The following is a 65,018-nucleotide window of genomic DNA, read 5'->3' as shown; positions in this document are numbered from 1 at the left end:
CCCACCCACTTTTCTGGTCCCTGTGTACATGCATCCTATGCCGCGTTCCTATATGAAACAGATTAGAAGGGATGGTAACAGGTCCCCACTGTTGTAAACTTAGAGTTGGGGTGAGGGGGATGCTGAAGGGAGACATAACATCCTAGAGACTACAAGAGGTCTTGCAAGTGTCCCATACCTCCAGGCTGACCTGTATTCCTTGGCCTTTAAAATTAGGCCATCAAACTAAGAACAGTCAAATGGAGTGGGCAGTTGTTTCTGTCATATTTTTTTTTAAGAATGTATTTGTGCAAATATTTGTGTTTTCTTTCCTCAATTTCATTATCATGTGACATAACATCAATTAACAGAATACCAATGGTTATCATATTTAAGTTTTAGATACTAAAAGAATGCCCCTCAAGGGACATTGTCACCTATTCTAAATTTATAATGGATTTGCAGTTGTATGAGGGATAGTTATGTTAGATGTAATTATGACACATTGTTAAATATATAATGTGTTTGCAATTTATATGTGGGATAGTTATATTATATTTAGGCATTATTATGACCTGCTTATTGTTTTCATTTGGAAATTAATCACAACATAAGGAGACATGATTGTGTGTCAAATTGACAAGGAGTGGAATTGTGATGGTTATTCTTGGTTGTCAACTTGGCTACATCTAAACCCCACTCCTGGTACCAACTTGTCTTATGGTTTTTATTGCTGTGACCTTTGACAAAACACCATAACCAAAAAGAAAGTTGGAGAGGAAAGGGTTTATTCTGCTTACAGTGCCACATTGTAGTCCATCAGTGAAGGAAGCCAGGATAGGGACTCAAACATGGCAGGATCCTGGAGGCAGGGACTGATACAGAGACCATGGAGGGGTGCTGCTTACTGGCTTGCTTCACATGGATTGCTCAGCCTACTTTCTTATAAAACCCACAATGGGATGGGCCCTCCCACATCAATCATTAAGAAAATGTTCTACAGCTTGCCTACAGCCCAGTCTTATGGAGACATTTTCTCAATTGGAGTTACCTCTTCTCTGATGACTCTAGCTTGCTTGTGTCAAGGTGACATAAAATTAGCCAGCACAGCAATCATAGGCAGAGGGACTTAGAAATGGGCTATGGTAGGGATCTGGAGAAGCAAGACTGGGAAAGCTTCATACTTTTCTGGTTTTATAAAATGGCCTCCTGACAGCCTCCCTAGCATCCTATTGGAGTACATTTGCTCCCTCCCTTTGGGTTTTCTAAAGCCATGGAAAGACAATTTACCTCAAGTACCTGGATCAAGGGCTCTGATGTAGCGCTGTGATAACTCTGCCACCACCACCACCACCACCACCACCACCACCACCACCACCACCACCACATGGCCATGTTTCCTGAGGTGTCTGAATGTAGAATTTCTCCTTTATACCAAAGTTCAGGCCTTCTGACTTCACCTTGTCCACAGTGACTTCGGTCTGCCACCATTAAGCAAGTAAGTACAGTGCTCTATATGACAGGGTCTGTTTTCTGGGCTGTGGGGAAACATAAAAAGGCCAATCATGCCCAGGAGGAAGTCTAAATCTGGGTAAAGCACATTCCTCAATGTGTTGAGTTTGGAGAAGTACTTGAGGCAGATGACATTTCCTTGATTCTGGAGAAAAGGCTCCTGTGATGCTTTTTTGTTTGTTTGTTTGTTTTGGTTTTGGTTTTTGGAGACAGGGTTTCTTTCTCTGTGTAGTTTTGGTGCCTGTCGAGATCCGCCTGATTCTGAGTGCTGGAATTAAAGGCGTGAACCACCGCCGCCCAGCTCCTGTAATGTCTTTTTAAGCCAAACTTCCTCTCCTCCTTTCTTAAGGCCAGGTAAAAGATTAGGAAAGGGGTGGTCATCACCTTTCAAGAAGCTCTACATCAGAACCAAGGCTACATCCCCAAAACTGTGCGACCGCAGTTCGGTCCTCCCAACGCAGAGGGCGCTGTGGGACGGCAGGGGCGGATCCGGCCTGCTTCCTGCTCCTGCGCGGCCACTACACTTGGCGGCGCAAGTGAAGCCGGAAGCGGCGGGGGCGAGGCGGGGTGGAGCTGCAGCGGGCTGGGCAGAGCCGGCGGCCGGTGGAGGCGCGGGGCGTGTCCCGGGCCAGAAGTCATGTTCGGCAGATCAGGCTACCGGGCGCTGCCCTTAGGGGATTTCGATCGTTTCCAGCAGTCGAGTTTCGGCTTTCTGGGTTCGCAGAAGGGCTGCTTGTCCCCAGAGCCGGGCGGCGTGGGGCCAGGGGCCGGTGAGTGGCTGCCCAGCACGGTGGACCGTATAGGGACTAGCCAGTACCCCCACACTTGTACTCCTTGCCTCTAGGAGGAGGGAGCATGAAGGGCATAAGATGTGGAGAGGGTGCCAAACAAGGCGTTGGAATACTGCTACTTTGTCTTCGCTAGGACCACCAGCTACAGCTTCCGAACCAGTGTAGCCCCATCTTCCCGAATCTCAGCTCATCACATTACTATTTTTAGGATAGCTCATCATGCATAGAAAGAAAACAGAATCCCAGGCAGAGGCGGCCACAAGCAACCTAAAAGCACCTGCAGAGAAATGGAAAAAGAATCACCCTAGGGTAGCAGCGCAGGGACCAGGAGTCTCCTGTGTACTGGTGAGATGCACAGAACAAAAAGGCAGGCCAGCTTATTTGCTTTGGCTCTTTCTTGCTCCAGAGCCTTCTGTGGCTTCTTTGGCCTGACCTTGAAGAATCTGGGCCCTCTGTGGTACTTCTGTATTGATAGTACCTTGAACTCTGGCATTGATGAATGGATTTCCTGTATTCTGCCCCCTGCTCTTAGGAGTGCCTCTGACCAAAGATTCCTTTCCTGAAAAGATCAGAGTTTGGGACTTAGAAAGCCCTGCGGGCAGGGACTCCCTGAAGCGTAGAACAGCCTCTTTTGGTCTCCCTGTCTAGGGCTGGGAGAAGAGCAGACAACAATCTCACCCTAGATTCCGGGGATGTCTGCTCAACACCCATTCTCGATTTTTGGTTCTGCAAGGGTTAGAGTCTTTGTCTTTAGGCTCATCTTCCCAGCTCTTCCCTCCAAAGGGCTTGAATTGAAAAATACATTAAAAATTTTTTTAGGGTATTAAAGCAGGAGTGAGGACTAAACTAGAAAGGGACACTTTAGTCTCGCTGTGACTTTTATTGATGAACAATCACTGTTTTATCCTTTTTAGCTGAGACCCCTTCTCCGTAAGGACCCGTTGAAAGCATAGAAGTTAGTTTCACAGCATGAGTGTTGTCTTCCAGGTTTGGGTGGGCAATATACATTAGACAAGGAGTTGTTGATTCCTGCTCTGTCCAGCAGAGAGAACAGCACATGGGTTGTGTTCTCAGATTCAGTGGCTCTTACCTAGGAGAGAAAAGCCTTGTGTGGGGTGTTGCACTGGAGACCGGTTAGTTATGATGCATGGTCCCTAAATAGCTATGGGGAGCCTCTGAGGCAGAAGGCAGGCAAAATGTGCACATGACCCACTGTACTCATGGCACACTGTACTTGAAGTTGTCCTGCCAAGCCCAGCTGGTATTCTGTGGCTGCTTCTGCTCTTTTGTCCCCAGATGCACCTGAGAGCTGGCCCTCCTGTCTCTGCCACGGCCTCATCAGTTTCTTGGGGTTCTTGCTGCTGCTGCTCACCTTCCCCGTTTCTGGCTGGTTTGCTCTGAAGGTAAGGCTGGCTGGATGCTATTGGGGGGTTGGTAGACACGGTGAAAGCTTTGGCACTGGTGAATGGATTCCCCATATTTGGCCCCTTGCCTCTAAATATTATCACTCCTCTAGGAAACAGGCAAGCCTAGGGTTGTTCAGTTTTTGGTGGCTCATCTTGATTGTCAACTTGAGGTGCCTGTGAAGAGGGCACCTCAACTGAGGGATTACCTCCATCAAATGGTCAGTGGCCGTGTCTTTGGGGGCATTTTGATTGCTGAGAGGTGTAGGAGAGCCCAGCCCCCTGGGGTGCCATCCCTAGACAGTTGGGTCTGAGCGAGCCGAGCAAGTGGGAGGTGGGGCAAGCCAGTAACTGTGATTCCTCCAAGGTCTCTCTCTGCTCAGTTCTGCCCCCACCCAGTTTCCTGCTTGATTTCCTGCTCTAGCCCCCCTCAGTGATGGTCTGTAGCCTATACACCAAGTAAACTCTTTTCTCCCCAAGTTTGTTTGTTTGTTCGTTCGTTCCTTCCTTCCTTCCTTCCTTTCTTTCTTTCCTTCCTTCTTTCTTTCTTTCTTTTTTTTCGAGACAGGTTTCTCTGTGTAGTTTTGGTGCCTGTCCTGGATCTCACTCTATAGACCAGGCTGGCCTTGAACTCACAGAGATCTGCCTGGCTCTGCCTCCTGAGTGCTGGGATTAATGGCATGCGCCACCGCCACCCGGCCCCAAGTTTCTTTTGATCACAGTGTTTATGACAGCTACAGGAGAGACTAGGACAGTCCCCATCCTTCAGATGAATAAACTGAGGCTGAGACTTAACCAAGAGCATCTTGGGAGACAGGAAGGAGTAGAAATAGGTTTTCTGAGTCCTGGAATCTAGACACATACCTTTGCCAGGTCGTCCTCCCTCTTGCTCCTGTCCAATTGAAAGAAAAGCTCCCAGCTTGCCCAGCAGAACTCCGGCCTCATTTCACAGAAGCGGTGGTGCTTATAGGAGAAGATGAGAGACACAGCTGTAATTGAGCACCAGGCCTGGCAGCTCCAGCGAAGGTGAAGCCCGAGCAGGCCTTTCCCTTTGCATGGCCCTGGGCAGTGGCGTCCCTAGAAAGGCCCGGTGTTTGTGTGGTCTAGAAGGGAGCACTGAGATGAACCCAGGTGCTACGTCTACGGTGCCACTGAAATACAGGCCCTACGACCATCGACGTGTGGCTTGGCCTCTCTTGCCTGTGGTTCTCAACTTAGATTTAACTACTTCTTGAGGGGCTCCAGGGCATTTGTTAGAGCAGCCAGGGCTTTCCCCCACCTAATCCAGGAGCAAACAGTTTCCTGGAATGAGTCATGATTAGCTTCAAGCCACAGAGGAAAAGTTTCTCTGATCAAGTAAGTACTTGTGGTGATTAAAACATGGTCGTTTCTGAGAACAGCGTTCAGATCAAGGCCCTTTCACCGGAGGGACTGTGTGATCACTGAGCGTGTCTCTGGGCCCAGTGTCTCGGAGCCCCGGTTCTCCCATCTAAGCACAGATAAGTGTGTTGGTATTTGGTCACTGTGACAAAGTATCCCTTCAGAAACTATCGAGAGGGCGGGCTTAGTTTGGCCCTCGGCTTCAGAAGTGTTGGCCTCTGGTCGCTTGACCCAGTGTATTTGAGCAGAGCATCACACTACACCACAGGGGGTCCTTTACCTTATGGCAGAGAAAAATGAAAATAGGAAGTGGCCCAGGTTTGCCTCTGGCCTTCACACACATCACACACACCAAAGGATGTTTGACGGGCAGGGTGAGGTAAGGAGGGCAGAGAGGGATCTGGCAAATGACTTCGGCCAGCCTAGGCGAACCACTTCCAAACCCCTTTCTTTCGCCACCATGAACAGATCGTGCCCACCTATGAGAGGATGATCGTGTTTCGGCTGGGTCGGATCCGCACCCCCCAAGGGCCTGGCATGGTTCTTCTCCTGCCCTTCATTGACTCCTTCCAGAGGGTGGACCTGAGGACCCGAGCCTTCAATGTTCCTCCTTGCAAGGTGAGGGACATCTTAGCTGCCCTGCACAGGAGGATTGGGGCCATGCATGGTGAATGATGAGTATATCAGGGCTTTGAGCCATACCTGACCCCACCTACTTGGAGAGACCGTTTTGTCTTTGAGGAGCTAGCTGCCAGGCAGGCGGGTCAAGCTGGATGGTCTCAGTGGGTTTGACCTTCCGGTAGCGCCTGGCCCTTTTAATGTTGTCTCTGTTGTGGTGTCCTGAAACAGGTGGCCTCTAAGGATGGGGCTGTGTTATCGGTGGGAGCTGATGTCCAGTTTCGCATCTGGGACCCAGTGCTCTCCGTGATGGCTGTGAAGGACCTAAACACTGCCACTCGAATGACAGCCCACAACGCCATGACCAAGGCCCTACTCAGGAGGCCACTGCAGGAGATCCAGATGGAGAAGCTCAAGATCGGTGACCAACTCCTGGTAGGTGGCTTCTCCAAGGTGCGGCTCAGGGTCTGGCAGCAGGGCCTGCCAGGTCACTTTGAACAAGGACCAAGTATCCCTGGGTCTTAGCTCACTGTATGTCCCAACATTATTACCACCTGGAAAGAATGGGTGAGGCCCCAAGGTGAGGAGCAGAGGTGACCCGGGTCACTCATCTTGAGCACCTGTATCCTGAAGAGAAGTGCTCCAGCGGAATTTGTTGGACACCTGCCTCTGACTGTTGAGATATTTACCCCTTCACCGCTTCTGTGATCACAGCCCTGGGCCTTGGCCCTCTTCAGTTTCTGTTCTGGTGGCTGAGGAGATGATCAGGGCCCCCTGGGTGCAGCCAGGTGCTTGGGACTCCTGCACATGAGTTTCTGTGGTCTTAGGTTCTTGTTTAGAACAGAACAGAGACATGGGGCACCTGAGTCTTCTTCCTGTCCCTGCTCTACATGTGTGAAAAACTAGGTACCCTGGAATTCACCCTCTTTCCTGTCTGTTACATGCGCGGTGGCTGTCCCTCCATATCCAACATGTGCTTCCTCTCCTGTGGGACCTAGCTTTGTCCAGCTTCACCAAGCACCCCCACTGGAGCGGAATGAAATTCCTACCGAAATACTCCTTCCAGCCATAACAGTGGTTCTCAAGGCACAGTGCTTGTTTTGTCTTGTTTTGTGGCAATGCCAGTTGGGGATGGAACTCAGGGCTGTGGCATGCTAGACAAGCATTCTACTGCCGAGCCCACCGGCCCCAGGCCCAGTATTTTATGGCTTACAGAGTACTTGTACCTGCCCAACAGCATCTCAGCTTCCCATTTTCACTATGAGAGGGCCGGCATTTGTCATTTTAATAGAGGAGGGGAACCAAGGCCCAGAAACTATTCCACTTGGTTCTGAGAACCATTCATGGTAAAGGGCAGTTCTGGGCCAGAGCTCGACCATCTGCTCCTACCCACAATGCAGTGTTCAGACTAATACAACTCAGGTAATACGCTGCTACCAGATTTTCTTCATACCAGCACATCCCGTTATAATTCATCTTTAGGATGATAAATTCAATCTTAAAGTTGTGTTGCTTTGATGTGAGAGGGGCAATTGGGAAGAAGTCCATCTAGAATGTGAAAGTCACTTCGGGTCCATTGTCCAGGGTCCATGTGCATCTCCTGGTTGAGTAGAGCTGAAAGGAAACCTCGGGAGCTGCATTATCTGTCCCTCAAGTCCTGGCTGAAGGAGGTGTGCATGTGCCATTTCCTTTCCCATCTGTAAGGGTTGCGGGCTCTTCTCTCACCTCTTCCTTAGCCTGCCACTCCCGCCTCTTCCTCAGTTGCCTTTTGGCCAACAGCTTCTTAGCTCCCTCCACTGCCTCCTGCAGCCCCGCCCCTTGTTCTCCGTCCACACCGCCCTCCTGCAGCCCCGCCCCTTGTCCTCCGGCCACACCGCCCTCCTGCAGCCCCGCCCCTTGTCCTCCGTCCACACCGCCCTCCTGCAGCCCCGCCCCTGTGCTCCGTCCACACCGCCCTCCTGCAGTCCCGCCCCTTGTCCTCCGGCCACACCGCCCTCCTGCAGCCCCGCCCCTTGTCCTCCGGCCACACCGCCCTCCTGCAGCCCCGCCCCTTGTCCTCCGTCCACACCGCCCTCCTGCAGCCGCCCCACTTTGCTCCCTCCATCTTGCCTCTTCACTGTCAGGAGAGACTTGAGGCAGAACTTTTATATTCTCTGCATCTCTGCATCTGTGCTTTCTGCTTCCCTCCTGGAAGCTCCTCCCTGAACTGGGTCCTGCCTGATCCCACCTCTGTCCCAAGGATCCCAGGGATTCGCTTTCCTCCTCCCTCAAGCTCTCCTCCCCTCTTCCCTTCCTTCAAGAAGGTTCTGTTCCTCTCCCGCCGTCCTTGGTCTGAGCTTTGTTCAGACTTAGCTCTGGCTCTCACCAGTGACCTCCCTCTGGTCTCCTCTGGGTCCTTCCACCCCGCCCCACCCGACGCCCGCAGCCCTGCCTGTCTCCTGCTCTACAGTGTCCATGTTCCTGTCGTAGCCTGGGAGAGTCCAGGGCTCACAGCAATATCCTCTAGTCTTCTGCTTGGGCACCTGCTCCCTTTATCCTTTGGAAACTTACAAATCCATTCGCAGACACCTTGAGCTAACAGTATGACAGTAGCTGCTACCCCCCCTCCCCTTCCCACCCTCGGGTCCTCTAGGAGAATGCCGTCATGACCCCAGGAGCCTGCCTTCCCCACCCCTGCGACATCCATGTCCACTGTACAGGCTCTTTCCCTCTCCTGGGCCTGCTGTGGCCTGGCGGTTTGCAAGGCAGCCTCCCTTGCTGCTTCTGACTCCCTCCCCTTCCCCTCCCTTTCCCCTCCCCTTCCCTTCCCCTGCCCTCTGCCCAGCCCTCCTGGTCCCCTCACCACACCCCTGCCCTCTGCCCAGCCCTCCTGGTCCCCTCACCACACCCCTGCCCTCCGACCCCTCTTAGTTCCCTCACCACACACCTCTGCCCAGCCCTCCTGGTCCCCTCCCCATACCCCTGCCCTCTGCCCAGCCCTCCTCGTCCCCTCCCCACACCCCTGCCCTCTGCCCAGCCCCCCTCATCTCTTGCCTGCAGTGAAACCATCCCCCACCCCTGACCCTCTTCAGCAGTGTCTGCACAGCACCAGGACGATCGTTCTCCAAAGGGAGTCTGCTTCCTTGGCCACCTCCATGTCTATAAACACCTCTGGGGTTCCTTGTCCTCAGAACAAATCCACCTGAGCAGGAAGAGGCTACCTGGAACCCCCAGTTCTGACCAGTGCCCCATACTTGAGAATCTACGTGGAACTTTCTAGAGTCTGCTGCTGTCTGGGCTTTGCTGAGAAAGTCTCTCCTTCTACTTAGAGTTCCCACCTCCCTCCCCAGCCCAGCACTTGTCTAGCCAAGAGACTGGGCTCTCTTGCTGGATTCCCAGCTGGGGGCTTCTCCATTGTGTCCTCCATGTCCAGATGTGGCTAGAGTGAGTTGTCCAGAGCTGTTCAGGGGAGCCTCATCGAGTGACTCCCGTCTCTTCCCTCGCTGCCCTCAGCTGGAGATCAATGATGTGACCAGAGCTTGGGGCCTGGAGGTAGACCGTATCGAGCTGGCGGTGGAGGCCGTGCTGCGGCCTCCCCAGGACGGCCCAGCCGTGTCCAGCCTGGACAGCACCCTCCACCAGTTGGCCCTCCACTTGCTGGGGGGAAGCATGAACTCAGCGGTAGGAGGTTCTCCATCCCCAGGGCCAGGTAAGCGGGTTTCGCTTCTCGTGCCCTTAGCTTAGCCGGTTCATTCTGCTCTGTTTCTGGAGCTGACCAGAGTGCGGTCATGGAGAAGTCTGTAGAGGCCCCAGGACCTCCGTGGGAAGATGCTATAGTCCTGCCGAAGCAGCTAGAAGGAGGACTGTACTGCAGGCCAGAGGAGCGTAGACATGGTGTGGGGGTGTTGGCTGGGAACCTAGAGGCAGCTTAGGAGACGAGCACAGAGCATGAAGGGCTGTAAGAAGAAACTTCACAAAAGGGTGGAGGCATGCCGACCTTCGCGGTACACTGACCTGTTCTCTGTCTCCCTCCTCAACCCTGTTGGCCACCAGTAGACACCTTGGAAATGATAAGTGAGGTGGAGCCACCTGCCTCTCAGGCGGGGGCTGAGGCTGAGCCCAGCCCGAAGCAGCAGCCCGTGGCGGAGGGGCTTCTCACTGCCCTGCAACCCTTCCTGTCCGAAGCGCTGGTCAGCCAGGTGGGGGCCTGCTACCAGTTCAACGTCACCTTGCCGGGTGGCGCCCAGAGTGTCTACTTCCTGGATCTCACTGCAGGTGTGGCTCTTCCCTCTGTCCTTCCCTTCCCACTCAGGCTGCGTGTCTCCTCCCCCGTGGTCCTTTAAAGACTGTCCCTTGCTCCTGCCCCCTGATTGGAATGAACCCCTGACAACAACCTGGGCTGTGGTCTCACTGGGATCAGCAGACCAGCTCAGTCGGGTAACTGGGAGCCTCCACGCTCAGGCCTACCGCATGCCAGGCTCTGCACCCTGGGGAGCAACATTACCATTCTCTTCACTCATAAATTTGCAGACAGTAGCAACAAGCAGTCCCAGTCAGCAAGGCTTGAAGCCATTGTGTTAGAACCTGCCCCACCCCCACTGTGTTGGGGGTCGGGGATTAAGTTTAGGCCACACCCCGGGCTCTAGAACTTGAACTACCCAGTGCTTGTGACTATTCCCCAGTGGGCTGTGCTACCCTGTCCCCGCCACATGGCATCCATCCTCTTACTGATGACAATGCTACCTCCCAACAGGACAAGGCAGAGTGGGACATGGAGCACCTGATGGCATCCCCGACGTGGTGGTGGAGATGGCTGAGGCGGACCTTCAGGCCTTGATGTGCAGGGAACTGCGGCCCCTGGGGGCCTACATGAGTGGGCGGCTGAAGGTGAAGGGTGACCTAGCCGTGGTCATGAAGCTGGAGGCTGTCCTCCGGGCCTTGAAGTAGGCATGCCAGCTGTCCATCCATGACCTGACCCTGAGCCTGGTGCCAAGCCAGAGATGCCTCTTGGGATAGGAGGCATTGGTCTGGGCCACGGAAAATTGAGGCCTGAAGATGTTTTCAGGCCCAACCAGGAGCCCAGGAGGCTGGGAGACATCTGCTGCTGCTCAGTGCCGAGTCAGGTGTCCTGAGTCAGGTGACCTGAGTCAGGTGTCCTGAGTCAGGTGACCTGCGCGTTCACCTATGGCGGCTCTCTGGACAGGCCTTGGCTCATTCGATCCCCAACAAAGTGCTAGTCCTGAGCTGGCTGCACAGAGTGAAGACAGAGCCCAGCCTGCCCTACCCAGCTGAAGACCTGACTGGACAGACAAGAGGCACAGAAGCAGCCTGTATGGCACCCATGTGGAGGACTGAAGCACGTGGATCAGGACTCTGACATCCAGGGAGATCAGAGGGTAGGGAAGGGGAGGGAGGGCAGCCCCCAAGAAGGGGTTGCTGCAGTGGAGGCAGGCGGCCCCACTTTCCTATTGGCAGGCCAGAACAGGCTAGGAGGGTGGGAATGGACAGAGCAGAATTTGTTTTTCCAGTGGGCCTGCTCTGGAGGACCCCTGGCCACATCCACCAGCTCCATCTTGCATGCCTGAGGAGCTGGGCTCAGGGCAGCATGCGGGAGAGCCCTGCTGTTCTGTGCTTACTAGAGGCTTGAGCGCCTTTGACAAATAAACGTGGCGTTTCCAGTGTGCAGTGGAGAAGCACAGCGGGCTGTGGGGCGTGGTGGGCCAGGGAGGGTCTGTAGGGCCTATGCCCAGCCAAGGGCCACGGCTAGAGGTTGACGCAGGCTCTCGGAGCGTTTGAAGCTCTTCCTTCTGGGTGTCTCAGCCCTGAAAGTCAGGATGAGGTAGCTGTGGGTTGCTCTCTGTTTCTTTTTATAGTGAGGGACCTGATTTCCCAGGGAAGTAGGGCTTGACTACAAACACTAACTTACGGCCAGGTGGTGGCGGCCCACGCCTTTAATCCCAGCACTCGGGAGGCAGAGGCAGGCGGATCTCTGTGAGTTTGAGGCCAGCCTGGTCTCCAAAGCGAGTTCCAGGAAAGGCACAAAGCTACACAGAGAAACCCTGTCTCGAAAAACCAAAAAAGAAAAAGAAAAACCCTAACTTACTGGAGAGCAAGATGAGGGGCTCTCAACATGTTCAGGAGGGAGCTGGAGCCACTGTCTACAGCCCTCTTGCTGTCCTCAGATACTGTTGCTTCCCTGGCCACTGACAGATCCAGCTCGAGGCCTGGCTCTGGGCTGGGCTGCTTCTGCTCCTCTGAGCCCAGTTCAAGGCTAAGAAGTGAATGCAACACCCTGGAGAAGTGTGTGGAGAAAAACCAGATCACACCCCAGTCCCACAGCCCTCAGCTCGTCCTCTGCCCGCACCAGACCTTTTCCCTGGGCTTGTACTGGACCAGGTCCTGCAGCGTGTCCCTCTGTCTTTCCTGGTGCCAGATACTGGCTTGTATTGCTGTAGGTCCTCCACCTGGCCTGGGGACTTCCCTCAGAGCCAGCGTGGGCCCCACAGACAGTGGGGATCCTCTTGAGGCTGTGTTCCAGAACTGCTTCTCCAGGCCCCACTGACGGACTACGCAGTGGCCCCCAGAGCCCTTCCCTCGTCCCTGAGCTCCCCCCCCCCGTTCTTTTTCTTCCCTTCCCTCTCCCCCAGTGCAGCGATTGTCACTCTATCTTTTAAGCAACTAGAATTTATTTATTAACAAAATAAAATAAGGTAAGATGAAAAGCATCATATCAGAGTTGGACAAGCCAAGCCAACAGAAAAATAAAAGAACCCCAAGAGAAAGCACAAGATTCAGAGACCTACTTGTTCACACATTCAGGAGCCCTATAAAAGCACTAAACTGAAGGCTATAGTACGCATGCAGAGGACCTGGTGTGCCCCTGTTTCAGTCCGAGAGTTCATGTGAGCTTTGCTCGGTTGTTTCAGAGGACCTTATTCTCCTGGTGTCCTGTCTCCCCCAGTCCTGCCTCTTCCGTGGGGTTCCCTGAGCTCTGAGAGGAGCAGTTTGATGGAGACATCCCATTTAGAGCTGTGTATTCCAAGGTCTCATTCTCTGCATAATGCCTGGCTATGGGTCTCTGTTTTTGTTTCCATCTGCTGCAGGAGGAAGTCTCTCTGATGATGGCTGAGCAAGGCACTGATCTGTTAGTGTAGCATAATATCATTAGGAGTCATTTGATTGTTACTTTTTTTTTAGACCAGTAATACTTGGTTTTACCCTAGGTCTCTGGGCTATCTAGACTCTGGTTCTTGGCCACCCAAGCCATGTCAGGCATGGGTTCCATCTCATGGAGTGGGCCTTAAGTCACATCACACATTGGGTGGTTACTCCCGTAAGGTTTGTGCCAACATTATTACCCTGGCATATGTTGCAGGCAGGACATTCGTAGATCAAAGGTTTTGTAATTGGGTTGGTGCCTTTCCACGCCATAGACATTAGAACATGGGGCTGAAGGTTCTCTGTAGGCACCAGCTCAACCTCTCCTTGTTCGGTGAGTTGTGTGGGTGTTGCCTTTAGCAATGGGACCTTGCTGTCAGTCTGTGGAGAGCAACCTATTGTCTTGGCAGTTCTAGCTGTCTTTCCTCTTGTTCCCTCTCTCAGGCCCATCCCCTCTCCCCTTTCCACCTGTTCTCTCCCCCTCCACCTCCTGCTCAGTCCCCTCTCCCAGGGAGATCCATAAGTCCCCCCCTCAGTCCCTGTAAGTCTTACCTCTCTGGATTGTAGCTTGGTTATTGAGGGGGACCAGCCCCCACCATTATTTACCCCAGGGACTCTTGAGGATTGAGGAATAAGAGACTCAGAAATAGAGAAGAGAGAAAACAGCATAGACTCAGGTGGGCCTGGATTCTTATCCACCGGCCCAGAACTTTATTCCAAAGGTCTGTTTATAACAGTGCCAAGGGGTGGACAAAGCCCTCCCCCTTGCTAGTTACAGTCAAGTGTAGACCCTTACAAACAACTGGTACCCAGGCCCGTGGTCCAATCAACCTCTTATGCAGTCCTGCTGGGTACAGCCACTAGGAAGCCTAGTCGGCTCCAACAGGTCCTTCTTCTTTATATTTTAAAAGAAAAATATCTTCATGGAACCGCATCAAACTTAACATAATAACTCAAACCTACATACCTACTCTCAACCTACAAACTTTCATTCAAAAAAAGTTTCTTAGTAAAACTATACAAAACATTGATTCACTCAAGTAACATGAAAATAGTCTTTAAATTAAATATACTGAGGGATATTTACTCTCCCTTTTCTTTACTTTTTTTATATTTTTTATATTTTTATTAAGAGATTTTCTATTCATTTTACATATCCACCATGAATTCCCCTGTCCTCCCTCCTCCCACCCCCTAGCCTTCCCCCACAACCCACCCCCCATTCCCACCTCCTCCAAGGCAAGATTTCCCCTGGGGAGTCAGCAGAGCCTGGTACATTCAGTTGAGTCAGGTCCAAGCCCCTCCCTGCACCAAGGCTGAGCAAAGTGTCTCACCATAAGTACTAGGCTCCAAAAAGCCAGCTCATGCACTAGGGACAGGTCCCGGTTCCACTGCCTGGGGGCCCCGTAACAGTTCAAGCTAATCAACTGTCTTACTTATCCAGAGGCCTAGTCCAGTACCATGGGGGTTCCTCAGCTATTGGTTCAATTTTCTTTATATTTTAAATTAAATCTCAAGCCTAGTTAGAAAACCTAAATTTCTCTATTTAAACAGTTTCATTTTTACATAACCAGTTCCATAAGCGGGTCATAAGTCATCACCATTGCTAGAGTCTATATATACCATAAGTAAATTCGAACTGTCCCATTGTAATGAAATCATTACTGTCCATTTTATTTCTTAAGTCCGAAAGTTCAAAAAGAGTTCTGGTACCATTCCTAAAAGTTCTTCTGAGAGCTCATAGTCAGGGCCTGGCTTGTCAGCTGCCCTCAAGTCTGTGGATAGCTGTCAGAGTCGTAAGGACGCTGAAGCAAACGGTTCCAAATATGAAAGGTCCCATGGTTAGGCTTATCTTATCCTACTTTACCCTAAGCTTTTTCTTTTCTATGTTCCTAACCCTATTTCTATTTTCTACCTTCCTTAATTTTTATAGATAGGAGAGGGAGGGAGAGAGAGAGAGAGAGAGAGAGAGAGAGAGAGAGAGAGAGAGAGAGAGAGAGAGAGAGAGCTAATGCTGCAGCCTTGTGGTATTTAACTGCCTATCTATACACTTGAGAATAAAATACCGTTGCCTTCATTTTTCAGTTCCCTATCAGCACACCTACACTTGCAACGCCCCCGCAATCCTTTCGCCAAGTCCTAGGTTATTATTATTTTTTTTCTTTTTCTTTGTCTCTGTTCAGGCGCCATCTGTGGAGGACCAGCCCCTACCATTATTTACCCCAGGGACTCTTGAGGAATTAGGAATAAGAGACTTAGTTAGAAATAGAGGGGAGAGCCGGGCGGTGGTGGCGCACACCTTTAATCCCAGCACTTGGGAGGCAGAGCCAGGCGGATCTCTGTGAGTTCGAGGCCAGCCTGGGCTACCAAGTGAGTTCCAGGAAAGGCGCAAAGCTACACAGAGAAACCCTGTCTTGAAAAACCAAAAAAAAAAAAAAAAAAAAGGAAAAAAAAGAAAAGAAAGAAAAAGAAATAGAAGGGAGAGAAACAGGGAGAAAACACAGGATAGACTCGGGTGGGTCTGGATCCTTATCCACCGGCCCAGAACTTTATTCCAAAGGTCTGTTTATAACAATGCCAAGGGGTGGACAAAGCCCTCCCCCTTGCTAGTTACAGTCAAGTATAGACCCTCACAGACACCTGGTACCCAGGCCCGTGGTCCAGTCAACCTCTTATGCAGTCCTGCTGGGTACAGCCACTAGGAAACCTAGTTGGCTCCAACAAGTTGTCATTTATTTAATGACTAATATCCAGATATAAGTGAGTACATACCATATTTATCTTTCTAGGCCTGGGCTGCTTTACTCAGAATTTTTTTTTCTAGTTTCATCCATTTGCCTGCAAATTTCATGGTGCATTTTTTTAAAGAGCTGAGTAATACTCCATTGTATACATGTACCACATTTTCTTTATCCATTCCTCTACTGAGGGACATCTAGGTTGTTCTCAATTTCTGGCTATTATTAACAGAGCAGCAGTGAACAGGGGGACCTTTTCTATTCTTCTGTGCTTCCCTAGCCGTTAGCTACCTGTAAGCATTCACCTGCCAGTACCCTGAAGGGCTGCTTCACACAAGGAACCCAGGCCTTTTTCCATGCTCCCTCGTACACAGAACCATGGTAGCTGGCACTGTTCCCCAGGAAGGAGGAGGCAGTGACAGGAGTGATGAGATCATAGATTAAGAACTAAAACTCTTTTTTCCCCCTGAACTTCTGAGGAACATCCCTGCTTGGGGAAATGGAAACAGAAACTTGTGTGGATGTCTGTGCGGGTATAGAAAAACCCTACACTAACCATTAGTGTGTCCTGAGTGGGTACCTCTGGGTGTGGCCAGCACTCTAGAAGTGTAGCCCATGGGCACAAATGCCCCTGGGCTTGGAGGACAGGGTAAACAGGGCAGTCCACAGGGGAGGGGACACAAAAACACCTAGAGGGTCAGTCAGAGTCTTCCTGAGACTGCTGCTGGGTAGACCACTGAAAGAGGGAAAGACAGGACCAGGGACAACCCTGTTAGAGCACAAACGGAAGACAGGCTGACACCTCTGATCTGAGGAGATGGAATCTGAAATATGAGGGCTCTGTGCAGGGATTTTGAGGAGCTAGAAAGAATAGCTCTTATTGTGTGCCTACTGTATCCCTGTACTGAGCTAGAAACAGTAGCTCTTATTGTGTGCCTACTGTATCCCTGTACTGAGCTAGAAACAGTAGCTCTTATTGTGTGCCTACTGTTTCCCTGTACTGAGCCAGACACTTCTATTTCCCCCTCAGAATAATCTAGTGAGTAAATATTAATGGTTATTCCTAGCTAATTGATACGTAAATATAATGTGGTATTTGGGCGTCATTTTAAGGTCTCTCTCTCTCTCTCTCTCTCTCTCTCTCTCTCTCTCTCTCTCGTGTGTGTGTGTGTGTGTGTGTGTATTGTGTAACAAGACTGGGTTCATAGCCCCAACTGGCTTATAACTCAGTGTGCATCCCAGGCTGACCCTCGACTTTCGGTCTACTCTCTCAACCTGTGTGCTGGGACCTTAGGCATGTGCCAACACAGCTGTTGGGCTGTGCGTTTTGAATAGGTGTCTTAATTATTTTTCTATTGCTGTGAAAAGACACCATGACCATCTCACAAAAGAAAGCATTTAATCAGGGGCTTGCTTACCGTTTCAGAGGGTGAGTCCATGACCATCATGGCAGGGAGCCTGGCAGCAGGCAGGCATGGCACTGGAGCAGCAGTTGAGCATCTTATCAACACATAGGAGGCAGACATGGGGCATGATGGCCTGCCCACACAATGGCACACCTCCTCCAACAAGGCCGCACCTCCTGGTCCTTTCCAAACAGTTCCACCAACATGGGACCAAATATTCAAATATATGAGCCTATGAGGCCATTCTCATTCAAACTGCCGTGATAGCTAATATATCCACATAGTTAAAAAAAAAAAAGTTAAGGGGCTGGAGAGAAGGCCCAGAGGTTAAAAGCCCTGGCTGCTCTTCCAGAGGACCCAGGTTCAATACTCAGCACCTACATGGCAGCTCACAGCTGTAACTCAAGGTTACACTCTTTTCTGGCCTCAGACACTGTGCAGGCATGTGACCTTCAGATATACATGCAAGCAAAGCAAAAAACCCTATACACTTAAACTAATAATAATAATAATAACAAATCTGTTAAGGATTAAAGAGAAGTGCTGTGAAGATTGTCCCTAACACGCACCACTCCATTTAAGTGTTTCCCACACCTTTCTCCACACAACTTTGTGTGCTGCTCTTAGTTTCTTGGTTATTGTTCCAGAAGGTTTGTTATATGATGATGGTAATTATTATTGTTGCAGGTCTTGCCCTGTAGCCTAAACTGCACTTGAGTTTATGGATTTGTTCCCACTCCAGAGAACTACAGGTGTCCACCACCATACCCAGATGTGTACACACACACACACACACACACACACACACACACACACACACACACTTTGAGACAGGGTCTTCCTATGTAACCCACACTGGCCTTGGACCCATGGATCTTCTGCCTCAGCATTCTGAACGCTGGAAATGTAGGTGTGTGCCACCACACCTAGCTACCTCCTTTATTCCTGATGCTTCCAAATGCTCTCCCACTTCACTGAATTGACTACTGTGGGGAGGGTAGTTGATGGAAGTGATTTCATAGCTTACTGTACCGAGAGGAGCGAGCCAGGGAACTAGTGGTAATTTCTAGAGAAAGAAAAAGGACAACTGTGGGAAGAACAGAGGAGTAACAGAGAAAGAGGGAGGGAACACAGGAGGTGGGGCCTGGGTGCATGCAGGAAGACTTTCGCAGTCCAGCCCCTCCCCCAGGTTCTAACAGTGTCAGAAGGCAGTACTGATGGTTAAGTCGGTCATGGAGTCATTTGCTGGGCATCCCTGGGTCAGCCTCTCTGTAGGGCCTCCAGACCAAACATTACACAGGTCTGGAGGGGGTGTTGGGGAGATTTTTGTATTAGAGAGGTGGAGACCGCAGGGAGACGGTGCCGCCTGCTTCTTGTCCAGTGGTGTCCATCCAGGACAGCAAATCTTTCTTAGTGATGACCAGAGGCTAGTATGTTCAAGGCTGGTGAGGGACAGCTGGTGTCTGGCCAGCTTGAAGATAGTGAAAGAACACTTTAGGATGTAGGACAGGAGTGGGGGAGTACTGATCCCACCGCCCACTTCCTAGGCGAGAAGACTGAAGCAGGGAGGTCCAGGCTACATGTTTTCCTGAGGGATTTGTGACAGAGCTGGTTCCCTGTGTCTCCTGGCTCCTAGGAGTGAGGAGACAGAGTTGTCTCAGAATAGAGTGTTTCAAGACCCTGAGGTTTCTAGTCCTGTCCAGGCTATCTACTGTAAGGGCTCGATACAGAGTTGGGGGTGGGACAGACGGAGACCCACCCCTATGGACCCAGATCCTCCACAGCACAAGAGAAGCAGGGGGGAGAGAAGAGACTGAGGCGGTGTGGGGGGGGGGACTGGAGAGAGAGGAAGGAGACTGAAGACAAGGGAGACTGAGGGGTCACCCTTGACAGTCTTCTGCCTATCTGGAGTTGGACCCCCAGCCTGTCTTCACCAGATTTCCAGCATTGGCCAGTGTCTGCCATTTAATGGACACAGCAGCCGGCCCTGAAAGTCAGCTGACTGAATAAAATGAAGAAATCTTGTGGCTGGAGAGAGGACTTAGTGGTTAGTTTCCGCCATACAATCATGAGGACTGGAATTGGCGTCTCCAGAGCGCATGTAAAAACTGGGTAGAGACTATCTGTAATTCCAGAAACTGGATCCCTAGACTAGCCAGAATTGGTGAATTCTGGGCTCAATGAAGACCCTGCCTCAATAAATAAAGTGGAGAAAGATTTAGGAAGACACCCAATGTCAACTTCCACATGCCTGTGCGCCCTCACATATGTGCCCCCCCATGCATACATATGCAAAAGATTAATTGGGATTTGTTGAGAAAGGAAGGGAGAGAGGCAGAGAAATCCTGGGGCACAGAAGGAAAATGGAGAAGAAGGATGACAGGACCAGACAGCAGAGGACAGAGCAGAGTGTGGGAGGGAGCAGGACCACAGAGGAAGGAAGGGGAGGAGCCAGGTGCTCTCAGAGCGGCCACAGGGCAGTGGGAGGGAGCAGGACCACAGAGGAAGGAAGGGGAGGAGCCAGGTGCTCTCAGAGCGGCCACAGGGCAGTGGTCCTCAACCTTCCTAATGCTGCGACCTTTTAATACAGTTCCTCATGTTGTGGGGACCCCAACCATAAAATTATTTTCTTTGCTACTTCCTAACTGTAATTTGGCTACTGTTATGCATCATAATGTAACTTTATCTGATGTTCAGGATACCTGACATGTGACCCCTCTGAAAGGGTCGTTAGACCCCCAAAGGGTTCACGACCCACAGGTTGAGAACCACTCCTCTAGGGTCACAGGTCTCTGTTCCCACTTAGAGTGTATCCTAACTTTGACCTTGGGACTGAGAATGAGATGGCCTTGTAGCATCTAAGCTGGTTTCAGAAACCCTGTGGGTACCCAAACCACTTGCCACCAAGATGAAAATAAAGCCTGCTAGTCACCCTAAGAGGGGCCAGAGTCACCTGAAAGAGGAAAAACTAGGGAGGGACACCCAGAACTCTCCCTGCCTTCTGCCTCCTAGTCTGATGCCGAAGGAAACCTGAAGCAAGCCTTCTGGAGTGTGTGGCGCCATCTAGTGGTGCTTGGAGGACAAAAGGATTTTCCTCCAGACGAGGCTTTCAGGGGTGAAAGGTTCTAAGGATAGCGAGGGAAAATGTGGGGACCCAGAAGAGTTCACCTGACCTGAACACTCCCCATCTTCAGAACAAACGTCTCTGTTATACCTGGGCCCCGGGTGGGTTTGGCAGAGCTCAGGGCAGAAAGGGAAGCAAGGAGCCGGTTATCCAGGAGAAATTGGGCATGGTTTCGGATGAAATCTGTGAGGTGGGCTATTTATATCAAAGACCGTTCCCCCAAGAGTTATGAGCATTAAAACTGAGGATTTCTACACCAAGTGTAACACACATTTTAAGGTAACGCAGTGTGAGTTTTGTAGGTTTCTCCGTGGGAATGACCCAGCTAAGAACAGTTCTCAGCCTCCTCATGTATTCCTTTCATTCCTGAGATGCTCACTCAGAGTTAAATATCTTCTAACCCTACAAATCATTTTCAAATATAACGCAGCTTACACGACTGCTACATTTAATAATGAAAGAAGCTGACAAGAAATTAATGACAGACATTAATAATGGATGACATCTTATAAACATTTGATTAAATATTGATGAATTTGTGTTATTCTTTAGTTTTTCCACTTTACAATCAAGCCTTTATCATTGACTTTAACCCTTTATGTGGGTCCCTGAGACCCTCAAGGGCTCTTTGCATGCCTATGGAGGGGACCTCCTTACCTGAGGGATAAACACGTGGTTCTAATCGTACCTCCCCATAGGAAAGCCATAAAAAATAAAAGTGAGGCAGATTATGGTGGCACATGCCTTTAATTCCAGCACTCAGGAGGCAGAGCCAGGTAGATCTCTGTGAGTTTGGGGCCAGCCTGATGTACATAGCAAGTTCTAGGCCAGCTGTAGCTATATAGTGAAACCCTTTCTAAATAAAAGGCTGGAATAAAAGTGGCTCAGCAGTTAAGAGTGCTTACTGCTCTTGTGGAGGACCTGGGTTTGGTTCCCAGCACCCACACAGCAATACACAACTGCCTATTACCTCCTATTCCAGGGTCTCTGCTGCCCTCTGCTGGCCCCTGTGGGCTCCTGCATGCACATGGTGCCCACAGTCTCACACACATAAGCATAAATGAAAATAAGTGAATTTTCAAAAGGTAACAGTAAAAAGGAATACAGCTGGATTACAGACGAGAGGACAGCACAGTCCTGGTACACTCTCAAGCACCCCCTAAGAAGCAGTTGATGTTATTCAACAGATCCAGTGTACACACATTCATCCCTTCATAAACGGAATTGGAAATGCCGATGGCTGTGAAAACTGCCGCTGCTCTGCTAAATGGACGTGTTCTGCTACACAGCCTGTCAGATGCCCTCCAAATAACTCTGCTTGTGCCCACAGAACAGTGCTGCTGTCGACTTGGTCAGAAAGTATTCTTTCTGTAGTGGTCAGGAGTGACCGCAGAGACTCACGACTGCTCAAAGTCCATAGAATAAATGACCATTGAATGCCCAGCCATAAGTGGGACATTAGTACCACCCCCTCATGCTCAGGGAGCATCGTGGAAGAGGGGGTGGGACTAGCGTAAGTGCTAGAAGAAGGGTAAAATGAGGTGTGGAATGATCACTTCTAGGTATGGCATGGCTGTTGCATGCTTGAACACACAGCAGCTGTGATTACCTGCACAAAGCCTGGGCAAAATTGGGCCTGTCTGTTAACACCCTGTCACGGAATGGGAAGGGACTCATGAGGCCCTCATATTCCTGTAAATAACTCATATGTAGCCCCCACCAACACATGCACACGTGCGGGCACACACACACAAAATTAAAAGGGGGTTAGTTGAGAAGACCAGGGAGATTAGCGGGAGTGGAGGGGGACAAGAAGGTAGTGGAGGGTGACTGTGATTGAGATGTATTATTTATATGTATGAAAGTGTCATTGTGAAACTCAGTATGCGTAGTTGACATGTATTTTTTTTTTTTTTTTGGTTTTTTTTTTTTTTTTTTTTTTGGTTTTTCGAGACAGGGTTTCTCTGTGTAGCTTTGCGCCTTTCCTGGAACTCACTTGGTAGCCCAGGCTGGCCTCGAACTCACAAAGATCCACCTGCCTCTGCCTCCCGAGTGCTGGGATTAAAGGCGTGCGCCACCACTGCCCGGCTGACATGTATTTTTAATGTATTATTTACATATATGAAAGTGTCATTGTGAAACCCATTATGCATAATTGACATACTTTTTTTTTTTTTTTTTTTGGTTTTCCAAGACAGGGTTTCTCTGTGTAGTTTTGCGCCTTTCCTGGAACTCACTTGGTAGCCCAGGCTGGCCTCGAACTCACAGAGATCCACCTGGCTCTGCCTCCCGAGTGCTGGGATTAAAGGCATGCGCCACCACCGCCCAGCTGCTTGACATACATTTTTAAAAAGTTGAACATTTTAGTGGGCACTGACTTTGTGCTGGGTAAGGCACATGTTCTAGGTAGCACTGTTCAAACAGTGAACCAACTCAACTAAGGTGTAAATCCTGTGGAATTTCATTCTAGTTGGGAAGACGAGACACGAGCCGTAGTACTAAAAGCTGAGTGTGTTAGAAGGGCATACATGTCCTGGGAGAGGGCCTGGTGCATTTCAGAGCAGCAAGGAGTCTGTGTGACCAGAATGGAAAGAGGCAGAAAGTGGTAGATGAGGCCAGAGGGGAATGGGACCAGGTAAGGGGGGCACCGGGACCTCTGTAAGGACTCACTGTACACTGGGAGAGTCTGAGCAGATGCTCTGGGGAGACTGAACGAACAACGGAACAACATGGAAAGCGAACTCTCGTCCCACAGCCTGAGCCGTTTGCCCAGGAGACCACTCCCTTTATCTCAGTCAGGAGCCGAGAAGCTAGCTTGCTGTCAGCCAGACGTTAGGAAGCCAGCCTGGGAGCCCAAGCCACCGTCCAAGAAGCCACGCAGCTTCTGCAGTGATCAGCCAGATGGCTAGGACTGCATTAGTGACTGACAGCATCTCTCATGTGTGTCCTTGCCTCCAAGTCAGGACCAACTAGAGGAAGACAAGTGCGTCCCTGTTGTAAATATGTCATGTCAGAAACATAGAGGTGTTTGTCTTTCCACGATGTCAGAATTGATTGAATAACCAATAAATTCACAAGCTGCAGTGTGTGTGTGTGTGTGTGTGTGTGTGAGTGAGAGAGAGAGAGAGGGGCGGGGCAGGGTTTCTCTGTAGCTTTGGAGCCTGTCCTGGCACTCACTCTGTAGACCAGGCTGGCCTCAAACTCACAGAGTTCTCTCTCCTGAGTGCTAGGATTAAAGGCGAGCACCACCACTACCAGGCATAAACTACATGGTCTTATTGGTTATGATTAACAAAATAATCCCAGTTACCCTCTCTAGCTAGCCACAGGCAAGCAGGGCTCTTTTTTATTCCAAACTTAGTTATTAGTATTGCATTTATTTTATTTATTCTGTGTGTGTGCATGTGCATATGCCACACTGTTGTGTGTAGAGGTGGGAAGACAGCTTGTGGGAGTCCATTCTCTCCTACCCTATGGAGTCTGGGGATCAAACTCAGCGCATCATTCTTGGCAGCAAGCATCTTTACCCACTGAGCCATCTCCTTGGCCTGCCTCTTAGTTCCTTACTCTCAGATCACACATCAGCACTTCGCACAACAATAGACAGATGTGCAGCTTACAGACAGACTGAGAAAGGGGTGGGAAGGCTGCAGAGTCCAGGGAAGTTGTCTTCAAGTTGGGAGCTGGAGAGATGGCTCAGCAGTTAAGAGTGCACACACAATCCCTTTGTAAGGCGAGAAGCATCTCTATACATGGCCTTTGCCCCCAGATCCGGGGACGGAGCTCTTCATAAGGAACCTCTTCACACTGGAGTTTAACTCAATACCATTGCTATTTAAGAGAATCCAGTGACAGGATCGAAGGTTGCTCACCCAGCAAGTGACTGGAGTTAGCACTTTCACTATGACCTCTAGGGAAGGGAGAGGGACAGGTGATGAGTTCACTTGCCAGCGACAAAGGTCTTATGTGACCATGCAAACAGCACAGGACTTTCACAAACAAACGACAACAAAAAGACCCTCTAAATATTGAGGTCTGGAGAGCTTCCAAGTCAGTAGACACGTGGTGGTCTTGGGAGGGGTCGTGCCTTGAACAGGCGTGCTGACTGGTTTCATGTCAACTTGACACAAGCTAGAGTCATCCAAGAGGAGAGAGCCTTAATTGAGAAATTCCCCCATAAGATCAAGCTGCAGGCAAGCCTTTGGGGCATTTGCTCAGTCAGTGACTGATGGGGGAGGCCCCGCCCATTGTGGATGGACAGTCCTTGGGCTGATGGTCCTGGGTGCTGTAAGAGAGTGGGCAGAGCAGGCCAGGAGAAGCAAGCCAGTAGGCAGCACTCCCCCATGGTCTCTGCACCAGCTCCTGCCTCCAGGTTCCTGTCCTGTTTGAGTTCCTGCTCTGGCTTCCTCTGGTGATAGTGATGTGGAAATACAAGTAAAACAAACCCTTTCTTCCCCAAGTTGCTTATGGTCATAGTGTCTATCACAACAGTAGCCGCCCTCCTGAGACAACTAAGACAACAGGCCAGGAAGCCTTCCCCTGCTAATGTCTCCCGTTTGGCTGATCTAAGTCACATCCTTTACATAAACCAGTAAACAGTAAAGGATAAGTTTTGTTTTCTGTGAACTGTTCTAGCCAATCACCACATCAGAGAAGCAGGATTGGATTTGGCTAGGCAGACATGCAGGAGCTGGTCCTTGTGACTGGCATTTGAAGCAGATTGTCTGGTTAAGGTTGAGACCCTGAGGCTGGACGATAACTCCAGGTAGTTAGTATTAGAATAGACCTGAGCTGAGGGACAAGGTGTCTGAGAATCGGAAGATCGTTTGTTGGAGGTAACAGTGCTCATTTGACCTGTGCAGTCATGTCACACGTGGAGCCAGGAACTGCCAGCACACAGTTGTCAGCTCCCTCCGCTGCCCCTTTAGGGTTTCCACAGTCTCTCCCATTCCCAGCCCCTGAGAGCACCTCGCCTGTGTCTATGAACCGGCCATTTCCCCACTGGTGTACAAATAGATCCCTGCTGACTGTATCCTTTGGAGACTGGCAATTTCACTCAGCATTTTTCACCGAAGTCAAGTTGCTGGATGTAGCTACAGTTCATTCTTCATCACAGCCTGGGATGTGGATGAACCAGTGTGTTTAACTATTTACACTTGGGAAGATATCTTTTATTTATTGGGGGGTTATTACAAATGAAGCCGCTATGAACATTTGTGTACAGGTCCCACTGGGAAAATAAATGTCCTTTTCTCTGGGATAAATGTGAGACACTGGGATCTCTAGGCTTTCCGGCAAGTCTGTTTTTAGTTTTAAAAAGAACTTATGTTTTGAAGCTCGAGTCAGGCGTGGTAGCTGGGATGAAGGTGCGACAGGAAAAATAAGAGTAGGGGGTGGTTACTAAGGATGGGGGACACACCTGGACGGTACTGGAGCAGTGCATGGAGACGGTGACAGCCATCCACACCGGAGGAAGCAGCTGTGACTCAGGCTGCCAAGAAATGAGAGAGTCACGAGGACACTGTGAGCTAGGGACGTTGCTTCAGAGGGTATTAGGACATGTGGTGTGTGAAAACCCCTTTGATTATTTGCATATGTGAAAAATAATTCTCAGCCTGTAGAAACCCTCAGGAGAATGATCAGTTACGTTCTAACAGGAAGAGCCAGATAAACCCATGAAAGCATAATTTACTAAAGCTGTCAGAGCTGAGGTCAGAAGCAAGTAAGAAACGGAATTCCAGTAACGAGCTCTTCCTGAGAAAGGCAGAGCAGCTGTTCTGCGGGGCAGGAAATGTGGGGGCGGGGCGGGGCGGGACCATGCCCTCCCTGTGAGCTGTTTCTTAGGGCCCTTCCCCGGTGTGCAAGAGAAAGGCTGGAAGGCAGGCAGCACCACTTGGTGGTAACACACGCACCCGACTGGCACAGGACTGCACCACACTCCACTGGTTCCCTAGCACAGTCGCCGAAACAATGTGTCGCCTGACCCCAAGGCTGCTACCGAGGAGGCAGGAACCAGGACTCTGCTCTGGGGACAAGATAAAATTTTGACACAATTGTCCTGTAGGTGAGGCAGGATGCTGTCCCAGGCACAGCGGAGATGGATGGGACAGAAACACTGTGGGGCCCCCACCCTTTGAGACCAAGGACACAAGCTCTGAGGAGGCTGGGCCAGAAGAACCCAGCAGCACATTACTGGCTCTAAACACGCTGCTCCATAGCCACACTCTGCTTCTACAACCCTTGCAGAGAGTAAGAATATCAACACTTACTAGTGGTGGGAGAGAAAAGAGACAGACAGACAGATGTGATATTGTGCCCCCCAATATATTGTGCACCCTAATAAAGATCAGAGAACAGAACAGCCAATAGACATAGAGGCCAGAAAATGGTGGCACACACACCTTTAATCCTAGCATTCCAGAGGCAGAAATCCATCTGGATCTCTGTGAGTTCAAAGCCACACTGGAAACAGCCAGGCGTGGTGACACACGCCTTTAATCCCAGGAAGTGATGGCAGGAGGCAGAAAGGTATATAAGGCATGAGGACCAGGAACTAGAAGCTGTTAAGCTTTTAGGCTTTTAGCAGCAGTTCAGCTGAGATTCATTTGGATGAGGGCACAGAGGCTTCTAGTTTGAGAAAACGAGATCAGCTGAGGCATTGTTCTGTTTCTCTGATCTTTCAGCGTTCACCCCCATATTTGGCTCCATGTTCTTTATTTAATAATACTGCTTAGAAATTCATCTACAGAGAGACAGAGAAAGAGAGAGAGAGAGAGAGAGAGAGAGAGAGAGAGAGAGAGAGAGAGAGAGAGAGAGTTTAAATGATTCCTCTAACCCAAAGTGACCTCAAACTTCTGGGAGGATGATTGGAAGTTTGGGGTCACTTTGGGTTGTGGGGAGATGATGAAAGATAAAATTATGTAAACAACAGCCGAAAGAAAAATAGTAGAGGAAGTAGACTTTGGGGTGAAGAAGGGCAGAGCATAAAGGAGTGAGCTAGTCAAGAGATAATGTTCCCAAGACATTGTGGAGATGCATGGAGCTGAAGGAAGGCACGAGAAGCCCCTCTTCTCTCAGCACACACACAGCATATCCTGTGGAGCAGCCAGAGGTAATTTGAAGAACACGAACCAATTTAACCTGGTGACTATGTATTTATGAGATGTTCCACCCAACAACAGCAAAATCCACATTCTTTCCAAGTGAATGTGTAACTCCACTAAGACCATGTTCTGAGCCATAAATCAAATCCTGGTAAATTAAAAATAGTTGAAATCATTCAAAATATGGTCTATCATGATAACTTAAGCTATAAATCAATAACAAAAAATCTGGAAAAACTCCAAATACTTGGAAATCAAGTAACAGTCTCCTAAAATAACTGATGGTTCTAAGAAGAAATTAGGAGAATAATTAGAAATATCTTAATTAGGTGAAAATGAAAACACAATTTGTCAAAATGTACAGAACATAGTTTAAAGCAGTGCTTAAGAAAACTACTTTTAAAATAGAGAAGAAGGGGGCTGGAGAGATGGCTCAGCATCTCTTCTAGAGGACCTGGGTTTGGTTCCCAGCACTCAGATGGTAGATCACAACCACCTCTAACTCTAGTTCCAGAGGATCTGATGGCCTCCTCAGGCACTACACACACACACACACACACACACACACACAGAGTGCATAAACATTACTTTCAGGCAAGACACCCAAACACATAAAATAAATCTATAGAGAAAAGAAAGTATCTGTGATTTTGTTTAAATAAATATTTCTTTGATAGGACAAAAAAGCAAAGTCCATATCAGAAAAAAAAATCCTGATATATCACCTCTTACTAAAATTAAAGCCACTGCTCTTCAAGAATTATAATCAGAAAATGAAAGACAAGCCACAGAGACATATACTAGCCCAATATGTAACAGATAATAATGTACAAATACACCAATTAAAATGGTAAGGGATTTGAACAGAGATTTCAATGAAGAAGAGATATGATGGCCCATAAGAACACAAACAGACACCTAGAAATATTAGTCAGTAGGGAAGCAAAAATTTAAAACCTCGGTGAGATACTGCTCTGAACCTACCAGAATGACTTTGAAATCATGAGACAGTGGGCTGGAGAGCTGTGGAATAATGAATAGTCTCTGGGGAAAGCTCAGTAGTTCTGAGAAATCGGCCCTCATCGTGCAACTCCGTGACCTCATTGCTAACTATTTAACCAAAAAAAGTGAAGAAAAAAAGTATGTCCACCACAGAAGCTTGGGTGAGAATATTTAGAGCAGTTTTCCCACAATGACCCAAATCTTGGGAGATACAAAAACAAGTCTACTAGTAAATGGAAAACCACGTTGCGGTATGTCCACGAAAATCGTGTTTCATCTATGAGATGGAATATGACTAAACAAACGAAAGAAGGAAAATCGGGTTGGGATTATAGCTCGGCTGGCATGAGGAAAGTCATGGGTCCCATTCCCAAGGCTGCAAGAAAAAAAAGAGGTACTGATCTACACAGCAGTAAGAATGAGTCTGAAAAGCATTATGTCAAGGAGAAATATGGTTTTACTTCATGATAATTACATGGCACAACAGATACAGTGAATAGAATTGTACATTCCCAAATCACGAAGAACTGTGCCTCAGTTGGTGGAGCGCTTAGCTAGCATATATGAAGACCGGGGTTCAATCCCCAGCTTTGCATAAGCAGGGGGTGGTGGCACATGCCTATTATTCCAGCACTTGGGAGGTAGAGGAGAAGTTCAAGGTCATCCTTCGCTACATAGCAAGTTCAGGGCTAGCCTAGACTAGAGGCCTTGGCTGAAAAAGCAAACAAAGGTCACCAAGAAAGTGCATTTTTGGATGTTCTTATCACACAAAGATTAGCATTTGAGATGGTGGCTATGTTCATGAGCTTGATCTAATTGTTCTGTCATGTTCATAAGTCATAACCTCACCCCATAAATAAACACAGCAACATTTTTCAACTTACAGTGTAAAAATAAAAAATTAAACAACAAAACATATTTTGTGAAAGAAGCTAGAAACAAAAGGCTGCACATTACATAACTCTATTAACACGAGACTCTGTGAGAGACAAAATTACAGGACAGAAAACAACTTGGTGATTTCTGGAGTCTGTGGCTGTGAAGCTGACGACAAGAAAAATGACATGTAGAATAAGGTAGAAAAAAACAATTATTAGACACTGATTTATTGATTTATTGGTGATTACTTAAATACTGCCTGGACCGCCTATTGCCACACACGGGTCCCCTTGCTTCCTGGAACAGAATGACCTGGAGACACAGCTGAATCAAAGGGTCGTTGCCCTTAACAACCGCTGATGGCGGCCACACAGGCCTCTTGCTGACTGCCATGTAAGCGTCTGTAACACCTCACTCGCTCGCTCCCCCACCTTGTGGTTCTAGAGTATAACGTGGGAATATCAACTGGACCCAGGCCTCACAGGAGGTGTCCTGGCTTCGGTCCTCTCTTCCACTCTCGCTGGCGTCAGGGTGCTTGTTCCAGAAAGATCCCACAACGGAAGCAAGAGGGGAGTGGTTTTGTTGTTTGTATTTTCAGGTGTAAGTGTCTTGATGAATATACATGTGCCATATTCACCACCCAGGGTAGTAATAATAATATCTGGGCGACCCATCTTCTTCCTTCTGGACACCGGAGCCACTTAATCAGTCCTGAAGGAGTTTTGGGGTACCATCTCTTCTCATTTCCCTGTTGTCAGGGTAGGGGAACAGCCTTACTCACCTCACCAGACTTAATTGTACTTTCAGGGTTACTTGGATCCCTTAGAACTGGAATTACAAATAGTGTGATCCACCATACGGGTCCTGGGAATTGAACCTGGGTCCTCTGGAAGAGTAGCCAGTACTTTTAATTGCTGAGCCATGTCTCCAGCCCCAAGACAGAATTGTGAGGGCAACTTTTTCCACATTTTTATTGTGAGGGTATTTATGTATTTATATTTACATTTTTTCAAAACTTATCAAACTCTACACATAAAGAGGGAGAGTGCAACTGTGTGCAAATTATTCCTTAGTTATACTGAAAAAATAAAAGAGACCATGGCTGCAACTCAGAAATGATGTCATATATCCAGAAAAACCTCATCTCTGAACTATCCCTGAGGAAACAGAGTCCTGCTCCCCCTGGTGGCCTCCCTGTGCAATGACAGTCTGTTCCCCGACAAGCTGCTGGGACCCTCTCTTGCCTGGCTCTGGGGTGCTGCCAGAGATGGGAGCTCCTTGAGGTCAGGAAGAGACTGTCAACACACCACAGGCACAGCCCTAAAGTTTTGGGGGCTGTCTTACTATTTTTCTATGCTCGTGATAAAACACCATGACTAAGAGCAACTTAGGGAGGAAAGGGTTTATTTCACTCACAGTTCTCAGGTCACAGTAATGACTGAGCGTGGTCCCGGCAGGAACTTAAGCACAGACCATGGAGGATGCTGCTCGCTGGCTCGCTCACTTCTCATGGCTTTCTCAGCCTGCTTTCTTATATAACCCAGGACCACCTGCCCAGGGTTGGCAGTGAGCTGGGCCCTCCAACAATAATTATCAATCAAGAAGATGCCTCCGTGGGCTTTCCCATAGGCCAGTCTTGCGGGGTGACTTGCCCAGTTGAGGCTCCTTCTTCTAAAAGGACTCTAGTTAGTGTCAAGGTGACAAAACACCAATCAGGACAGGGCTATGCACCCTGACACAGTGGAGGCAGAGCTCTGCCAGGATTCTGAGTCTTAAAAGCAGCTGTACTCAAACCCTGTAGGAAGAAGGCAGAAAGGACAAACTATTTAAAAACACTAAGCAAGGCAGGCCTGGTGAAACATGTCTGTCATCCCAGCTATGGGGGGAGGTCAAGGCAGGAAGATGACAAATTCCAGACCTGTCTAGGCTGCAAGTGAGTTTATGGTTAGACTAAGAAATTTAGTAAGACCTTGTTCTCATTTTTAAAGTAAAGTAAGAAAAGTAAAAAGACTTGAGAATATATGACGGGCGGTGGTGGCACACGCCTTTAATCCCAGCACTCGGGAAGCAGAACCAAGCGGATCTCTGTGAGTTCGAGGCCACCCTGGGCTACCAAGTGAGCTCCAGGAAAGGCGCAAAGCTACGCAGAGAAACCCTGTCTCGAAAAACCAAAAAAAAAAAAAAAAAAAAAAAAAAAAGACTTGAGAATATAGCTCAGTGGTAGAGTGTATCCAAGACACTGGTCCATCCCAAGTACCACAAAAAAACACCCAAGAGCTTCTTCAGTCTAGTGTGGTAGCCACAATCCTATAATCCCAGTATTTAGGAGCCTGAAGCAGGAAGATGGAGAGGGGGAGGCCAGCCTAAACTACATGATGAGTTCAAGGCCAGCCTCAGCTACACAGAGAGCCCCTGTCTCAAAAAAACAAAACTCCAAAAGGAAGAGAAATTTCAAACTATCGAGCTAGTGGGCTCTTCCAGCTGACCACAAGTTGCCAACAGAGAGCAGGAATCCACGTGGCAGCCCTTTTATATCGTATTTTCACAAGCTGTGCACATTGGCTTTGCTGGCTTGCTCTGCTTCCTGAAGGGGCATTTAGGACCACACAGAGTAGATGCTGGGTCCAAATTGCTTGGACTCAGACCTTGGCTCGCTCTACTGCTGTTGCCCAGATCTGAGGTACAGGGAAGCCAGCCAAAACACTGATCCTGTCAGACCACACTATGGTTCTGACCTCCATCTGCCGGCATTTCATCCTGGACTCTGCTGTCCACCACCAGAAGTAAACCTGGCCTGTGGCTGTCACGTGAGCATGGGTGGGCAGGAGGGTTATAGCTCTGTCAGATTTTGGTGTCAGGATTATATTTACTTCATAAAATTGGCTAAGGAGCATAAAAATCAACCCAGTGTTTGCATAGTGCTCTGGAAGAATTTAAAATAACATAGATGTTACCCACCCATTTCTCCACTTCAAAAGAACTCTTTTTAGAATTCTCTCTAAGTCTGGCATTCTTTTCAGAGATGACAACTTCTGAAATCCTTCAGTGGGTAATTGGTCATTTTTGTGCTTTGTACTCCTTGGTATTGATTTTGGCAATTTAAAAGTATATGCCTAGGGAAGTATTGAGTGTCAAAACTCTCTAACTTGTAAGCATGTGTGCATTTTAATTTTTTAAAATTCTATTTACTTGTACGTGTGTGCGTGAGCTCCAGTTAACTTCCTAGGTTTGGCAGCATCTCCCATTCTCTCTGGCCAGCTGGAGCCAAACCTCACCAGCCTGCCCAACTCCATCTGAGGGTTGTAGGGAAGTGTGGGTGCTTCCTAACATGCGCGATGGCTGTGGGGTGCACCAGGATCTGGCCATGGGGGGGGGAATGTTGGGAAGGAGAGCCTGTCCCTTCAAGGGAGCAGGAGACACTCAGCTGTGTGTGGACACACAAGGGCAGTCTGTTCTCTTGTCCATGATGAGAAGAGATGCTTGGCAGGGACGGGAAAGGGGACCTTGCTCTGGACAGGTGGGTGTTGCAGGAGGTACTGAGACACACCAACACCGTCTGGCCCAAGGAGCAGGTGTCAAGAGTGAGTCACATCTGTGGGCTCCTGGAGAATGCTCTGGAAACAGAGACCTCCAAAGCAAAGGGTGAGGAGTGGGGTCCCTAGGCCCCTCTTTCTTTAGGGTTAAACTTCAGAGGTTTTGTTTGCATGGCCCTTCATGTAACAGTCAGGCGAGAAATGGACCAGCGTCTCCCATCCACACCCATTATCAGCTACCTTCTACTACAGGTGTTACTGGGTCCCTCGTGGGGATTTCTGTTGAGTGGGTGAAGACAGGAAAGGAAATGCTTTAGTAAATTAGCCTGGTGTCTTGTGGAAAGGGTGCTACTCCCTTGGCGGTGGGGGGGGGGGGTTTCCCATAGCCTGGAACTATGGGCATCCTGGGGCATGGAGCAGGGGTCAGATCACGGTGTGGTCAGGACAGTTGGCCACAGAGGCACCCTGGTCTGACTGATGTCATCATGCTGGCTTTTGTAGCCTACCCACCTTGCTGGAGGCACCTGGACACCTTGGTCTCAGTTGGAGAGTCTTTCTGAAGGTTCCAGGCCCAGGTCCTGGTTTGGGGTCTAATGCCCCATTGCAGGCCTCTGTTATGGTTTCTTTGTTTGTTTTGTTTTTGGAGACAGGGTTTCTTTGGAACTCACTCTAGTCTCAAACTCAGAGATCTACCTGCCTCTGCCTCCCAAGTGCTGGGAACAAAGGCGTGCACCACCACCGCCCGACTCTGTTATGGTAAATCTTCTAAGCCAGGCAATGCAGGCTACAGGACTCAGAAGTCTCTCTGGTCATTGTCCTGACCTGAGTCCAACAAGTGGTCTGGCCCTTCCCCACCAGGCTGGACTTTTCTCTCAACTCCTTTTCTCATTCCCTCCATCTCCTCCTTCTCTCTTTTCTTCTCTGCCAGACAAGGAATAGCACTGAGGCCCAGAAGCCAGGCCCTTAGACACAGGTGGAGAGATGGAGGCCCACCACAGGGTAATTAAGGCCTCTTCTCTACTTTTCCTGAATTCTTTCCATGTCTATGCCCATTGTACCAAATAATGGATCCTGCAGGCCAGACCAAAGGGAGCTGCAGTGCCCAATGCAGGCCAAACTGTTCTAGTAGGCCTTGGGAGAGGTGGTGAGCCCTCAGTACTAGGGCCAAGTCAGGGGTGAAAGGCACAAGAGGCTGGGCACGGGACCTTGAGTCTCTCTATACGCCGTGCCCAGAACCCACCCAGTCAGGGACGCACAGATGGGCCTGAGCAGAGATGCTATCTGTACGTCCTCGGTGGTTGTGTCTGAGGGAGGCCCCAGAGCCTCCTCTTCCCCCCATGTCTGTCTAGGCAGCAAAGGGGTGGGAAGGCCCTGGGTAGGGCTATCCAGTGCTCCCCAGACTCAGAGGGAAGAAGGGAAAGCCCAGGCTCAAGGAATGGGACGTAGGCTGGCTCTTGAAGGGACATGTGGGAGACTGGTGGGTGGGCCAAGGCCCTGAGCCTCATAGCCTGTCCTACAGGCCTCACGTAACTCTGGGTGAAGCTTAGGGAGCGGTCCAGGTCATCCGCCTTTCACTAGGGAAGCCCCAGGGGAGGCCAGAGCCACATGACAGCAGGACACGGGCAGTGGTGGCTATTCTTTCCTGAAGTGACAGAGGCAGATAAACCTCCAGGGGCCCCCTTCTCGTGTGTCCTCCCCCCAGCTCTGCACCTCCTGACTACAGCACACTTGCCCAGCCACTGACGACTCTTCTCCTCATTCGGCCACAGACCCTGCCATCCTGTCCACCTGTAAATGCCCCATGAGCCTCCTCTCTGAGGTAGGTGGAGCCCGCCTCTTCTTCCAGAGGGAGGAGCAGTCCTCACAGAGCCCTCAGACCAAGGCAGCCCTTCAGCCAGAGCAGCATCTGCCCGGGGTCCTGGGTGTCCTCGCCATCTTGTTAGGTGGAGGGTTCCTTCTCTTTTAGCCTCCACCTCAGACTGCTGGTCTCAGAAGGTCCTGCCAGCGCATGGGGACTGGCCCACGTGTTTACCCCACCTCAAGCTCTGGGGCCTGAGCTCCAGGTTTGGGGTTCATGTGCACATAGGAAGGCTGTGTCTGGAGTCTGTGTCCATTCCCCATGGTTTGAAATGTGCCTTGCTGTGGATATTGCTCTATATAAATAAAACACTGATGGCCAGTGACCAGGCAGGAAGTAGGTTGCCAGGCAGGAAGTAGGTGGGACAAGGAGAGAGGAGAATTCTGGGAAGCAGAAGGCTGAGGGGGGAGAGACTGCAGTCACCGCCAGGACAAGCAGCATGTAAAGACTCTGGTAAGCCACCAGCCACGTGGCAAGGTATAGGTTTATAAAAATGGGTTAATTTAAGATAAAAGAACAGTTAGCAAGAAGCCTGTCACGGCCATACAGTTTATAAGTGATATAAGCATCTGAGTGATTATTTTATAAATGGATTATGGGACTGCGGGGCTTGGGGAACCTGGAGAGAAGCCCTCCAGCAACAGTGCCTCCTATGGGAAAAGTCACCCCCATCTTTCTTCTTCCACCAAGTCCAGTTTTCTGGCCTAAGCATCCTTTAGCATCACTGGGGGTAGGGACCATCTCCCCAGAAAACTGCACACAGCTGCCATCTACCCTGGCTGGGGTTCAGATATCTGGGTTCTAGTCCTGCTCGCCTGTGGTCTCACATAGGCTTCCATCATGATCTAGGAATTGAGGACCTTTGACTCTACCTTCTGGAGTCCTGACTTGAGTCCTGGCTTACTCCGGGGCACCTAGAGAAGAATGGCAGGGGCCGGTCTAAGGTTGCATCTTTGAGGTACATGTGGGCAGAGGGTGTCGTGGACAGTGATCCAAAGCCTAGGCTGCATCTGAGCTCCTGCTCAGTCTCCTGCTCCAGCCCAGGTGAAGAATGACTGGCCGCGACACCTACCTCATGCCAGAGGAGTTGGGTCCTGATGCCTGGGCTGATGATGCCTGGCCCAGGCACTCCATAGGCTGGGTCCAGGAACCTTCAGAGAGGTCTTCCTACCAACCTACCAGAAGACCTCGCTGCCAGGGACCTGGCTGCCAGGGACCTCGCTGTAAGAATAGCAACAGAGCCCAAGGCGGGGTGGGGGGGGTGCGGTGGGGTGGGGGTGGGGTGATGGCTTTGAAGGAGCTGAGTCCAGATGGGCTGAAGGACAAGTGCTGACTCCGTAGCTCACCTGCTACCTCCCTGTAGCAGCGCCTGTGTTGATTCTCCACGCCAGCAGCTTTGCCAGGCAGGAGAGCAGTTCCATTTTATTGAGGATGGAATCAGAGGTGCAGTAGAGCATGCTCGGCCCAGAGTCAAACAGCTAGACCTAGCCCTTTGAGCCAACTGTCCTCTCCTTGCCCACTCGTGTTTCTCCAGGGTGGCAGAGGCAGGTGTGTGTGTGGCGGGGGAGATCTTGAGGGCTGGGGTGGGAGAGGAGGAAAGGAGCTGACATTTTCTTTCCGCTTCTTCCTGGTCCAGACTGGTATCCAGGAGTTCTAGATGTCATCTCCAGGGAAGGACCGATCTCCCTCCTCCCTCCAGCCTCGGGGCCCCCCTCACTACCCCTGCTGCATGCCATCCCCTCTGCCAAGAATACACGTGTCCTCTCCCTTTGGGGAAGTGGCCCTTTCCCACTTTAAGACTTCTCTGCCCCTCCCCGGGTAAAGAGTATACCCTGCAATCGTATGGGTCAGGGCAGGGGCTAGGGTTGTCCCGAAGGTACCCAGCGCTGTGAATGCTGTGGTTAGCTCCCAGTCCCAGATGGTAGCGGTGAGGCTACAGGCTGAGAAGGAAAGAAGGGCCAATAAAGGGTGGATGACTGAGGGGTGGGTGGGTGGGTGGGGGCCGGGAGCGGAGCCACATTTGCCCCGACTCAGTGAGATGGGGTCCTCTGCCCAGGAAGACAGTTTGGCCTCGGGCTAAACCCCACAGCATTTCCATGATGGATGGTGTCTTGGAGGATGGCTGGAGTCCTGGCAGGCTGGCAGCCTTCCCACATGTTCCTACACAAAGGCTGGAACCTTAGACCATCTCTCGGGCCTGACCCAGCTGTGGTCCACCCAGCCACTAGGCCAATGCAGAACTCCAGACTAGAAAACCCTTGTTTTATTCAGCACCTGGGCAATCTTGCTGTGTGGGATGGCCAAAATATAAAAATTAAAAACCAACAACAGACAAAACGGTGTTGTAGAAGGGAGTTAGGTACAAAAATGGGGCCTGGCATCCAGAGTCCCTGTGGCTTTGGTCCACGTTCACTCCCTGAGGCCGGCAGGGAGGGATGCCCCAGCCGCCAGCTGCCCTTGCCCTTAGGCTAGGGGACTGGGCTTCTTTGGAGAGGCTGCCTGGGAGCAGGGCCTGCTTTTTAAGGAGAGATGAGGGGTGGGGAGTCTGTCCACTCAGAGATCAGGACCTAAGGAAAGAAAGAGTTGGTTAATGACATGACATCTGTGAGGTGGCCCGCCTCCCTGACAGACTCACTATAGATAAGGTTCCCGGGGTGGGGCAGGCAGAGGTCCCCATCTTCCCCAGGAGTGTGGGCTCCGGGCAAAAGGACGGGGCACTCAGGCTTCCAAAAGAGGTCCTTCGGGGCCTCCCACCTCTTAGAGCACAGTCCCAGCATACCTCCGGCCGGCTGACCCAGGGTCTAGCTGCTGTTGTCAGGAAATGCTACTCTGGTTGTTTCCTTCTAATTCTGACCTCCCGCTCCCTTTTTTTCCCTTAAAAAGGAGAAAAAATTTCTCCCTTCCCCTCTTCAGGAAGATGATGGAAACCCACGTGTCTCAGTCCCGTGGCCTTTCTGGGAACACTCTGTGAAGCTTCCTGTGCACACTGGCCCAGCAGCCTGCCTGTGGTCAGGGTCACGGGGACACGCTAATAAGACCTGAGGCTTTCCAAGCACTTATGTAAAGAGGTCTTGGAAGCGAGGGCCTTGGCCTCCACAGCCACATGCCTTAGGGGAGCACAGAGGTGGCCCAGATGCTTCGGTCTACACCCTCTAAGGGCCCTGATAGTGCTTATGGGGTCCCCGTGGCCCGAGACACATCCTCATGGGCCTTGGAGCAAGAAGGCATTGGAAACTCAGGCCTATGAAAGCCAAACTTCCTGTGTACAGCAGGGCGTGGTCATTTCACCCACTTGTCCTGTCCTGGGTGATGGCAGTCTGATTCTACTCCCGAGGAACCTGATCTCTGTACCGAAGTGGAGGTGGCAGGACCCATTCTTTCAGATGGGAGCATATGAGTGGGAGTGATAGTTAGCTTTGTGGATAAAAGAGATGTCTCTAGATGTACTCTGGCCCTGGTCACACACTGAGCCCTGATCCTGGCCACACACTGAGCCCTGATCCTGGTCACACACTGAGCCCTGATCCTGTTCACACACTATGCCCCAATCCTGACTATACACTCAGCCCTGATCTTGGTCACACACTCAGCCCTGATCCTGTTCACACACTCAGCCCTGATCCTGGTCACACACTGAGCCCTGATCTTGGTCACACACTCAGCCCTGATCCTGTTCACACACTCAGCCCTGATCCTGGTCACACACTATGCCCCAATCCTGACTATACACTGAGCCCTGACCTGGTTACACACTCAGCCCTGACCCCACAGGCTTAACCTCTTATACTTGCCATCCTTTGACAAGCACATGCTTTGGGGTTAAAATGTACTTGGGGACTTGGAGTTTCTACAGTCTGACCTCAACTGAAGAATGCAGCTTAAAGCTCTGGGACATCTTTAGGAGAAGAATATCGCTTTGATCTAAACAAACATTTTAAAGTTATAGGGGGTTGAGAGGGGTTGTAAGTTTGTAAGCAGAGGGTCTCTCTGCAAAGTTCTTCCTGGAAGGAGGGTTTCAGGAGACTGAGTTCCGCTGGCCCTGCTTAGCAACCGTATACTAAAAGCCCAGGCCCAGATTCTATTAACTTTCTGTGTGACGGAGAACTACTCCTGGGGTTATTTAACCCAGTCCCCTTGATAATGACACCAATGAGCATGCCCGCTGTTCTGAGTTCCTCCATGTGCTGGAGACCTGGACATGCTGGCGCCAGGCCTAAAGCCCTCATGCCCAGCTTACGTGGGAAATGTGTGAAGAAGGTACTTCTGAGAACAAAGGTGTTATCAGAGCGTGAATCCGCAGACTAGGATTGCAGAACCTGCGCATTTAACCAAACATCTGCCTCCTGCCAGTTTCTATCTGAATATCCTAGGGGGTCACAGGATTGGACCCCATGTCAATACCCCATAGCCTGAGTCCCATCATGAGCTCTCATCTCGGGGGTTGGTGCAGACAAGGGTTTTCCTTCTAGATACATCCATAGCTGTGTTTGGCCATCAATGAGCCAAAGTACAGGCGTCTTAGGTATTCCTGGGAGTCCTGCCTGCTTCTCAGGCAGGAATGCGGTTGGGGGAGGAGTCGGGGTGGGCAAACACTTACTGGACAATTTTGCAGTTTGTTGTAGAAACGTAGCGACCTGTGTAGTGGATGTTGCATCTCACTACGTTGTTGGTGAAGTCAGACTCCAAAACAATGTACTTGGGGTTCACATGCACCTGGAGAAGAGAAATGGAGAAAAAGGGGCCTGTCGGGAAGCTGCACCCCATCTGGTCGCCAAAGAAGGCAGTGGAGAGGCAGACAGACAGAGAGGGAGACACGGAGGCGGAGACAGATGTGGGGGACAGAGATCTGGGATCAAGAGACAAAGGTGGGAAAGCAAGGATAGCTGTCATTCAAGAAAACATCGACTGTCTTCTCAGCAGGAGTCAGGAACTTCCCCAGAGCCAGAGCTCATTCCAGGAGGGCCCAGCAGAGGGCACTATTGCCAGTTTCTGCCCCAGAGAATACTGTATCGAGGGCTGGACCAAGGGGGTCAACACCTGGTCTACTCGACTCCCAACACTCACAGCTGTTTAACACATATCTCTGTCCAGGTGACCTATCGAGGGCCCGACTGATGCCAGGGTATTTACCGTGCCCTGAAGCCAACATTCGTTGAGAAGATAGCCCAAGCGTGGCCTGTGCTCTTTGAAAGAGCTACAGAGACAAATCATGGCAGGTTGGACTGGCAGGGGTAGGTAGGCACCAGTCACTGCAGGACATTTAAGAAGGAATGCAGTTGAGCTGGGTGCGCAACTCTGTGATAGAGGGCCTGCCTAGCATGGATGGGCCCCATCTGCAGGCTCTTCTCTCTGTCTCTCTCTCTGTCTCTCTCTCTCTCTCTCTCTCTCTCTCTCACACACACACACACACACACACACACACACACAATTAATTAATTAATTAATTAATCAATCAATCAATTAATTAAAAAACCAGAACTGTAAAAAGAACAGGGCTGGAGAGACGACTCAGCTCTTTTTTTTTTTTTTTTTTTTTTTTTTTTTTTTTTTTTTTTTTTTTTTTTCGAGACAGGGTTTCTCTGTGTAGCTTTGTGCCTTTCCTGGAGCTCACTTGGTAGCCCAGGCTGGCCTCGAACTCACAGAGATCCGCCTGCCTCTGCCTCCCGAGTGCTGGGATTAAAGGCATGCGCCACCAACGCCCGGCTGACTCAGCTCTTAAGAATGTTGACAGCTCTTCCAGAGCACTCAGGTTTTGGTTCTCGGCACCCACATGGCAGCTCACAACCTTTCATATTCCAGTCCCAGGGGATCCAGGGCCATTTTCCAGACTCTGGATATACTTCCCACGCACAGTGCACAGATATACATATAGGCAAAACACCCATATAGAAAATATAATTAAAAAATATTAAAAAGGACAGATGTTACTTGAAATCTTAGTGTACTCTTCACAGCTTAAACTATGTACTGTTTATGTGGTCAGTTTGCCCACTGCCTGGAACCCAGAGGGGCCTTCGTTAGTCTTTGGTGAGTAGCTCATCAGGTAGGACTCACTCACGGGCACCCTGTGGAGCAGAACTGAGGCTTCTGTTCTGTGTTTTGAGGGCCACCTCTCTACCAGCCTCTTCCTGCAGGAAAAGCCACCCCCCCCCCATAGCTCTTCCTACACTGAACTTTGGAGCAGGTCTAAGAAAGCTGACAAAGTTATCCCCACCCTCCATGTGCTCACGTGGAGGAGCTAAGATTTAACTTCCTGGGGTCAGGCCCCGGGGACACGGCCCTACACTGTGTGTGGGTGTGCCAAGCTGAGCTGTGTGTCTTCAGCACAACTTTCTACTTGTCCCAGTACCAAAGGGGATGATGGATGGGGTAGGCTCACACCACTCCAGTTAGCAAAGAGGGGTTCCTGCTGGGAGAAATCTTGGTCACAGACACTCTGGGGCTTGGCCCATGACCTGCAAGGAGCTGGGAGCCTTCCATTCCATGCATGGTAGGATGGGCTAACTGGCTCTCTGGGTCTTTTGTCACTTAGAGATGATGATGTCATCATCACCTCTCCTGCAGCTACCGTGGGGCTGAGGATTCCTTGGGGCCTTGAGCGGGAGAGAAGCATGTGTGTTTGAGAGACACAGGACCAGAGAGGAACATAATCTCAGATAAGGTTGCAGATGGCAGCCCAGCTGAGCAGCTGGGGAGGTGGGGTCAGAGCCAGAGAAGAGAGCAACTTTTAGAAGTGGGAGATGATGCGCATGGGCATCAAGTTGGAGAAAATGTCCCAGACTGTGAGGCCCACCTTGAGGATGTAGTTCCCAGGCTGCACGTCAGTTATGTCAATCCACTGGCAGTCAATGTCTGCGTTGTAGGTGTCGTAGCAGCCTGGACTCAGGCCCTGGGGAAAGGGGTGAAAGGTCAGTTGAATCTCAGAGCCACCCCATGCCCATCCAAGGCAGGCAGGCTGGGGCTTCTGCCTCTGTGCTTCCTTCCTGGCCTGGGCCCACAGTGGTTTGGGCCCTGGCTGAGCCACTGTTTGGGTGAGCCAAGCAGAAGACGGAGATGCCAATAGGCAGAAGGGGCATGAAGTGAAGGGTCTGACGCTTGAAGATGTTTGACAGAGATGGCCGAAGAAAGGGATGAAAAGAGATGGGCATATGGATGTTTTGTGGATGAACCTACGGAAAGATGGTTTGGGACAGACCTTTGCCCCTCTTTAGGCAAATGAGACATGGTGTTATCTAGACTGTGCGGCAACGACCTTTTATCTCCAGGACAGACAGGTTCAGATAAGGAGAGAAGAGGCTTGTACAGGGCGCTGTGATGGTCTCAGGACTGGCAAGAAGATCCTCCACCAGAGCTAAGTGGGCACAGCCTTGGCGCTTGCCCGTTCTTTGCTTGGCGGGCCCACTCCCCATCCAGCTACTCCCGTGCCCACCCTGCCATACTAGCCCGACCTGTGTGTGAGAGGTGCACGCATAGCGCTTGAGGTTGCCAAAGTCACAGGTGCTGTCCTCCAGGCAGAAGCTGGCCTTGTGTCCCTCGGCCACTTTCTTGCCCGTGGCTGCGTCCAGCAGGTCATAGTGGCTGAACTCATCCATGCTGTGGTAATGTCTAGGGGAGGAGAGAGAAGAAGGCCTAGTCTCCCCGAGGCATCCCTTTACACCCTGCCCCCTCATGAGATGAGCCAGAAGACGGGCTACGGTGGCTTCCGAGCCACTGAGCCCTCCTGTTCTGAGTCCCACGGGGTAGCATCTCTGGGGCTAGGTCACCTCAGAACGCCACCTCCTCAGGCTCCTTACTTCTTTTCTGGACTCCTCCCTGTTTCGGTCTGCCATGGGCAAAACCCTGCATTCTAGACATTTCCATCCCTTACCAAGGCTGGGGCCCATCTTTCAACTCCGTTTCGCTGAGGGTCCCTGGCCAGCCCTGCTTTCCCTAGGGCAGGAACAAGCACCCGCATCTCCCAGCGTGCTAACGTGGAGGCCTCAGGCACCTGGGCCCTGGCCCGGCAGAGGAAGGAGCAAAGGCGGGTCAGTCCCACTCACTGGTGGCAGCTGTGCCATTCCCAAGTGTGGCGTGGCCGGTTGGGGAGAAAGTCCGCTGTGCCCTGGTTCTTCACACGCTGGGGGAAACGCAGCAACACTCGGAGGTCGTAGTCGGTGGCCTCGGGGGCATAGGCTGTGCTGTGGGGACAGGCAGGGAGACTGGGATGGTCCTGGGACACCAGGAGTCAGCGTATGCTAACTACAACAGGCCCTATGTCCAGCCACTGTCCTCCCAGCCCCCTCCTGCCCCATAGATCCTGACATTTGACCCCTTGCATGACAGTGAGGTCTGACTTCTTCTCTCATGACACCGCCCAGACCTGGCTGGCCTTCTGTGTGTGACTGGCAGCTGTTAACAGACTCAGGCCACAAGCTCCCAGGCAACTCAGCAAGGGACATCACCCACCACCACCCTGGGAGTGGCAGGGGGTCCCATAGAAATCTTTGAAGGATAATTTAAAAATAAACAGTTCTGGGCCGATGACGTCAGCCCAGCTGGTAGAGTGCTTGCCTTGAAAGCATGGAGAACTGAGTCCAATCGTCGGAACCCCAGTAAAAACCCAACCATGGAGTTGTGTGCTTCCAATGCCAGCACTGGGGAGGTGGAGACAGGGGGAATCCCTGGAGCTTGCTGGCCAGCCAGCCCAGCCTAACTGGTGACCTCCATGCCAATGGAAGACCCTATCACAAAGGAGGTGGCCAACATCCTGGAAGATGACATGCAAGGTTGTCCTTTGGCCTTCCCTTGTACATGAACACACATCACCTGCACACATGCACACATACTAAAATAAATAAATAAAACAGAGCCTAACAGCCATAACTCAGGAATGTCTAAACTCTTCCTTCTTCTGGACAGAGCCTTAACTGGTGTCCAAAGTATTCCATGTCTTTCGTGTGTGACTGAAAGTCAGGCCTGAACATTTTGGGCTAAATCTTCATGTTTTCCTGGTCCCATGTTCCCCTGGCCCCATGTTCCCCTGGCCCCATGTCTTCATGTTCTGCTCCGCTACAGACTGAGCACCAGCTCCAAGGGCTGCTCCCCCTTAAGACTTCTCTCTTTCCCCTCCTCCCATGCTGTTTGCATGGCCATAGCTCTAGAGCTCATTAAGCTTCCTAGTCCCAATTCAAGTCCCTTCCTCCAGGAAGGCTGCCGTGATCGTTGCACTTTGAAGCACCTTGGTTTGCCCGAGGGCTCTCGGAATACTACCTACGGCTCACCCTGATGTCACATGCACCCTGGGCTGGTGCAGGTGCCATCAGACCATCTCTCCCTGCTGGCCTGGTTTCAGGACCAGGAATGTGCTCTTTCCGTTCTAGAAGGCTGTTCTCCATTCTTATGTCACTTTAAATTCCCATCAGAATCAGGGAAGAGAGAGAAAAGAGGGATTTCTTTTGTGCGAGGACACGGACACACACACACACACACACACACACACACACACACACACACACACACACACACCGGGGAGCCTGGCTGCCGGCTCCCTTCCTTGCAGCTGACCACTGACAGCTGTCCTGGCTGGCCTCATTTGGGACTGGGTTGTAAGGCCAGAGGCGAGAGGTGGCCCATTGTGGGGATTAGCTCTCTCTGAGAATATGTCTGGACAGCAGGCAGCTCAGACTCCTGTCTGCCAGGACGTAAGGCCCTTGGCCCTGTCTGGAGGAGGCTTGGAATCCGTCTGTGTCTGGGTTGAAACAAAACATCCTCCTTGCCTGTTTGGTGAAATCCTGCCCTGCTGTTCAGCTCAGAACACCGTGGGAAACCAGCAGGATCTAGCGTCTAGGCCCAGCTTGGCCACAGGCTGGTGGTGAGACTGAAGCAAATCCCCTCCCTTCTCTGGGTTCAGCCTGCAGTGTGGGACCTGGCCCAGGGCTCCAGCCCACACTTGAACTGACTGTGGAGAATTCTCCCACTGCAGGGCCCCAGCTCCGCAGGCAGGCGTTTCTGTAATCCTCTACCCAGCCTTCCCGGAGGCCACATCCCTGCAGGCCCCTCCTTCCTTGACCTTACTCAGCCCCAGCCCTACCCTCAGCCCCAGAGCTGTGCACCCAGGCTCTCACTCTGTTCCCGCAGCAGCGGCCTGTTTAGATCTGTCGGTAGAGCCTGGATGAGGGGTCACTCACTCCAGGCAGATAGAGAAATCACCCTGACAGGGGACAGGCTGCATTCTCCTCACCCAACTGGGAGCTCAGGACTGAGCACTTGAGATGTTCAAAAAAAAAAAAAAAAAAAAAAAGGTATTGAGAATTTGGCTTTAACTAAAATTCAGACTCGTGCAGTCCACCATGGAAACTGAGCCCTTATCACTAGAGGAAATGTCAGCAGAAATGGTGTGTTCTCTTCCCAAGGATACAAGGGACACAGACAAGGCCTGATGGTCAGTCAGGTCAACTGAGTGGCTGTCCACGCATGGTCCCCAGAATAGGGACACCTTGCCCGTCTGTGATAATATAAGGGACTTTCACCAGAATGTCAATCAATTGCTCTACCTATCACTCTGATTAGTGTCATTTTAAAGACAGATGGTTTTATCAAAGAAGCTGTAAATTGAGTTATATGCTGTTGAAAGTTCTTTATCTTACCACAGACAGACGAGAGAGTTTGTGGTCAGCTAATCTGAGGGGGCACAGGGCTAAAGGTCTAAAATGAATAAATGTTGACATTCCAAAGGGTTTCCTAGAGAGTAAAAGGTAAGAGAGTTCACATGTAAAAACAAATAAACAAATATATTTTTTAAAGTGGGCAATTAAGGGGGAAAATATGCTTTTGGCATTCATGTCCAGAAGAGCAGCAGATTAATGTCCCCTTTAACCAGGTCTTTTAGGGCAGGGAGAGGAGTCCAAAGCACAGAAGCTGAGCAGAATATGAACTGCTGATTAACCAGAGGGGAGTGAGGCAAGAGCAGGGTGGGTGTGCTTCCTGTCTGAGCCGAGGGCAGTGGTCTCCTCCTCTCTCCAGGACAGTACGTAACTAAGGCCTCACTGTCCTCCATGCCTACCCATCCCCTGCTATGATCAGACGGGCAACCTATCCTCACCCTGCGACCCTCTGCCCTCCATCCAGAACTTCCCTGACACCCACACTGACCACTGGAAATACAGATAGGATCAATTTCGGTTCCTTCGTGGTACCTTAGTTTCCTAATGGGGCAGCCCATTCTGTCAGGGCTGGTGTTAAGATTAATGTCACAGTGGAGTAAAGGCCCTTGTGGGGAACGTGCGTAGGCTGAGAAGAACCCACGCCCTCCCTTTTCCTCACCCCTTGAGCCAGGCAAGATGGAGGCCAGGGCTCTGAGAGGCTCAGACACTTTGCCAGGCTCTGGGTAACTCCCGTGGACTATCGCAAGGCCCTCTGGTCCATTCACCCCCAGCTCTCCTTACCTGGCCAGGCACTTCTCCTCCGCCGCACAGCGCAGCGAGTACAGATGGGCTCTCTGCACATATGTGGATGCCTGCACGTAGTTGGGGTCCGGGACCAAGTCAGGGAGGCCTGGAGAGAGCGGGAGAGGAAGAGCACAGTACCAAGAGGGTCAGACCATTCACTGCCGGCTCCAAGGACCTCCTCCACCAAACCGCTGGCCGTTCCTCGTGGTCAGTGGGTCCTGGGTTCAAGGAGGTCAGCAGCAGGTTAGCTGCCTCTGCAGCTTGGTGGCGTGGGAGTAGGGAGACACCCTAGAAGATTTGGAATGTGAACAAGACCCAGGAACTGGAAGGAAAAGGGGTCTGGAAGGTGGAATGGCATGTCATGAGGAGAGGCTTAGAGACGGGACCAGGGAGACTAAGGAATTTCCTGGCGGAGCTGCCTCCTCTGTCCTTGCTCCCGAAACCTTTGCATACTAGCCAAGAGACTCCTCTCATCTCTCTAGGCAGCCTTCTTCAAGGACCACCAGGACAGCCCCGGCTTAGGGCCCAGGGTGGGCCCCAGAAGGTTCATGGGCAGAGCCAGGTGGGTATTAATAGGCAGGAGGAGATGGGCAGGAAGAAAACACTTTCCCTGGGCCAGCAGAATTCTCAGCCTGGTGCCAGCTGAGCTGTTCAGGATGTGTTCTTCTTGGCACCTGCTGCCACTTCTGGCCGTCAGACTCTAAACCAGCCCACAAGCATCCCCTGTGGGCAACCTCTGGTGCCCAACCTGAGGGAGGGCCTGGCTCCCAACCCTGCAGGGCCCAGCGGGAGTCTAAAGATGGCTCCAACCTTTCTTTGTGACCGCGTGTTCTCTAGGCTACACCAGGGTCAGGGGGCTTCCCCTTTTTTCTTCCGCCTGTAAGGGTCCGAGTAAGTTACCGGGAATAGGCAGGAACATGGGCAGGTAGCAGACCCATCTCATAATGGAATAAGGGCAGAATGGTCTTGATGTTGGGAGTGAGGGCACAGGTGGATGGGGGACTGGTGGGGGGGATCCTTGTTCTACAGATAACTTACAGAGGGGGGCCTGGGGCTCCTAAATTCTCCCTTCTCTCGGGGCTTGGAGATTCTGTCCGGTAAATGATAAAAAGAGACTGTAAGTTCCTTCTAGCATCCCAGCCCCCTGTCCTTGGGGAATGCGGAAGGGTAAAGGCAGGCAAGGAGGAGCTCTTGAATCATGGGAAGGGGCTTCTAGGCCCCCTGTTTGCCAGTGACTCCCATCAGCTTAAAGGTCCCGACCATGAGGCAGACAAAGGGAAGTCTGGTTTCACAGTCTTTGACAGAGGTGTGTGCCTGCACACACACACACACACACACACACACACACACACACACACACACATTTACACACACATCCCTTGGGCCCCTGCCCTGGAACTTTTCTCCCTGGGGCCTGGCCCTCAGGGGCAGCCTGATCTGGGCAGCCAGGGTGATCTCACCTACTTGGAATGGAGAAGCTTAGAGGACAGGGTGGGTGAGGATGAGGTGGCTCCTGGCAAATGGGGGACTTCTTGGCCAGCCTAGGCTCTATGACATGAGCCCCCTGGAATGTTTGCAGTCATTTCCCGAGGGACCCTAGGGACCTCAAACCAGCTGGGAGACGGTTCTCATCCACTGGTTCCCAGAAGCTTCTGGAAGGGGGGTAGGGGAGAGAGGAGGGGTCCCCTTTCCCCACCCTCTAGCAACTCAGCAATAGGTAGGCGTGGCCGCTGGGTCTAAGCCTCGTGGGCCCAGCATTCAGCACCAGACAGTCTGCCGCTCCCATCCCAGGCCCCGTTTCAATAAATACCACCCAGATGGCTCCACAGAGCTTTCCTGGCCCGACCCTCCCTCTCTAGGCTGCTTCATGAGCTGGCTGTGCAATCCTGGACAGCCAGGAGAGCCAGGGTCTGAGGCTGGGGCACTTGGGGACAGTTATACTGCTCTTGTTCTCTGATTGAACTTGATCCTGCCCAAAGAAGGAGCCCAGTGACCACACCGGAAACCCTGGCCCAGGTTGTACAGTGAGTATGGATTCTGGTCACACACCGAGCCCTGACCCGGTCACACTTTGAGTTGACCATGGTCACCCACCAGGCTTTAACTCTCATCACATACTGAGCCCAGATCCTGGTCACATATAGAATCCAGAATCTGATCACACACTGAGTCCTGGTCCTGGTCACACATAGAATCCTGATTCTGATCACATACTAAGCCCTAGTCCTGGTCACACACAGAATCCTGATTCTAGTCACACACTGGACTTAGACTCTTATCACACACAGAACCCTGATTCCGGACACACTGAACCCTGATCCTGGTCTTATTGAGACCTAACCATGAGCTTTGATTCTCATCATACACTGAGCCCTGATCCTCGACACCCTGAACCTGGATCTATCAACATCTCTGAATCTTAGTATTGCTGTCCTCAGTTTCTTTCTCTAGATAGTAAACGAAAGCAATGTATTAAGAGGAAAGACCCTGCAAAATGAACTGTTTTGACATCAACTGTCCTTTCTGATTCTAATGGAGCTTTGGCGTAAGCCCTGGGGCTGCTGGGAGGAGTTATCTGGGGAGCACACTGGAGAGACTAGGGCGGGCTGCAGGTCAGTCTGAACATCCATTCCCGGCTCTCGCTTCAGGCAGCCTCCCCTGATTAGTAGTGACATTGTGGGATGCACATAATCCTACCTCACTATTGGGGTTTCCTTATATTCCTCTGGGGATTCCTTCTGTTCAGATGGGGGCCTCTCTAAGGGCAGGGCCTGCATCCTACTCATGGTTAGCAGGCCACATCCTCTGCTTCTTTAATAGTTAGGGGCTTAATACACTACTGTCCACATCCATGTGTGCCTATCTCTTTAAGATCCGCGGGCATATCATACCTTTGGAAGTGTGAGGAAGCCCAACTAGAGAGGGTAATGGATGTGTTCGTATTCATACAGCGATTCAGGGCAGTCTCAGGAGATCCTATGTCTCAGCTCCCTCCTGTCATTCTTCTTTTTATAAAAATAAACTTGGGGTTGCAGAGATGGCTTAGCAGTTTAGAGCACTTGTTGCTCTTGTAGAGGACCTGGGTTCCATTCCCAGCCCCCGGATGGCACCTCACAACCATCTGTAACTCCAGATCTAGGGGGATCTGACACCATCTTCTGGCCCCTGTGGGTACTGCATACACATGGTACACATACATGTAGGCAAAACACTCATACAAATCAAATAAATAAATGCAAACAATGGACTTCCTTTTGAAATAGGCTCTACCCACAAAGGCACAGATTTTTGGTGCAGTTTGGCAAGGTTCTGACAAATGTATGCTGCCATCAACTACCACAACAGAGCTAAGAAAATGTCCCCAACCCTGGCACACACTGGTAGGGTTTTTAAATCACTTGTTGGTTTTGTCTGTTTTAATAGTTACATGAAATCATTCCTCTCATGATTTTAGCATTGTCTTTTATTTTGACCACTACCGGAGTCCCTATGACTCACCTGAACCCCCTACCCTAGCTGTTTCCCCCCGCCCCCATCATGCCCTTGCTGTCCTGGGAGTTCAGAGGCCTGGTCTCCCACCTCACCCTCAGGACCCCCTGCTGAGGTCCCAGGGAGTACAGGCCCTTCCCTGAGCTGGTATGTTTTTCCAGAATGGAACAAAGCCTCCTTCTCCAGGCTGCGATCCCAGAGGACATTCTGACAGCAGCCAGGCTTGGGCTCCATTCCCTTTGTGGGGCTTGGACATGGGGGAAACTTGTACGATGACTGAAAAGAGATAAAAGAAGCTTTGCGTGGAGGTTGGCAGGTACAGAGCTAAGGGAGTCTGATCTGCTGTTATCGGCTTACAGGCCACAGGCAAGCTGGTCAATGGGGAATGAAGCCCAGGTATATAATCAGCGTGGTCACTCCCGTTCCAAAATGGGTCAAATTCAGGGGTCCTTGATAGCAGTTATGGGATATAATTCTGAGGTGGGGTGGGGGTGAGATGTGTTTTCCAACAACATGGAGTCTGTCACCCAACCCGCAGGTCTGGACCTGGAGGCTAAAAACGTGGTTTCTGATACTTTTCTGTGAGACCATCATGTTTTCCTAACTATGGAGAATGGGATAATTTTCATGTCTGATTAGTTCAGAAAAAAACTGGTCCATGGTCTGTGTACAGCTTCTCTCACCTTCCCTTAGGCTTCCTCCAGTCTCTAGGTATGTCCCAGAGCACCTGCAGATCTTTATGGACTGTGTAGTTCGTGTCAGATGGGGCTGTGTTTAAGACACAAATGAGAGCTGGGTGTGGCAACCCACGCCTTTAATCCCAGCACTGGGAGTCAGAGGCTGGTGGATTTCTGAGTTCGAGGCCAGCCTGGTCTACCAAGTGAGTTCCAGGACAGCCAGGGCTATGTGGCTCTAGAAATGGGGCAGGCGGAGGGCAAGAACCCAGGTTCAGTTCCCAGCATCCACACGGCAGCTCAAAACCATTTGTAACTTCAGTGCCATGGAATTTGATACTCTCTTTTGATATCTTTGGGAATCAGGCATGAATGTGGTGCACAGACATACATGTTGACAAAACATTCATATACACAAAACATACATGATAGTCTTACAGGACCTGGACTGTATCTTGATTTTTTTTTTTTTTCCGGTCACTGTAAACCTTCAGGACCTTGTACACAGCTTGGCACTGCTAAAGAAGAGTCTGCCTGCCCAGGGTCCCATCTGACTGGTCTCCTGGGAGGGTGTGGCCTTGAGCCCTGTACCACATACAACACAATGAATGGCTTGACATGTTCTTATGGGTTTGCTGAGCACACATGACCAGCTAACAGGGAACCTACAGCCCCGTTCAGCTTCCTCTCTAGGCTTCAGGTTGGAAGTGGATCAGAACCCAAAGGCTGTGTGAACAGCCTTACTCTGCTGTCCCCTCTGAGGGTGGCTGGGTCACTGCTGGCTGAGCTTTGCCCCTCGTGCGGTAGACTTGTATGTGACCCTCTCCAGGCCTCTCTCCCTCCATATGTCTGCGCGGATCCCCTCGTCCCCCAGGCCTGGAGCCCTGTGCCAGGCCCCTGTGTTCATCCTTCCCTAAGAAGGGATGTGCTGTCCACAGCCTGGGCCAGGATACTGGGAACACTGAGTCAGAGGACAGCAAAGACCCTTGGGATGACCAAAGCCCAGGGCTCAGCTGGGGAGGGCCTGGGTGTGAGTGAACCAGGTCCCAAGTCATTATTCAGGCAGACAGAGAGCTGTCCTGCCATGGTGGGCCCCTAGGCCAGGACAATGAAGATCCAGCCCAGGGAAAAGCCAAACATTGCATTTCAGCTCTGTTCTCAGAGAGTCCTCTGTGGCAGCCAGCATTCTATGCAAAGACTAGCCACACTGATTCTTGAAGCCAGCGACCTCAGGACAAGCCTACCCTGTCCTCCTGTTCTAGGGTAGGTCTGATACTTCTAGACCACTCCCGTGATGGCAATAACCATGAGCCTCTTCCTGGGCAGAATCCAAGTGGGGTCTTCTGGTGCCTAAGATTCCAGAGGTTAGTTCGCCACTGTGCTGATCTTCCCAGTGCACTGGCCCATTCCCCTATGTGAGTCTGTTGCCCTATCTGAAGGATGCAGGGAAGACTGAACTAACCGGCCCTTGTGCACAGGTTGGATGGATCCATAAACACTTGGAGATAAAAATACTTTTTCAGAGCTATTCAATCAATCCTCCAGCCTTGGGCAAGAGCCCGAGACCTCTCCTGACCTCAGCAGCCCATGCTTCAACAGTCAGGAAATTATCCCATTGGCTGACCCAAACCCTTCCTGCCTCGTTAGAAATCTGTTCCCTCCTGCCGAGTATGTGTGTGGGCTTGTGCATGTCTATACCTCACCTGTTTTCCTCCAGCTTTGCGGGTTCTGTGGGGTCCATAACCCTCCCCTGGCATCTGTGTTCACTAAGCCCCTGCTGCTGGGGCTCTCAAAGAATGGGAAGTGGAATCCAACAGAGCCCTAATCTCTTGAGCCCAGGACTGGAGGATAAACACAGTCCAGCAGAAACCCATCAGTTGGTTGTGAAATATGTGCTGAGTGGGATGTTTTGGCAAGCGAACACAGACAGACTCCAGAGGAGCCCCTAGGTGGGGAAAGCGGAAAGCCCTGCCCGGCTCAGACTTGAATAAAGATGAGCCAGAGTGGGTCAGAGCTGGCAGCTCCCAAACCCAGGAAATGATTAGCTAATAATTGGAACATTAAGTTGTCAGCACCCGCCCAGAGGTGCTCCACCTGTTCTTGCTAGCTTGCAGGCAAGGTAGCTACCAAAGCCTCTCTGCCCCATGGTGAAGCAGCAATTCCAGGCTGGGAAAGAGGGCTATGATGGCTACAGAGCCAGGTCTAGGACCTTCAGTGGCTCCCAACTGCCTAAAGAGTGGAGCCTAGACATTTCAGGATAGCAGCAAAGGCCTTCCGTGGTCTGTCCTTAACCTGCCACTCCAGAACTCTGAATTGTAAGTAGCAGTAAACAGCTGCATAACACCGCAGCTTGACCTCTCTACCTCTGAACTCTGACCTCACTGTGTACTTCTGTGCATGCATGCCTCTCCCCTACTCATGGCTGATTCCGCTCACTCTGGGGTGACACCATCATCAGGTGCAGAGCCCACCTGTCAAGCTTAACTTCCTCTCCCAGCACCCTGCTTCCTCTTACAACACTCACATCCCTACCTTCCTTCCCCACCACACACCCCCAGCACAGCCATTAGCTGCCTGCAGTGGCTGCCTAGCGTACAGTGTAAAGGCCTGGGACTTCACAGTGTCCTCTGTTGTCTGAGCCCTGTTAATCTTTCTGCTCAGTCTCCTGTTCCATCTCTGTTTCCACTTCACTCAGCCTAAGCACGCTGGAGCACACTTGCAAATTCCCATCTTTGGGCCTTTGCACTGGCCACGTGCGCGCGCACACACACACACATCTGTGATGTTCTTCCTACAGATGGCTAAATGGCTCACTCACATGCCTCCTTCAAGTCTTGGTTTAGATGTCACCTTCTTGAGGCCTGTGGTGGTCCACCTCTGAAAACTGCTCCCTTCCCCCTACTCCTGATCCCCTTGGCTACCTCGACGTCATCCACAGCGCCTACCACTTTACCTACGAGTTATGTCTGTAAACAACAACATAAGGTCCAAAAGGCAAACATTTCGTGTTTCTTCTCATTCATACCCAGGTGTAAGGGCTCAGCACGCAGTAAGGTGCTAACATACACCCGCCAGATGACCACACATCTCAAGAGATGCCATCTACAATCCTCAACTGGACAGAAGCTCCTGAGAGCAGTCGGGTTTATGGTCTGCCTCCACTGAGCTGTCAGCCTGGGAGCTGGACACTTAAGCCAGGTGTCTGGTTTCTTACAGCTTGGCTGGGAATTAGAGAGGGCAGGGATGGATCCAGGGCACTGTTCATCTACCTGCTCAGGTGCTCAGGAACCAGCACCTGCAGACACTCAGTGAGCAAGGGTGTGAGAACCTGTACCCACAAAGACTCTGGGATCACCTGCCTGTGGAAGACTCTCTACATTGTCAAGCAAAGCTGGGTGTTAGTTCCCAAAAACCCTTTTACTTGAGGCTTGGGAAATGCATGGTTCTAGTTGGCCCATGAGCAGGGAGAAGGGTGGGCTGTCTTCCACGGTTTGACACTTTTGAGGGCACTGGCCTTCAGGCACTCTCCTTCCTGTCTGGCATCCTGACTCCCTCCCCACTTCCTGAAAAACAGATTCCTGGTTTCCAGGGACTTATCACAGGCGGGGGAGGGGCAAGGGACCCAGGCCCAGCCCTTACTCTGTAATCCTGAGCCCACACAAAACACCCCTGGGTCCAGCTGCAGCGGGGAGGAGGCAGTTAGGTCAGGCCATGGGTGGGAATAAGGCTCAGCCTCTTCTTTCGGGGTTCCTGCCCCCGCGGCTGCTCCACAGGAATGCTGGGCACAGGAATTGGAAGCAGGTGTGGGCCGCCTGGCTGGACTTCTGGCCTCCAGTTCCCTCCCTCTCCTGCTTGTTCTAGCCACCGCCTGGGGAGTTTTCCATGTGTTCTTGGCTCGCGGAAAGGAAATGGGGTTGACTCCAGCAGGGTGCTCAGGGGGAGAGGTGCCCATCCTGAGTCCAGAGACCTCTGAAGATGCCCCCCCAGGGCATCAGGAGAAAGGAAATGGGGGGGGGTATACAGAACTAAGCCCAGCAGTAGCCCGGTGCTTGCAAAGGCACTAAGGACTCTTCTAGCTACCAACCCCAATAACTGGGGGGAGGGGACAGTGTCTCAACCTCAAGGCAAAAACAAGACAAAACAACAACAAAACATTGTGTTTCCCCCCCTCCAGAAACTCAGACAAAAGAGTCACTGAACACTGCGTTAGGTGCCACTGTTTTTTAGGGTAGAGCAGAGGGAGAGCAGGGCCTCGAGAGGGTAGACACCCTTCCTGGGTCCAGCTTGGCTGCTCACGACTGCGGCCTTGGCTTCTCTGAGCCGAAGCTCCCTCCTGTATGAAGTGAGTGATAACACTGTCCTATACTGTAACAATACCTAAGGTTGTTGGGTGGCTTAAACGAGAAAATGGGAAGAGTGCTTGGCAGAGTGTAACTCATTTATAAGCAGTGGCAGCTACCCTCAGACATCTGTTTCAACAAGAGCCAGCTCCACAGAGACGTCCAGGCTGAGGGCAGGGGAGTGGAGGCCATATGAGAGGGTCGTGAGCCAGGAGACAGGAAGTCTGCCTGGGGGAGGCTGCCGGGAACCCTGTTTGCATCCTCAGACATCCACACCCTTCTCTTGCTGCCACTTACCTATATGGCCCTCTACAACTTTCTCTGTGCTAGCCAGTACCCAAATAGCAATTGAATGCTTGAGTGCATGAACAAATGAATGAATGGCTGGATGGCTGGATGAATGAAGCTTGCATGATATGCAGTAATACATAGAAAAAATGAAAAACAATGCGTGGCTATGAACACAGGATGAGTTCATATGGACTCGAGTCCCGGGTTCAGTATCAAAAGTCAGCAAGTGAGCCCTTCATGCTGTCCACGGAATGGGGCAATTCACAGTACCTGGCTGCGACCTGAGGATTAAAGGAGACCAAGCGGGAAGTCACTTGGAGGCTAACCCTCACCAGTGAATGCAGAGGGGGGCTGGGCCCCAGAGATGCCCAGCTGGCAGAGGGGTGGGGCTCTTGTCCTGCCTCCCATTGCTTATCTTGCATGGTGTGACTGTGCCATCTTACTGGGCTCCCTCTTCTCATCTTCCTAGGGCCTGTGATCTGTGTCACTGAGAGCTTGTGGGAACAAATGTAATCATGAAATCCCACATGTAGGTCACAAGGCTCAGAAGGTGCACGCGGTTTAGCAGGCTGCTACTCCATCTCTGCCTGGAGGCTCTGGCTCTGGAAGCTCGCTGGGTGGAGGCCTCTGCCTTTCTGTGCATCTACTCTAAGCGCGGTGGAGGAGAGCAGAGGACCCAGAGGGGAAGGCAGGCTGAGGAAACAGGGCATTAGGCTCAGGTGAGTGAGGGGCGGTTGGGGTGAGGGCAGGGAGCCAGGGTTGCTCCCAGGGACTGAGGGCCTCTGCAGTGCGGGAGGCTGGTTAAAAAGGGTACTACCTTGGAAGCACCCTTAGATGTTAAAGGAACATGTGGTCCCAGAAGCAGCACAATGGTGGCTGTGGATGCCTGAAGAAGAGCAGGAAAGGAAGGGAACAGAAAGGAAGAACCTTAGATTCGGAGATGCCAGGTGCACGTGTCAAGATCCAACTGGCCTTGTCAAGCCAGGAATGGATGACACACGCCAGGCAAGGCTGAACAGCCATCAGGGATGCCCTGATGGTCAGCCACCTTTGTGACCTGTTCCAGATTCAGGGGATATGTCTTTCACAGACAATGGTACTGTAGAAGCCCTGGACTGATGAGGCAGGCCAAGTTAGAAGGGGAGATCCTGGGAGGAAAGCCATGGTCTTCCGGGACTGGGGGCATCTCAGCACTAAGACCTCTAGCTCAAAGAACATGGGGCTGAGGCAAGCAGGGGCTGGAGCAAGGATGCTGGGAGAGGAGGGCCTGGCAGCAGTCTCAAGGAGAGGTGGCATGGGGGGTTGGCACAGGGCAGGGGACCTAGAAGCCCTGGGAGACAGCCAGCCACTCCCCAGGCCTCTCTGAGTAGATGTGTCGTGAGAGATGAATGAGGGATGTGAGCCTCTCTGGGCCTCCATAAACCCTCCTTCACCTTGGTGACCTGTTCCGGCCTCGGAGACAATGGTACTGCAGAAGCCCTGAGCAGCCCAGCACCCAGCATTAGAGGAAAGAGGAGAAGGCTGCTGAGGCAGAAACTGAGTTCGGGACAGACACTTGGAAGCCACATACACAAGGGGGGACGTGGGCGGTGCTCACATGTGTTTGGTGTTGTAAGGACAGATCCACACCCACACACAAGCACAGGCTGCCAGAGCTGGGCCTCAGACCCCTGAGTGTGTGGCCAGGAGGGATGAAGTCAGCCTCGGAGGATCCGCCCTGGGCTCCCACACCAGGCCTGGGGGGCTGATCTCAAGTACATGACTTGGACTTCACTGGGCTGGGATTTTCCATGGTCCTAGACTAGGAGGGTGGAAGGGAGGAACCATTATCAGGGGAGTGTAATGTCCCTTTTCTGGTCTCTTTGGGGGCCCCACACTAGCATGTACCCTAACTCCGCCCCCATATCCTATTTCCTCCATGATCGGGGGAGGGGGATCCTAGAAGATGCTGATCACTATCCCCTGCACAATGCTTGGGCACCTCCTCTGAGAAGCCCTCTCTGAGCCTCTGGAGCAGAGACACTCAGCATTCATTACAGATGTTCCTCCTCCCCAGTCTGATTCGCTCCCAGCTCCTGTGATTTTGTTTGCTTGGTTTTTGTTTCTGTTTTTCAAGACAGGGTTTCTCTGTGTAGCCCTGGCTTTCCTGGAACTCACTCTGTAGACCAGGCTGGCCTCGAACTCACAAAGATCTGCCTGCCTCTGCCTCCCGAGTGCTGGGATTAAAGGCGTGTGCCGTCATCATTCGGCCCAGCTCCTTTGCTTTTTGAAGTGAAATAAATTCAGAACCCCATGCAGAGCTGAATTATGGACATGTCAGAGTGGGTGAGGGAGACCCTCCTCTCTACCTCCCTCCCACAGCGTCTGCTCCCAACACTGACCTAATCACACACCAATGTGCTCTTTCTGCTGTGCTTCTCTCAGGGCAGAGTCTGAATTTGATGGATGCCAGCCTGGGTACCAAGAATACTGTCTTCAGGGGAGAATCACATTTGATCCAAAATGAACCGTGGCGCTCTGGGGCAGCAGCTGGAGCCTGCTGAGCACCAAGCACCCCACTCCAGACATTAGCCTTGCCCTGGTTGGTCGTTCTCTGAACCAAATAACTTCCTTGAAAATTCACAGGCCACAGAGGGGCCCTGGAAAACCCACTGGCTCAAGGCCCAGATGTGCTGTCCCTGGCCTGCCTCTGCCAGCCTTGTGGCATTTGAGGCCTTGGTTTTCTCCTCAGTCCGGAGGTGGGGCCCTCCTGGCTGAGCTCACCACTGAGCTGAGGTCTTGCATTCTAAGAAAAGCAGCCACAACAGTTAAGCACTTGGTAGGTAAAACACCCTCTCCTCCGAGGTTGTGCTCCTGGGGCACGTCAGCACAAAGCCACACCAGCCTGCTGCAGGCGGTGACATGCTGGTGACCAAGGCCTCCATGCATTGTCACCATCAATGTTTGGCATTGCATCGTAGAGGCTCCCCACCCCCCTGTTCCGATTCACCCCCAGCTCCTGTGGTTTTCAAAGTAGGATTCAGAACTGAATTGGACCCAAGGCTATGCAGTGGATATATGACACAGTAGGAACCACCCTACCCTCCAGGCTCTCCTTCCCCTGGCCTTCAGCCCAGGAGGCCCCAAGCAGCAGCTCTTCAATTAGACCATCTTGTCTAGATTCAGCATTTATCCGATGTTGACAGAGGCTGAGGAGCCAAGGCTGGGCTGGGTACCAGCGCCCTTGGGTCACAAAGGCTCATCGTCACCTGCTAGCCCTGGTATAGCAGCCCTGGTATGGAGCAGAGAACTGTGGGCCGAGGGCACTGCCCTCAGGGTGTACCGCGTGTGCGTTGAGAACTCAGTGGAAACCTTGACCGGAGAGCAGACAGCCCTGTATGGACAGCATCAGCAAGGGGATTCTAGGACAGCCGAGGACGGGCTGATGGCCATCCAGCACTGGCCAGACACAACAGTTGGCCCCTGTCTCAGTAAGAGCACATGTGGAAGCTGCCCATCTGGCGGAGGAAGACTGCTCCACCCCGACCCTTGTGTGCAGATGACCTGGCCTTCCCAAGAATAGGTCATAGCTTCATCCCCGGGGAAAGCCAGAGGGTGGCCTGTCTCCAGACATTTCCTGGGACTCTCCCTCAGAGCCAAGATGAACGTGAAGCATTGGAGCTTTGGCCTGGGTTATGTTCTAGGGAACACCAAAAAAGCACAGTAGCCAAGATAAGTAATATTTAATGTGATATTTTTAAAAAGCAAAATCAATGCAAAAAAATCTACAATGAACAAATATCCTGTTTCAAATAAAGACAGGACCCATATTGATTTTTCAGTTTGTCTCAGGTTATGGAACCATTACTGAGTCTACTTAAAACTTGGACATATTTGTTCATAACAGATTTTTAATGCACTGAAACATTACTTATCTTCATTATTCAGGTTTTTTAGTGCTCAGTATGCCCTAGCCAGTGGGCTCTGGCATCCCAGCCTTATGGGCTCCCCTCATAGGGGTCTGCAAGTTATGTTTGTTCAAGTGCTGCCCTTGGCCCTTCACCAAGGGCCAGCCACCTCACAGAGGCCCGGCCATAGGGGCACTGCTGTACCTCTAGAAGCATCCTGAAGACCTCTTGACCCTGAAGGTCCATAGTGCCCACGATCCTTGCCTCACTCTTTGCATAGGCATAATATAGTAACTTCTAAGAGTCATCGGAGAGTCCCTGACTGGAAGAGAGAGAAGCAGGGACAAGGGCTTTCCCCGACTTTCCCTAGTTGACCCCAGTGAGATCTGTAAAGTACTTCTTCAAGCCTGGCTAGTCCTTCCTTGATTACCCCAAAGCCAGAGTCAGAATGCAGGCCTTTGACCCTGATGGATAATGGATGGATTCAGGGCAGGCTGGGAAGAGAGGCACACAGCTGTTCACTGTTTGCTACACAGCTCTTGTTCAGCCACTACTTGGAGACCTTTGATTAGAGATAGAGGACCCTGGAGCACCCCTGAAGCAGCATTCACCTGTGACCAAAATGTCAAGCCAAGGACGGTACTCACCGCGACCATTCTGGTTGGGTCTGTACACACTACCCACGCTGAGCCGGCCCTGTTGGGCGCCGTTCCGCTCCCCACCCGGCGAGGGCGCATCAGAACTGCGCACAGGCAGGTAGGGTGGCTCCAGCACGCGGAATGGGGGCTGTGGCTCCACCGCACGCGGAGGGACGTAGGCCTCGGGAGGCACATTGGCTGCATAGGGAGGGTACCAGCCGAGGCGGGGATCACCAGCGTAGCTGCCACCGGCCCCGGCGGGGGCCTGCGCTGCGTCAGTGCTGGGATCAGGGTAGGCCTGCTCGAAGCCCGGGGTGCCTTCATTGTACAGGCTGTGCGAGTAGCGACGGTCAAGGCCGTCGGAGGGTTGGGGCTGAGGTTGCGGCTGCGGCTGGGGCTGGGGCTGCGGTGCATAGGGCCTCTCTGGAGCCGGGTAGTAGCCCTGGGCCGGGTACTCGGGCTGCTCCTCGCCGCCACCGCCGTACTCCTCGTAGCGTGCCCGGGGTTGGAAAGGATACACGACCCCAGCCGAGGCTACAGCCGCCGCCCCCGCGCCCATGCCGCCGCCCGCACCGCGGTAGTACACGTAGCCCTGTTCGTAGGTCCGCGACGCGGGGTCGTAGTTCTCATACTGGTTCACGTAGGGCGCCTGCGGGTAGGGGAACTGCTGCGGGTAGGAGGATGGCTGGCGGTAGGTGGTGGCGAAGGCCGAGGCCGAGACGGAGGAGGAGGTGGAGCCCCCGTGCCGTTGCTGGGAGACAGAGGTGCGAGCCCGAGCCATGCCTGTGCTGTCCCCGACGGCCACCTCTCGCCAGTTGTCGGGCACCTGGCCGAAGCCGAATGGATGCCGCGTTTGACCGCGCACAGTGTCCGAACCCACGCGCCCGGGCAGGGGCAGGGACGGCGCCTGCCGACGCCGGGGTCCCCCCTGGCTGCGTCGCTGAGACGTTTGGGGCGCGCCTGCCAGCAGCACTCTGGAGCTACTCTCTCCTCGCTGGGGCCCCGCGGGCACGTACTCAGAGCCCGAGTTGAGCAGGCTGTACACCTGCCCGTTGTTCTCCCACTGGATCAGTTGCCGCCAGCGTCCGGGATCCGAGCCCTGTCCTGGCTGCGCCTGCTGCCCGTGCACCAGGACGCACAGACAGGCGCCCCACACCAGGGTCCCCAGCTGGCTGCCGGCTCCGGCCAGAGCCATCGTGGCCCTTCTGCAGAGGCCAGGTGGGCAGAGAGGCTCTCAGGAGTGGGCCCCGGTACGTGCTTCTCTTCCCACGGCCTCGAAGACAGGACGGCTCCTTGCCTGCCCAGGCTCTAGCTTTGTCCATCCTGGCCTTGTCCCGAGCGGGACGGCTCCTCCGATGACAGCATTTCGAGGCCAAGGGGTCAGGGCAGGGCAGGGGCGGTGCCCAGGGCTGCACGAGGCTTTCCGCAGGGCACGGGCGGGCAAGACCTCCTGGGGCCCTTACATGGCCAGCCCCACACTGGCTGGCCGCTCGCTAGGCTGGCGCTTTCCTACTCTGAATGAATAAGCAACAGGCTGGAAGTGTCTGGAGGTTTCAGGAACCTGGTCCGCCTGCTGGGGCCTCCTCCGCGGGGCCCTATGGCCCGCCGGGTTTTAGCTATGTGGCCTGTCCCACAGAGCAGTACTCCCTCAGTCCTTGCAGCTTCCAGCCAAGCCACAGACCTGCCTCTGAGGAAGGGAATGAGGCAGAGAGTAGGAGGGGGCCCCTAGGGACTCAGCTCTGTTAAGTGAGGTTTCTGGCAAGCACAGCCGGGTTAGGATGTGGGCACTTTGTGTCCACTTGGCTCTGGACACAGTTTTCCTGAACACTTTCCTCACTGGCCTCACCTCTTCCCAGGCTTCTTGGGGTCCCTTCTCTCTTCTCCAAAGCTATTGCTAAGAGACATCTTTGTTGGTGAGCCTCCCTCTAGCTGGGGCCACCCTGTCATTCTGCACCCTGAGGACACTTGGCACTCGGCCATGAGTACAACTGGACGTTCAGCTCCTCCACCAGATCTCAGTCTATAGGCATGGAGACTACGGTGTGTGTATCTCCAGGCGGAACAGGACTTGGGAGTCCATGGGCGATACTGACTTCACGCATCCGCAGTGGGTTCTGTCCTGTGTTTCATGAGCCGCCAGAAATAATCTGAGTATACACATGGATACGATGAGCCCAGCAGCTGGCTGCCTTGGATATGGAATAGGGTCATTGTGAGGCAGAGAAACCTCAGCCATAAGCATAAAACAGCAGAGAGGGACGACTTGGGAGAACATGGCTTGGGAATCTTGAGGAAGTCCCTTACCAACTCTGATCTAGTGGCCACATTTGATCAATGAAAGATTATTCCACACAGCTCCATGTGTTCTGACAGTCTCTGCTCCCTCTGGGGATGGCAAGGCCAATAAGAAAGATCCCAGAAGTTTCAACTTCTTTACTTGCTACCCAAGACGTTACACTCTAAATTCTGCTCTACAGGCCTCCCCTGGGCTGTCTTCTCCAGGTGTGGCCTTGGGAGCTGGATGGCAAAAATTACCCCTGAGACTTAGAAACCAGGGAGGAAGGACCTGTTTTCCACACCTCCATCCTTACCAGGAAACCTTTATTGATCCACTGAACTGTTTTTCAGGACTGATGCTCCCTTTTATGTGCTTGGGGACGTTAGATGTCTATAATCTAGCCAGAGAAGCGGGGGTTTGCGATGCCTCTCCTGCCGGGGTGTCACCCTAGTTCCTGGCATGACGTCTGGATTCCTGCAACAGTGACTGATGAGGCTGAAGACAAGCAAGTCCTGGCTCCATTGAAGCCTGGGACGCGGAGGGTTAAGCCTTCCCTCCCTCGTCCTTGCCCCCCTGCAGTGTTGGCCTCAGCTGCTTAGAATCCCTGGGGTCCTGTCGGGCCTTGCAGCCAGCCAGATGGGCAGCCGAGGGAAGTGGAAACAGGCCTTAGGGTACCTTCGGCTTGGAGGGGAGGCAGGTTTGAGGGAGGCTATGGCGTGGTTTTGAGGTGGGGAGGGGATTAACAGGACCCTGTTTTGCTGGCAGGGTGGGCTGGGGGGAGAGGGGGGAGCAGGGTTTGGGGTGGGGAGATCAGGGCACAGGCCATGGTGCTCAGCACTCTGCTGGGAGCCCGCACTTGGCGTGAAACCCTAGCTGGAGTTGGCTCTGGTTCTTTTTTCTTTTTTCTTAATAAGGTCGAATCAGAGTGAGTCAGAAGAGCCAAGTTTCCTGTTGGGCTGTGTTTGAATAAACTCTGCTCTGAACAGAGCTTGGGCCTCTGCACAGGATCCCTGGGCCAGGACTTTGGGCTCCGCCAGCCATCTCAGCTGAGGCCAGAGCCCTGGGGTCCACAGGATGGCTTCAGCCAGGGGCCTGGCCTAGCTGGTCGCTCCCCAGGGAAGCTGTAAGCTCTCTTGCAACCTCACAGTCTTGCCTCTGACCTGGGGAGGAGGGCAGATAAAACCTTTCTTGTGGCAGATTTGGGAAGCAGAACTGAAGGGATTATGAATAGTTTCCAGCACAAAGCCAGACATATGGCCACTATTTTCTTCCTTTTGACTCGTGAGAGAAGGAAGGAGATTATCTCTGGACGGTGGCCCGCACCTCGTTATCTATGTCCCTTTCTTGATTTTATCCATCTTCATCTCTCCTTGCCCAGGGAAGGTTGTTGTCCATCTTTCTTAAGGACAGGATCTCTCCCTGGCATAGAACATGCCGGTTAGACTAGGCTGGCGAACCATGCAGCCTTGGGATCCTCTCATCTCATTTTGTGCAGAGCAGGGCCTATCCTCTCCCTTTCTCCCATTTCCTGGAGCCCAGGAGGACCATTTTTCTCTGCCCCTCCACAGGCAGGGGGAGTGCCTTACCTCAGAAGCGGGAGGAGTCTCTGCATCTCAAGGTTGAAGTCCGCAGCATGGGGATCTGAAGGGGACCTAGGCCGGATATGGAGATGCAGGGCATGGGGCAGATGTCAGCTTGGACCCACCAGGCTAGTCTGGGACATAGCTGTCTTAGGGGAGGCAGCTCCTTGCCCAGCCCGGACCCTACTTCAGTCCCCATCCACGACTTTAAAACATAGGTATGCAACTGAGTGACTGGGGCATACTGCCAGTTCCTGGCACTAGGAACTAGTCTCAAGAGACCTTTGGAGGGCTGGTGCAAGGCTAAAAGAGGTTTATCTACTGTGTGCTCAGTCAGCTACATGTCAGTGTTCCCACGGAGCACCATTATCCGGTGACCCTGAGCTGAAACTCCAGCATTTGGGGCTGAGGAGATGGCTCAGAAAAGTGTCTGCCTTGCAGTCATGAGGGCCTGGTTCAATTCCCAGAACCCATGTGAAGAGGACTGGGCACGATGTGATAGGGAGGAGGGGGTGAGAGAATATTCCTGGGGCTTCGTGGCTTGCCAGCCTAACTTAACTGGCAAGTTCTAGGCCAAGAAGAGACCCTACCCCTAAAAAAGGTGGACAACATCTTTGGTCATCGAATGCATGCACACATGTGTAGGCACAGTGCACACACATGCTTCCCCCCACGGCATGTGCACACCCGCAAAGGAAGCTCTAGGTTCTGGAAAAATCCATGGGGAGAACAAGAAAACAGCAGCAGGCTTTGCTCACCAGAGGGTTTAGGAAACAGAGAAGGGATAGGAGCCGTGAGGTGTCCCACCGCTTTGTAGAAGAGGGGACTAGGAAGCCAACTCTGCATCAGGATTTTCTGTGGTTGCAGCGATGAGGGCCAGCCCTGAGAGCCCACTGTTCTCTGCCCCTCACACTGGCCTGCTAGGTCCCCTCTCCTCCTTGTCTCTAGCTGCCCAGGGTAGGCAACTCAGGAAAGACCTCTCTGATGGACTCTGTGCTGAACTGGGACTCAGAGCTGGTGGCTGGGGACTGCGCTGCCCCATCTGCTGCCTTTGGAACACGGGCTGGAGGAAGTGCTGAGTGAGGAGGCCAGGCTATGCTGGCACAGGAAATGCTGATTCTGCAGGGAGAGGACCACCAAGTGACCACTGCCAGCTGGGCCCTGCGCCCACCCATCCCCCGCAGCCACATCTGGCGCAATGGTGGGGGAAGTGGGGGGGAACTTTGGTTGGTCCCCAGAGCCAAGGCAGTCATGAAGGGGGCCCAAGGAGGGGGCTGAGGCCCTTTGGTTTGGAAATGTCTCTTTAGGGCTGGAACTTGGGAGCAGCCGTGGGGGAGGTGAGGGCAGGGCCTTTACAAGGGGAACCCACCCTCCCCTAGGAACCAAGAGAATTCTGTGATTCTGACCACTCCCCCTCAGCTTTCCATCCCAGCTGTCCTCGGACCCCTCCCGAGGGTTCTTGGAACCGGATAGTGTGAGCATCAAGGCCAGACTCCATGGAGGCAGGAAACCCTCTTGGTTGTCTTCATACTTCTCCCTTGAGACGTTCTCCCCTGGTGAACAAGGGCAGAATGGGAACATTCCTCACCTCTCACCCCACTCAGAACTGCAAAAAGGAGGCTGGTGAGGAGGGGCCGGGGGTCACTTCCCGGAAGCCTGTATCGGTGGAGGGACTTTTTGTGTGATCGCTGGAGCCTGGGTGGGAGAGCCCCATCGGTCAAAATTCTAGGGATGGACATGAGCCAGCAAGGGTGGAATAAAGGAGGCAAGAGAGCTGGCCAAAACCAAACAAGATGCCAGGCCCTCGGCAGAACTCTTGGGGACGCAGAGAAAGTAAGGCTGGTTCTCTCTCTCTCTCTCTCTCTCTCTCTCTCTCTCTCTCTCTCTCTCTCTCTCTCTCTTCCCCTCCCTTTAAATTTCATCTCCGTGACTTTAACTGTCCCTCCGATCTC

General features: G+C 51.7%; 2 protein-coding genes across 3 annotated transcripts; one reads left to right on the top strand and one right to left on the bottom strand.

The window, feature by feature from the left end:
- Nucleotides 1–2,043: 2,043 nt before the first annotated feature.
- Nucleotides 2,044–11,343, top strand: Stoml1 (stomatin like 1). 2 transcript variants are annotated; one of them, XM_028892513.2, is made up of 7 exons: nt 2,044–2,261; nt 3,579–3,685; nt 5,534–5,683; nt 5,915–6,118; nt 9,176–9,371; nt 9,719–9,937; nt 10,416–11,343. In XM_028892513.2, exons 1-7 carry the CDS (start codon nt 2,129–2,131, stop codon nt 10,607–10,609), a joined length of 1,203 nt encoding a protein of 400 aa, XP_028748346.1. In that variant the 5' UTR covers nt 2,044–2,128; the 3' UTR covers nt 10,610–11,343. The 2 variants fall into 2 exon arrangements, with proteins under 2 accessions (XP_028748346.1, XP_028748345.1); XM_028892512.2 differs by having other exon boundaries at nt 2,045–2,261; nt 9,716–9,937.
- Nucleotides 11,344–36,704: 25,361 nt separating this feature from the next.
- Nucleotides 36,705–60,786, bottom strand: Loxl1 (lysyl oxidase like 1). The gene is made up of 7 exons (XM_028892514.2): nt 59,218–60,786; nt 45,887–45,995; nt 42,503–42,640; nt 41,912–42,068; nt 41,257–41,352; nt 39,061–39,176; nt 36,705–37,030 (listed from the first exon to the last, which is right to left on the bottom strand). The coding sequence occupies exons 1-7, from the start codon at nt 60,401–60,403 to the stop codon at nt 37,024–37,026; spliced, it is 1,809 nt and encodes a 602-aa protein (XP_028748347.1). The 5' UTR covers nt 60,404–60,786; the 3' UTR covers nt 36,705–37,023.
- Between the last annotated feature and the right edge of the window lie 4,232 nt (nt 60,787–65,018).

The sequence above is a fragment of the Peromyscus leucopus genome, chromosome 7, assembly GCF_004664715.2.
Source record: "Peromyscus leucopus breed LL Stock chromosome 7, UCI_PerLeu_2.1, whole genome shotgun sequence".
NCBI lineage: Eukaryota > Metazoa > Chordata > Mammalia > Rodentia > Cricetidae > Peromyscus > Peromyscus leucopus.
Note: the sequence above shows the minus strand (reverse complement) of the source record. Positions and strands in the feature narration are given on the sequence as shown.

Excerpts from the sequence above, each read along its gene's own strand:
- Stoml1 (XM_028892512.2), top strand. The coding sequence starts at position 2,129 with ATGTTCGGCAGATCAGGCTACCGGGCGCTGCCCTTAGGGGATTTCGAT. Across the intron at positions 2,262-3,578 it reads CGGCGTGGGGCCAGGGGCCG|ATGCACCTGAGAGCTGGCCC; the intron begins GTGAGTGGCTGC and ends TTTTGTCCCCAG. Across the intron at positions 6,119-9,175 it reads AGATCGGTGACCAACTCCTG|CTGGAGATCAATGATGTGAC; the intron begins GTAGGTGGCTTC and ends CGCTGCCCTCAG.
- Loxl1 (XM_028892514.2), bottom strand. The coding sequence starts at position 60,403 with ATGGCTCTGGCCGGAGCCGGCAGCCAGCTGGGGACCCTGGTGTGGGGC. Across the intron at positions 45,996-59,217 it reads ACCCAACCAGAATGGTCGCG|GCCTCCCTGACTTGGTCCCG; the intron begins GTGAGTACCGTC and ends CGCTCTCTCCAG. Across the intron at positions 41,353-41,911 it reads CGTGCACCTCTCACACACAG|GGCCTGAGTCCAGGCTGCTA; the intron begins GTCGGGCTAGTA and ends CCCTTTCCCCAG.